Consider the following 72,089-nt stretch of genomic DNA (forward strand, 5'->3'; position numbering starts at 1 on the left):
CGCAGCCACAAGTCTGTGAGCTAATTGGTCATGCCCACCTGCTGTACCCAGAGATATCCTATTTCTCACAGGACTGGCTAGGGGTGTCTAGAGGATTTCCAGCCTCGTCCAAGGACAGTCTCAGGGAATGTTCTGGAGGGAAACAGAAACTTAGGCCTACTGCTTGTTTTTCCTGAAGTGCAGCCTGTCATTGTGCATATGAGATTTTCTCTGACTCACAGTTGGCGTAAGTCACCGTGGAAGGACCCGTGACTCTCAGAATGCCCAAGAAACACACACAGCAGGACGAGGCCTATTTTCCATATGTGGGGAAGGCGCCTCACCATGGAAGCAGTGGCCAGGCCCCTGTGAAGTCCATCCAGGTGTCCTGGGGCCTGGCCTTCTCCTCAGGAGCTCGCCTGCCCGGGGCCTGCCTGCGGCTTCTCGCCGCCTCTCTCTGACCTCCATCAATATTTGCTGAATTTCCCAAGAAAATGACCTTCACGCTCTGACCAGGGCATCTGGCCTCTAACTCTCCTCTTAGGAGGGTTTTTCTCAGTGAAGGAATCTTGTTTCATCTCCCCAGTTGCTGCAGGGCACCCGGCAGCTGCTTTTAGTGTTATTCCTTGAGCCAAGAACTTTTATTTGGCCTTTACTAGTTTTTTTTCTTTTCCCTCTTCCTCCATTTTTTTTACTGCAGTCTTATTATATTGCATCCATATTTATTTCCCTTTAGCTGCATTTTAATAGAAATGGATGGATTATTCTATTGATGATACAAAACAAACAAATATAAAAGCATGTGCACCATTGCTTGGTATGATTAGCTCTAAAAATATCAGTTTATCCTCCCCAAACTGAGTTTACTGAGCTTATATTTTATCTCACAGGCTTTTCTTTTTTTTCTTTTTCTTTTTCTTTTCTTTTTTTTTTTTTTTTGAGTTACACCTGGTGATGCACAGGGGTTCCTCCTGGCTCTGCACTCAGGAATTACTCCTGGCAGTGCTCAGGTGACCATATGGGATGCTGGGAATCGAACCCGGGTCGGCTGCATGCTAGGCAAACGTCCTACCCGCTGTGCTATGGCTCCAGCCCCTCACAGGCTTTTCTTGATCTAAGTATGTACATTGTAGAGAATAATGTTCATAAACAGACACCTTAAAATTTGTTTATTTATTTTTATTTGGAGTGCTGTTGAGGGTCCCACTGGTAGTGCTCAGGGCTGACTCCTGGCTCTGTGCTCAGAAGCCAGACTTGTGGGGCTTGGGGGAACATATGTGGTGCTGGAGATTTGAAGCAGAGTTGGCAGCTTGTCAGGCAAGGGCCTTACCTCCTGGATAATCTCTCCAGTCCCAACAGACACCTTTTGAAAAATAGGATTTTCTAGAAATAGTACAGCCAGTGAATGACACTGGTGCTTAAAATTGGTAGTCAGGCTCATCCTAAGTTGTTCCTGCAAAATTCCACTCTCAAAATTTTAAGACATGATCTCCAAAAAAAAAAATAAATAAATCACACAGAAGGCAGAACTACTCATCTTTACAGGAACAAATCACCTTCTTCCCAGCCATTCGGACAAGAGGTCTCATATGTCCTCATTCAAATCGTTGTTGGTACTTACCTAGATAGAGATACAGATGGATCTATGAACAGATATCAGTATTTTCCTTATTACTCCAAAGAAGCTTTGAAGAATGTGAGTCAGGTCAGACCCCAGGTTCTCCCGATGCCAGTCCACAAAACTTAACCACAAACATTTGCTCAGCCTATGCATTGTTCTCCATGATTTACACCAAACATATCCCTCTAGCTTCACATTATTATTAATTATTATTATTATTATTTTGCTTCTTACTCCTGGCCTTGCACGCAGGAATTACTCCTGGCAGTACTCAGGGGACCATATGGGATGCAGGGAATTAAACAAGATGGGCCACGTGCAAGGTAAATGCCCTACCGGCTTTATTATTGCTCTAGCTCCCAGCTTCACATTATTTTTTCTGACTATAATCCCTGGTCTCAGTGGCACTTTCTTCTGATTACTATAGTGCGGTTGGTTCTGCATTAGGCACTTCCTGTTTTGTCAGCTAATAGCTCCTGGCTCCGGGAAGATCTCAGCTTTGCCTTAAGAGGAACTTCTGACAGCACTATTGAAGCAGACACCCAGTCGTGTGATCTCCTCTCACTGCCTGTTACTACGTTCCTATGTTCATTTGCACTTGCTATTGATGAATTATTTGCTTACTGTCTATTTCTGCCTAGAGTACTAGACACTTCATTAGTTCCTATATTAAAGGTTCTTTTTATCCTTTTTCCTATATTAAATGTTCTAACTGACCCTCTACTCCTTTCATTATGTGTTACTAAAGGTTGTACTCATGAGAGCTGCAGATAAACAAATTTCTGGTAGCACAAAACATTTTAATATTTGGAGAAATGATACAACATCTAAACCATAACTTTTTCTTACCTCTCGGAGAGCCCGGCAAGCTACCGAGAGTATTCGATATGCCAGACACAGTAACAACAAAGTCTCCAACGGAGACGTTACTGGGCCCGCTCGAGCAAATCGACGATCAACGGGAGGGCCTTTACCTTACCTTTACCTAAGTATGATTAGAGTTGATTAATATAATAAGAAACCAATAATATGAATATATTAGAGTTAAATTTTGTCATAATTATCAAGGAGTACAGGAATACATATTATTTTGTATTAGGTCTATTTATGAAAATATTGGCATTATCAAGTGATTTACCATACTTTACTATGCAATCTTTGAACCTTTTATATAAAACTGGCAAATTTGCTTGTTAAACTTTGTATAATAGCCACACCCCAACCCCTCAAACATGGCATAAATCTGTGATGAAGTTCAGCATTATTGGCAAATAGCAGAATAAATAAATAACAAAAAAAGTGGAATAATGAGTAGGTTGGGACTAGTGAAATAGCATAGTGGTAGGGTGTTTGCCTTGCATGCGGCCAACCCGACCGACACGGGTTCAATTCCTTGCCCCTCTCATAGAGCTCAGCAAGCTACCCAGAGTATCTCACCCACATGGCAAAGCTTGGCAAGCTACCAGTGATGTATTCGATATGCCAAACACAGTTACAAGTCTTACAATGGAGACATTACTGGTGCCTGCTCGAGCAAATTGATGAACAAGGGAGGGAGGACAGTGACAGTGAAAGTGAATGAGTAGGTTCTTCTATATAAACTCAGAACTTAAAACTACTGAAGTTGAAGCAAGAATAAAAAAGTACAATGATTTTAGTTTCAGAATGTGTAACAGTAATGATAATTAAACCAAGTGTTTTGTGAAATGAGGACCGTTTTCTCATAGTATGCAGTTGAAGTTTTGCATCTCTAATTTTAATAGAGCTAAAACTTGTTTAAACTGGATTGTTCACTGTTTCATAGCACTGCAGCACCGTCCTGTTGTTCATCGATTTGCTTGAGCAGGCACCAGTAATGTCTCCATTGTGAGACTTGTTGTTACTGTTTTTGGCATAATGACTATGCCACAGGGAGCTTGCCAGGCTCTGCCATGTGGGCAAGATACTCTTGGTAGCTTGCAGGGCTCTCTGAGAGGGGCGGAGGAATCGAACCCGGGTCGGCTGTGTGCAAGGCAAACACCCTACCCACTGTGCTATCGCTCTGGCCCACTGTTTCATAGACGTGAGTCTATTGATCTGCTTTGGCAATGAGATAGATACGGAGGTGGGGGAAAGACTCACAGAACTCAGAGCTTTGAAGCACCTGCAGCTGCATACTAATGATTGCATCTGTTCTGCCTAGAGTTCTTCATCTGTGCAAAGTTGCATAACCACTGTCAAGAGAATCTAAAGGCTTCCATTAATTTGCAATAGCAGCAATTAGCAGAAATGGTGCTAAGTCTTGCTAGATTCCAAGCTGTCAGTGTCTGGCCATTTTTATTTGGAATTTTGTAAACTGGCACTATTGTTTCATTAATGGATACATATGGAAATGCTTTTTCTGAGTCAAAAAATTCTCTGGGAAATATTTAAGTGCTATCTGAAATTTCACAATTGAACCCAAATGGTACATAATGGCCTTGTGGAGGCAGGAAGGGGGATTCAGATCACACAGTTGAGAGAAAAGTCACCGCACTTGTACAATGATGGTAAGCAAATCATGCACCCCAGGTGTGAAGGGAAAGCAGAGAATGTGTTAAGAGATGAGTTACAAGCCTTGCTCTATTAGTAATTGTGCTCCAATGAGAAATCATATTTCCTAAGGTCATTAGCTTATAAATTATCAGGTTGAACTGGAAAATACTTTCCCAAGAGAGCCATGTCAAACGAGATGGCAGAGTTCCATCCTGGACCATTTTGTTTTCTTTTTAATTCCTTCAGAACATCCCTACAGAACAACATAGTTCAGAGACAGGTTTCTTTGTAAAATGTAAAATTTCCACAGTGCCGGAGAGCTTATCAGTGTAACAGGGGGATTGCAGGACCCCTTCTCTCTGTTTGTGGTTTGGCTACAAGCATCAGGAAGACATCCCGGGGCTATCAGATTCAACTAGCAAAGGAAAAGGCTTGGTGTAGAGCCCCCACTTCTTGAGAGCTTCCCCCCAAACTAGCACCTGTATCATTTGAGCTGAGGATTTGAGTGCCCTGATACAGTCCTGGTGTTTTTGAATGCTGTTCTGACTGTGGCCCTGTGCAAAGTTGTTTCTACCTGTCCTACTGATTGTTTTCCTCTTCTCTTGCTGTATCCCCAACACTCATGTGTTCATTGTGGTCCACTTGGAATACGCCTGAGGACCTCAAAGAACCACATGACCCCAGATTGAGGAATGCTCTAGTCCACAGAGGAGAAGAGACAGTGGCTCAAGCTCCTAGAGATCCCTCCCATAATTACGAGTAGAATTATCTATGTTACTGGAACCCTGGAACCCTACAAAGAGTTGGCTACATCGGACTCTTGAAGAGAGATGAAAATTCTAAGTCCCATTTCAGCTGCATACTGAGAGCTGAGATGTGGAAACCCTCTAGATATCCATGGAATAGATAAACAAAGAAAATGTGATATGCCCATACAAAGCAGCTCATTTCCCTCTTTATAAGAAGGGGATTCTACAATGAGGGACAACATCAACCTTATGTTACTCTAAGCAAGTAATCATTGAGAAATATGACATAATTCTCTAAGCATGAAGAATAGAAAATAATGAATAATGTATAGACTCAAAAAGTGGGGTGATGGTTGCCAGAAGTTGGAAAATAGTGAGATATTAATCATTGGGTGTATATTTCAGCTCAGCAGGATAAATAAGTTCTAATTGTTTGATGTAGAAGGTTGCTCCTCTACCCAATAATAATACAAAATTACTATCTACTAGAGATAGAGCACATGCTAAGTGCTCTATGACAATAAAATAACAAAGCAACACTTCAACACTTCCTGTGCCATACTAAGGAAAAAATCCTCAGCAATGGGAGGATTAACCCAAAAGTTTAAAAGAAGAGATATTGAATATCTTGCCATGAAGACTGTGAAGATCGCCAATGATTTCTTACTTATCCACTACTCTAATACATGTAACAGTGTCAAAACAGTTATACTAAGTATCACAAAAAACTTAACATGTTTTCTTCAGACTTGCAGCGTGAAGATTGAGAAAGAAATTTAGAGAACAGGATATCAATAAAAGCAGGACTGTTAATAACTGCAACTCAACTTACACTGAGTACAGTGAGTTTATATTTCTCTTCTAAACAGGAATCTGGAGGTTTTCGCCTCTTATCCCTGATTCTAGATTATCAGTGTCCATGTCAGGGTCCAGGGTTCTGTGGTTCTCACACCCTGACGTCAACCAAGAAGAAAGAAAGCCAAGGATGCTTGATCCAGAAAAGTACAATCTTTGCCAGTAACCTTCAGAACTCTGTCTCCTAGTAATTCACAGTAATAAGGAAGATATTACTTTTTAAGTTCTCAATGATCTGTAATAGAAACTGGAAAATGAGAAGGAGTTAAAAATTGGTTAAATGACCTGGTTGCATCTGCCACAATGAAAGATCTATGTATGACTGGTAGAGGAGAAAATTAATTTATTTGATGCATATAGATCTGTTCCAATTTTGAAAGTAATGTTTAGTCTGCCTGAGGTATACCATATGTCTTGGTATTTCTCTTCCATGTTTCTACCTGTATCTTTTTTTTTTAATAAATCCAATTTATTTCAGAAATATCAATACAACTTAAAAACATAAAACCTTATTTGTCAACGAAGAGGCTGAGTTCCAAATTTAAATATTTTGTTCAAATATTTAAATTTTTTATTTGAAACCACCAATGAAATAAGTGTAGAGATTGCAGTGACTTTATAACAGACCCTTTGGTTTGCTTTAATCATCTGCCTGGTCAAGTGGACCTTTGTGAATATAGAAATTCTGTGTGCTGTGTTCGCCCCTGAATTTATAGTACACCAAATAATTGTGTACAAATGTGTACACCAATTTATTGTACACCAAGTTGTAGTGCTATACAACTATTTGGTGATGAATGAAAGAATGAACAAGAAACCGTAATTTGTTACTAAACTACCATCATCACATAGGGTCAATTACTAGTGATTTCTCTGTTACATATTTTTTTCCTACCTGGAGAATGAATGAATTGTCACCTCAACTCTGCAAAGCTCTATCCTGCAGACTGGTCATTGAGGAAAATCTAGGAAGTCTACTCCTGCCATAAGGGCACACACGTCTAAACTCCAAAGAGAGGACTGAAATCCATTAGGGTTTCTTGGAGACAAATACTGTGTCTGAAGCAACTTGAACCTTAGAAGCAGTCACATCTTGAGTCCGTAGGAAAAAGGTGACAAACACAAGGAGAAGAAGAAAACTCAGGTGCTCTAATTTTCGGTGCCCTGTGTTCTGAGACTTCTCCCTGGCAAGCAGAAGCTTCTTTTCTGCACTATGAGGCCCCATGCTTATGACATGGCCTCCTCAATAATTCGTCTAGACAATAGAAATGAAGGCCAAGAAGGCTGGCCCATGGTTGGATGCTTTCACAAGCAGGGGGAGAGAGAGAGGGCAATTAGGATAGAAAAAGGACCACAATTACAATGACAGTTGGAAATGATGACTCTGGAAAAGAATTGAGTACTTGAGTGCTGAAAGTGGGTAAAAGGATATACATGATAACTTGATAGCACATGTACCTCAAACTATAATGACCAAAAAAGAGGAGAGAGAGGAATACAGAGAGAGAGAGAGAGAGAGAGAGAGAGAGAGAGAGAGAGAGAGACAGAGACAGAGACAGAGACAGAGAGACAGACAGGCAGACAGAAGAAAGTGCAGTAGAGGCTGGCTGGGTTTGGGGGGTGTACAATCAGGGAAACAAGGGACATTGGTGGTGGGAAATGTACACTGGTGAAGAGATGGGTATTGGAACATTATATGACTGAAACCCAATCATGGACAACTTTGTAGTTGTTTATCTCTTGGTGATTTAATTTAAAAATTATAAATATGTGTAGAATGCTCAGCAAAGAAGATTTTGTTCAATAAGCCTCTGCTGATGCAGGTTACAGTATTATTCAATTTTCTTGAAAGGTTATGTGAAGAATAGAGAAAGATTATTATGAAATCATGGCTCAGTTACAGAGAATATTGATTCATTTATCTATAAAACTATTGTTTTTTATGTTGTCCATAATGATTTGCATGTATACAGAAATTCAGTTTCAGGAACCTGAACTGTGCAATGTCCCTACCTATACCCTTACTGGATATTAAGTTTAGTGTTACAATAAAAATTTTGTTGACACCTCGACAAAAATAGATGATGGCATAAAAGTATTTGTTCAGTTGTTATCACATATGGAAACTCTTAATTGTAGAGCTCATAGACATAGAAATATGTCTTCACAGCCATAGCAATGACAAGTTGGTTTTCTCTACGAAGATTGCACAGAGCATCTGTTATTCAATATTCAAAGGCCTGCTTCCAGCATGCACAGATGGGAACACAAAGCCCCTTTAAAAGCTGCATCATTTTCATGAAATGTGTTTAATATAGGATGGCACTTCTCAAAAATTATGAAAGAGCCATACTACAGGAGCATGTGGTCAACTTCTCTAAATGCCCCATCCAATTGTTCTACGTTAAAAAGAAAAGTTATTGACTTCAATAAATTATAGTTTACTCCTAAAATTAGCACAGTAGCAACCCACATCCTTGTAGTACCGTGTCCCTCTGCCTCCCCCAACTGTTTCTTCTCTCTTTGTAAGGAGTCATTTCTAGCAGGAGATTCTTACCTACACAGAGAGAATGTGGCAACAGAAAATGTGTTTAAGTCTTAATGTAGCAGGCCGACTTAATACAGAGGCTTTTGCTCTTGGGACCAGAGTAAGTACAGCGAGTAAGGCATTTGTCTTGCATGTTTCTAACCTGGGTTCGATCCCCTGCATCCCATTTGGTCCCCTGAGGAGTAAGCCTGAGCACAGAGCCAGGAGTAAGCTCTGGCTCTGCTGAGTGTGGCCTCAAAACCAAACCAAACCAAAATAATTTTTGTTATTTATTCTTGACCTATTCTTGTAGTCTGAGCATTACAATTCTGGATTAGTACTTAAATTTTCCACAGTTATTCTTTCCATGTTTTTGTCAATTGATGAGTGTTTGAGTGGGAAACATACATTAATATCTTTAGGTTTGTTATCGCTCACTTATTTTAGTTCATAAATTAAATTTCTATTTTTCACTGAATTGCTATTTTTATGTTTTATTTCACATGATAAAAACTGCTTCCTGGGCAGACATTTTCATAACAAATTGTTTATTTGTAATTTATATATAAATCAAAAAAGATACTGGAGTGATAGTATAGCGGGTAGGGTGTTTGCCTTGCATGTGGCTGAACTGGGTTCGATTCCCAGCATCCCATATGGTCCCTTGAACAACACCAAGGATAATTCCTGAGTGCAGAGTCAAGAGCAATGTCCGTGCATCACTGGGTGTGACCCAAAAAGAAAAAATAATAAGCAAAAAAGAAAATTGGATCTGCTATTAATTAAAACTTTCTGTATTATAATACCACCAATGTTTAAGACATGTTAACTAAAGAATTTTATTTCATTAATTTTCTACTTATTTGCTCATTACAGTTCTCTGCTATGAAATTTTAGTCAGCAGAAACCCAAAGACAGATATGACATTAACATTACATTAAATTATTTTATTTTTAATAAAAATTTAGAATTAATAACTATTATTGCTTAAGTATTTCTATTATAAGGAATTGAAAATATGCACTTTTTGGAAAATTCTGAATTTTCCTGAGCCTTTCTCATGATGTCAGGGGTATCTGTCTCCATGTAAATAAATAATTGGTGAATGACAGATGACTAGATGGTGGCTGCCCATGATGTCAGGGATATCTGTCTCCATGGAAATAGACAATTGGTGAATGACAGATGACTAAGTTGGTGGCTGAAAGGGTGGGAAGTTCAGTGAGTGGGTGGGTGACTATATTAATAAATGCATAGACAAATTTATAGTAGAGATAGGTAATAAAATGTAACTTAAGGAGTAATAGTCATAGAAAATTATTATTTTAAAAGGTATCATATATGAGAGAATGATGAAACAAATTTTATATATTCATGACTTGATGGGGCTGGAGTGATAGCACATTGGGTAGGGCTATTGCCTTGCAAGCGGCCGACTGGGCGAACCCGAGTTTGATTCCTCCACCCCTCTCAGAGATCACGGCAAGCTACTGAGAGTATCTCACCTGCACAGCAAAGCCTGGCAAGATACCCTTGACGTATTCGATATGCTAAACACAGTAACAATAAGTCTCACAATGTTACTGGGCCCGCTCAAGCAAATTGATGAACAATGGGAGGACAGTGACAGTGACATGACTTGATAATTTAATTTAGATTTTTTTATATTTTGTGTTTTTTTTCAATTTTTTAAAAAATTATTTTTTAATTGAGATACACAGTTAAAAATTGTGTGATTGAGTTTTAGTCATGTAGTGTTCCATCACCCATTCCTTGACCAGTTTACATTTCCAAACCTTTTCAAATATGATCTAGGTATATAATTGGAATCCAAGTATTGAATAGCTGATTAGGAAGTCATAACTATTTGTAGATGACATGATAAGATAGACAGAAAACCCAGAATGCACTACTAAGAATTCTTAAAAACAATAAGCGTATATGTCAAAATATCTGGCTGCAAAATAAATACACAAAAATATGTTACATTTCTATATGCAAATAATGAACTAGAAGTAAAACAAATAAGAAAATCAACCCATTTAAAATAGTGCTCCCAAATATCATTGATACTAGAAATCAATGTAATAAAAGGTGTGAAGATTTGTAAATGAAACTCAAGTAAGCATTGAAAGAAACAGAAAAAATCCTCCCCACAGCATTATACAAAGTCAGTGCACTTCCCATAAAAATGTCAATGACATTCTTCAGAAACTTAAACCCAACTCTACTAAAGTTTGTATGGAATCATAAAACTCTCCAAATAGCAAATGGTTTGGAAAAAAAAGAAGATGGCAGGTATTTAAAAAAATTTCCAAATTTTTACTTGTGCTATAAAATTATAAAATTATGCAGTCTCCTGCCCCCGCGCCGGGATCCCTTGGAGGGGAGCCGGTTGAGCTTTCCTCCCCGCCCCGACCAGGGCTCCGGCAGCCAAAGACCTCCAGGACCAGTCACCACCATGCTGAGACATGAAGCACACATGAAGGTACTGGAAGAGGGACAAAGTCACATGGATTCCGGGGCCGAGATCTCCAAGCCTACTCGGATCGGGGCCGAGCATCCTCCCCCCAGATCCTCCAAATTCCAGTAGGCGGGGGTCACACCCACCAACTGGCCCCCTGGCGCCGTGTAATCCCATCAACGACCAAGACTCAGAGACTATAAAAACCAGCTCCCTGAAGAGAACAGTGCAGTCTCCTGCCCCCGCGCCTGACATCCTATTATGACATCTTATTATCTCATTCCTACTTTGGACAAACTGGCAGGCTACTGAATATAGCCTGCCTACAAGGCAGAGTCTGGCAAACTCCCTGTGGTGTACCCAATATGCCAAATACAGTAACAATGATGGGTCTCATTCTCCTAAAGAGCCTTGAATATAATCTCAGGGCTAGGATGAAGGAGACGTTACTGGGGCCTGCTCGAGGCAATCGACAATTAACAGGATGATTTGTGATTTTGTGATTGTGATAAAATTATAATAACTCAAATGATGTGGTATTTCAATACAGGGAGACTGTCAAATTAATGGAACTATATTGAGAGCCTAGATAAAACCCAAAGATTGGTGGACATTAATATATAACAAAGGAGCTGTATTTGTGAAGAGGAGAAAGGAAAGGTTTATTAACAAATTGTTTCAGGAAATTGAACAGTAACATGAAAAAATGAAGCTGGAAATGCATCTCACACTAAATACAAAACCTCAAAGTGGACATAAGACCTCACTATTTGACAAGAATCCATACAATACACAAGAAAAAGACAAAAAGAGCTCTGAAGGATAGCGCTCAGAGGACTTTTCAACAGTTTAACTCCAGACACAGATGACAACAACAACAAAAATAAGTAGATGGGACTACATCAAACAAAAAATATTAGTCTGGCATAAGAAACCTGGATTAAAATAAATGCACTCTATTGAATGAAATGAGTATTTTTATATAATACATTGATAAAAATCTAATAACTCTGCTCTGTAGCACTGTCCTCCCGTTGTTCATAGATTTGCTCGAGCGGGCACCAGTAAAGATAAAGACCAGAGCAATAGTACAGCTGGAATGTTACTTGCCTTGCATGTGGCTGACCTGAGTTCAATCCCTAGCACCACATTTGGTCTCTCTGCCTTGCTAGGAGTTGTCCCTGAGCACAGAGCCAGGAGCAAAGCTGGGTGTAGCCAAAACACACACAAACACACACATATAAACACAATACACGTGTATAAACACACACACACACACACATACACAAGCACATAGAGATACATTTCCCAAAAGAAGATACAGATGGCCACTAAGCATATGAAAAAGTGATAATCATCACTTATAATCGGGGAAACACAAACCATAAAACCAGTGAGATATAACCTTACCCCAGGGAGAATGACATATAACAAACAGAAGGAAACAGCTAATGTTTGTGGGAAAATGTGCAAAAGTAACCCTCATTCACTGTTGGTGGAGCTATCATCTCACTTAGCCTCTATGGATAACAATCACTGTGTCATTGTCATCCTGTTGTTCATCACTTTGCTCGAGCAGGCGCCAGTAACGACTCCATTCATTCCTGCCGCATGCTAGTGTAGCCCAGTGGTGTACTGGGGGCTCTTTCGGGGTCAGAGGAATGAGGACCATCATTGTTACTGTTTTTGGCATATTGAGTACGCCACGGGTAGCTTGCCAGGCTCTGCCGTATGGATAACAGTACAAAAGGGTAACAGTAGAAGTAACATATGATCTAGCAATTCTATGTATTAGCATCTACCTTCCATACACAAAAGCTTAATTTGAAAATATGTATACATTTCTCTGTTCATTGCCATGCTTAGTGCAGTATCTAGGATATGGAAGGTACCGTGTCCAATGACAGAGGATGGGTAAAGACACTGTGTATTTAGTGGTACTATGCCACTGTAAAAAAGATGTAGTTTTACTGCACTGTAGACGGGACTCTTGTATTATCATAAGAGGGAGAAGGACAAGTAGCAGGTGACCTCACTCATCTGTGAAATACGGACAGACAAAACAAGGTATGGACAGTATTTAACAGTGACATGCATTACAAAGCTGATTAACCAACAGAAAGGAGAGGTGAGGAGAACAGAAATGTGACTTGAGGTGGAATAGGGCAGTAATAGGAAGCTGTGAGTGTTTTGGCACTAGGAAGAGGGTGCTGTAACTTTGTACATCAATGCCATAAACTTTAAAACTACCATTGCCATGATACCTAAATTATACTGATTAAAAAACAATACAATTAAATTATAGTTCTCATTTATCATCAAATGCATTTAGCTTACTGAATCCAAATATACACCATGTATGAAATAAATATAAAGCAAATAGGTGAAATTCAACTATTAGAAAAAATGTGTCTGGTGTAATGTTTTAGTCCTGGTGGATTAGTGAGTTTATTTCTCAAATACCAGATTGTAGTTTAAGTGGTGCTTTAAGTTCATTCAGTAAGCTTAAGAAAATGGCAATGTTCTTTTTGCTTTGGTATCTAGAAACTTCTAGAACCAAGTAAATTTGTTCCTTATCACCAAAACAATTTCTTCTATAACATTAGTTCTGATCTTTATCAACCTCTAAGCCTTTAAGGTGAAAGGAAGAATATCAGATAATTCAATGTAGATAAAACAGTTCAGCTGACTTGTCACAAAGTAAAGAACCAATACACTGATTTGTCATTATAAATAATATATGAGATAAAGTTTTAAATGGGTTAATGGTTTACATTTTATTGCATTTAGTTTTAATTGGAAAAAATGCAACTAATCATCTCAGTCTTTTTCTACAAAGCCTGCAAGGTTCAAAAAGTAAATGTGACCTCAATACGATTTATGCCCCAATAGACTGCTTTTATTAAAAATCTCAATTAAACTTCCTCTAAGGCTAGCAGGTTTGAAGGAAAATATTGTAGCTTTCCCCTGCTGTCTCTACAAGAAATATTTCTAAAGTGAGCTAACACTTTGTAGCACCGTACAGGAATAGAGAAGGGCCAAAGTCTTGAGATGTGTCAAATTACTTTTGGAAATAATGACTTGTTGCCATGGTAACCTAGAACCTAACGAATCCATCACTGGATCTCGGTCCAGGTCTGAAATGAACTCTATCCGAGATTTTAAAGTAGTGACTCAGTTGCCTGAACCAGAAGTGAGTGTCATATTCCCTTTTCCTTAAGTATTAGATAATAGAATATGTCCCAGCAAATGAATCCTTAAGATGGTGGTATTAGTTTCTTCTCAAAACTCATTATAGAAGAACTGATTTTAAAATACATATGTGATACCTTCTCAGTCATCTCTAAATCCATGTTTTTCCTGTCCCTGACTGTTACCAGTGATTTAGTAACTATTGACAAATTAAGTGCAGAGTAGTGCTGCTATTTTATTTTTTTTCTCTCTCTATCACTTTGAGCACTCAGAGAAACAATAGAGAGTGGCCAGTGAAGAGTCGTATAACTTAAACATTTTTATTAAAGCACCATGATTCATAAAGTTGTTCTTGATTGAGTTTCAGACATACAATGTCCCATCACCAGAGCAATATATTCTTGCAATTAGAGATTAGGAAAAATGACTCTCCCATCTCTGGTAGAAATGACTGTGCTTGTATTTGTGCCTGTTGTGTGAGTCAGTGGACTCTAGGATAGATCCTGGTGTTGGCCCTTGATGCTCTTCAGAGAGCCGCATAGGCTGGAAAAGTGACCTGTCATAACAGTAACCCACTGACAACTGATTTTCCCAGATGCTGCTCACACAAGACCAGACATAATGTGCATTTCCTTTCTTCTTCCTTTGAAAGGGAGGAAATTAACAATCCAACTCTGATTATTGAAGTCTACACAGGTTGTTCAAGATTCTCTAAAGATGTCCTGTACAATGGGGAGGCCGAGAACTGTGAAAGTATTTGAAGGACAGACAACCAACCCTCTGCTCTTAAGGAAGTCGATACTGTCTGAGCCTTGTGATGAACCTTGATTAAACATGTATTTTCCGGGAGACAGTGGTCAGGAGTCACCTGTCCTCACCCAAGCTAGAGGAATGATTGTGACTAGGCTGGGGCTTCTGGGTCGGAACAGAACTGGGTGGAAAGAACACAGCTCATGTTCACAGCTCAGAGGTAGAATTCTGGCTTCTCATCATGTTCAGAAATATAAATGCAAGGGAAAAATCCACTTGCTTTGCTGAGAAATACCATTCTTTTCAGGATGAGTTTTGTACATGTTAAAAATAGTACAATCCTTGGCAGTTCCAAATATATTCAACTTAATCCGGGGCCACATACTACAAGGAATCTGGTGACATGACCTGTTACATTCTTTAGAGCAACAATGTTGGATCACCGTTGTTACAATCATCTCTCAGTTCAGTAATTAAAAAAATGGCTTTAGAAAAACCAAGTCAGCTGTTGGAGCTACAAAAGCAAGTATAAAAGATGACTTGACCTCAGGAACTAATTGAGGAGAAAGACCCTCAATTATCTGGGTGTCCTGAAACGGTGTGTGGGTGTGTGAAGGTTTGCCTCGGTGCTCGGAGAGCCAACCAGGGAGGGACCTTCTCTCTCCCTGGTCCTTTGCAGAGTCTGCTTGAAACAAACAATGAAGCAGGAGAAATAGAATGATCTGAGGGCAGTGAGGGGCTTATGAGAAAGAAAATTTCTACTCTCAGAAGTGTAGTAAAGAAAAAAAGCACAAGCAAAAGCTCAGAGGTGTTAGATCACATGAACAAATACATGTTTCAGAAGAAAACAGTGGATATGACTTTAGATCAAGAAGATGGGCAATGTTTAAAATATAAGCAAGGAAGCGATATAAATGTCCTCAATTAAAGCATTAGTGAGATGAGCTTGGGGTCAAAGGTTTATAAGAGGACTTGATGAATGGCTACATGTAGAGTAGTGTGAATGTAAAGCAAAGAAACTACGACTATTTCAACTGAGTAGCTGGACAGATCATTTACACTTGCTGGCTTGTTTTGGAGAGATGGTCAATCCCTTTGGTACTGGGGATTGAACCCAGGGTTAGTGAAAGCAAAGTTTGCACCTTTGCCCTGGTACAAGATAAGGGAATAAAGGTAAAAGGTAAAGGCCCTCCCGTTGATCGTCGATTTGCTCGAGCGGGCCCAGTAACGTCTCCATTGGAGACTTTGTTGTTACTGTGTCTGGCATATCGAATACTCTCAGTAGCTTGCCGGGCTCTCCGAGAGGGGCGGAGGAATCGAACTCGGGTCGTCCATGTTGGCCGCTTGTAAGGCGAACGCCCTACCCGCTGTGGTATCGCTCCAGCCCAAGATAAGGGAATATTAAGAAAAAAATGAAATTAAGGACACATAAGCTCTCTTTTGAATCCTAGTGAACATGGGATTTCTCTGGGGTGTATGAAAGGAACTAATCCAAATTTCAAAGAAATTCTGTGGTCATCAAGAACATGTGTAGAAAGTTTGATACCTTAGATTTGACATATAAAATAAGTCCAGTCACAATTTGGTGAAAACATTGCAGAACATTGCAATTATTTTCTGCTTTATTGTAAAAAGAAATTGGTAAAAACCTAAATCAATATATTTTAGTAATCAGTTGCAGTAAATTGCTCTAGAGTCATGTTAACTAGTTTATTGAGCTTACTCTTTGATGCAATATGGTAGAATTTATGCCAACTTTATCAATAATTGTTTTTAACATTATTGTTCTGGGCTGGAGCGATAGCACAGTGGTATGGCGTTTGCCTTGCACGCAGCCAACATGGCCGACCCGAGTTCGATTCCTCCGCCCCTCTCAGAGAGCCTGGCAAGCTACCGAGAGTATTTGATATGCCAAACACAGTAACAACAAAGTCTCTAATGGAGACGTTACTGGGCCCGCTCGAGCAAATCGATGATCAATGGGAGGGCCTTTACCTTTACCTTTACTGTTCTAAAAAAACATTTTAAAGAGAACAGTAGTGAAATGGGAAAGAAAAGTAAGATCCACACTTTCTGCACTAAAAACCTATATATGTACAAATGCATATATAGGACATATATACATGCATATACATATGGATTACTGTCACTGTATCACTATCATCCCATTGTTCATGGATTTACTTGAGTGGGCGCCAGTAAATCTCCATTTGTCCCAGCCCTGAGATTTTAGCAGCCTCTCCTTACTCGTCTTTCCCAACGCTGCCGTATTGGAGGCTCTTTCAGGGTCAGGGGAATGAGACCCGTTATTGTTGCTGTTTTTGTCATATCGAATACACAACGGGTAGCTTGCCAGGTTCTGCTGTATGGATATATAAGAATTTTGATGAGTTAAACTAAATTAAAAAATAAATAATCCAAAACTAGCCAGCGTGAGCTAGAGAAGCAACATTGATTTCAGAAAAAGAAAAATTACTGGGGATTGCTATAAAAATTTCAGTTCTCTAAGAAACAAAACCATTTAGATGAGTATATATTTTGAAGCTCAGCTTCAAAACACAGGAGGCAAAGAATTGGTGGCTTGAAGAAATATCTATAAGTTTATTGGAAAACTTAGATTCCCCTCTCTTATTGCCAGTAGACTTTGTTACTCAAGGAAGAAAATTAAAGTAATTAACGAATGACCTGAAAAGCTCTGTTAGTTACCTTGAGTTGATTTAATTGACTTAATTTAGCAGAACAGAATAAGGATTCCCTAAATTTACATAAAACAGAGAAATAATGGACCATTTACTGGTTCATGATACAAATTTTAAAGCAAAAAAGGGGTTAGACTTCGAAATAATGCATGGCGTTAGGTGCCTTGCCTCTCATTCATCTGACGGCAGTTGAAACCTGGCACTATATATAGTACCCTGAATATTCTAAAACGACATCCCTGACCACTTTGCCAAGAGTGAACCCTGTGCAAAGTTGGGTGTTGCCCAAAGGACAACAAAACAAAAAACCAAAAATATCATGAGAGGTAGATTTTACAGCATGACAGATATCTCTTCAAATATAATATTTAGGAAGTAAAAGACAAAAGTAAATCTTATAACAGAAAGATAACTAATAATATTATATTCAGAAAGTAAATGACATCCTTCTAAATAATGCATGGTAAAAGTAATTTCAAGCGACGCATAAAATTAACTGAAGTAAATAAAACTTGAATGTGTGGGTTATAGCAAAAATCAGTAGTTGGAAGAAAATCACATCACTAAAGTCCATAAATTAAGAAAAAAATCTTTGAAATAATAGTCTAAGCTTTTATCTTAGACATGGATTCATAATCTAAGAGAACAAATTCAACCCAGAACAAAGTAAGATAATAAAAATTAAAGCAGAAATCAACAAAAGGAAAATAGGAAAATAGTAAAGAAAAATTCAACCAAAATTACTTCTGGAACGATAGCACAGCGGTAGGGCATTCGCCTTGCACGCAGCCAACATGGCCGACCAAGTGCGATTCCTCCGCCCCTCTCGGAGAGCCCACCAAGCTACTGAGAGTATCTCGCCCACATGGCAGAGCCTGACAAGCCACCCATGATGTATTCGATATGCCAAACACAGTAACAACAAAATCTCCAATGGAGACGTTACTACTTCTTTAAAAAGATGAATAAATGACTGTATTAAGTAAAGATGTGTAATGCATATCATTTGCACTTGCAAGTTTTCCAGTAAAGATACTCTTTCCTGGAAAAGTGGAAGTCCTTAGATTGGTTGTTATTTGTCTCTTCTGGACCACATTCAGCGGGGCTCAGGGCTTTGTGCCAGAATCACCCTTGGTGAGGCTTCAAGATCGTATGTAGGGATAGAACAGGGTTTGGTCACATTCAAGGAAAGCACCTTAACCTCTGTACTATCTCTCCTGTCTGGCCTTGAATTTTACATTGTTGTTCATTATGTCTAACTTCCCAAATGGTGATTTCTGATTGAAAGAAAATTTTTGGCCACGAGTCTGTTAATATCTATGTTTTACTGCTTCCACATTTTCTTGCTGTTCTCTCCTTTTCTACTAGATTATTAATCCGTGCCTTAACTGTCTCTACCATTTCTCTAAAATACATTTCTACTATATCTTCACAATGAATGAAGTGAGGATTTGGAGTGCTAAGGGAGGACTTAAAACTGTACATATGACTATCCTATCCATAGTATTCTGCAGACTCATGATGCCTCAATGGCATTACTCAAGGAACTAGAAAAAATGTTACTGAAATTAATGTGAAATAAAATAAACATAAGTAACCAAAGAAACCTTAGACAAAAGAATTTGGGAGGTATTCTGCTCTCCAACTTCAAACTCAAATTACAAATCTACAGTAATCAAAATGGCGTGGTATTGGAATTAAAATAGATCAGTGGGATGCAAGTGAGATACCAGAACTAAATACTTATATCAATGAATTTATGGACCTATAAATATGTGATAATTGTGCAGAAAATGAAAGATGGAGAAATTGCAAACCTCACTAGTAATTGTGCTGGGAAAACTAGCTAAATTAAAAAGAGTGACGCTGACCACTTACAACATGTACAGTAATTAAAGATGGAGCTAGGTGGAGAGCTAGCAAGGTACCTTACCTTGCATGTAGCCAACCCAGGTTCAATCCCTGGCACCATATCAAGTCCCACCAGGAGTTAACCTTGAGATCAGAGCTAGGCTTTTAGCACCGACAAACAACAACAACTCTATAAGTTTTAGATATTATACCCTAAATAATATAAACCATTGGAGAAACAAGCAAAAAAAATTTATGATATGAGCTTCCACGATAAATGCAGTGATATAACAAGAGGAAAAAATATATACAAGCAAATGAGAAATGTAAAAGCTTGTGTGCTCTGAAAGAAAGTATCACGAACACAGGGAGTAAACAGTTAAGTAGACATTTTACCAAAGAAGACATGCATATAGTGAATAGAACCAAAGTAAAGTTCATCATCATGTATTATCACGGAAATGCAAATCAAAAGGATGAGCTATCCTTTTGATACGCCAAAACTATGAAAATGACCTACTTGAAAAATACAGTGTTGGTAGGATGTGCAGAGAAAGGAATCCTCAGCCACTGCTGGTGGGAATATAAATCGGTTCAGTCTCCGTGGAAGAGTATATGGGGAGTTCTCGAAAATTAAAAACAGAGCCACCATCTGGTCAATATATAATAATTCAAATATAACACTTGATCACTTGATTCCCCCGTTATTCATTGATTTACTTGAGTGGGTGACAGTAACGTCTCCGTTCATCCCTGTTGCGTGCTAGCATAGCCCAATGGTATATGTTCGTTCTAGGAACATGCAGAGCCTCAAACCGATCATTCAGGGTCTTGACGAAGAAGTCTGACCATCTTGTAGGTGGGCGTCCACGCGACCTTTTGACGTCCCGTGGAATCCAGTCAGTAATGGCTCTAGTCCAGCGGTTGTCTGTAAACCTCATTATGTGTCCAGCCCATCTGATTTTTGATGTCTTGGCAAATGAGACAGCATCCCTGATTCTTGAGTGTTTACGGAGATCAGAACTACGGATTCTATCTCTCATTTGAGTGAATCGTGATATTCCAAGCATAGCTCTTTCGATTCCTCTTTGAGAGACCCGAATAGCGTTCTCATCCTGTTTGTGTAGGGCCCAGGTCTCTGAGGCATATGTTAATGCAGGAAGAACAGTGGAATCAAAGAGATCTGCTCGGAGCCGGAGGTTCTTCATCCTCTTAGCAATTTCTTCGACGTTTTTGAAGGCGTTCCAAGCCGCTCTCTTCCTCCTGTACAGCTCGGGTGCCAGGTCATTTGTCTTGTTGACTTCTCGACCTAGGTACACATAGCTGTTGCATTCGGAGATGGTCGTTCCATTGAGAGCGAATGGGGCGTCAGGAACAAGGCTGTTTCTCATAAACATTGTTTCGTAAGATTCAGCTGTAGTTCTACCTTTCCACACTCACGGTCAAAGTCGGCCAACCTTTGTGCCGCTTGGCTGATGTTTGGTGTTATTAAAACAACATCATCAGCAAAGCGGAGGTGGTGTAGTTGCCGACCATCAATCTTCGCTCCCATTCCTTCCCATTCCAGTCGTCGCATGATGTTCTTGAGGGTGGCACTGAAGAGTTTCGGTGAAATGGTATCACGCTGCTGAACCCCTTTCTTGACATCAATGATTACTTCTTTGTAGAATGGTGAGATCCTGGTAGTGAATCCGCAATACAGCTCACGGAGGATCTTGATGTATTGGACTTGAATGCCCTGATTGGCTAGGGCTTCAATGACTGCTTCCGTCTCAACAGAATCAAAGGCCTTCTTTAAATCAATGAACATTAGACAGAGCGGCATCTTGAACTCCTGAGAAACTGCAATGTGCTTAGTAATCATGTGGATATGGTCGATGGTACTGAATCCTTTTCGGAATCTGGCTTGTTCACATGGTTGTCCTTCATCTAGTGTTCTGCTAATCCTATTCAGGATGACTCTAGTGAACAATTTGTAGATGACAGACAATAGCCAGATTGGGCGATAGTTGCCAATGTCGTGGATGTCTCCCTTCTTGTATAGTAGTACAGTCCTGCTGGTTTTCCATTGGGATGGAAACTTGCATTCTGACAGGTAGCGTGTGAAGAGCTGAGCCAGTGTATTGATGAGTACTGATGGTAAGTTCTTCAGGTGTTCAGGTCTGATCTTCTCTGGGCCAGGTTCTCTTTTTTCTTTACCGATGAAATGGCATGTTGGATTTCGGAAGGGAGGACATTGGGAATGACTTATCCATCATGCGGAATGTGGTATGTGGGCAAGTGGACATGACTATTAAAGAGATCTGAGTAGAAGTCATGAATAATCTTCTCCATTGCCCTTCTGGATGATGTGATAGATCCATCAGGGTATCGGAGGGCAGTCATCTTGTTCTTGTAGCTGGTGAAAGACTGGCGGGCATTACGAATGCTTTTCCTGGCTTCTGCCGCATCTACCAGCACCACTGCTCTCCTGTTTTTGAGGTCATCCTTGATGGCTTCTCTGCATTGTTTTGTCAGCTCGGACGTTCACTTGCAGTTGCCTGAGGCATGTGCCCAGCCACATTGGTGAATAAGTTCAAGAGTGTTCGAAGAAAGGCAGTTTTTTTAGTGGTTATCTCTCTCTTGGCATTCCTTGCATAATCATGGAGGTGCTGAATCATTCGATCGTATTCCTCATCAATGTTGTCAATGACGGCATCTTCCCATGTTGCTGCAACAGAGCCAAAGAGCTCCCAGTTGGTCGTCGTTCTGGGAGTTCTCTTCTTAAACTTTGCATTCTTTTCTCCTCGTTCTGTGAGGTAGAATTTTGCACGAAGGAGACCGTGGTCTGATCCTGTTTGGAATTTTGGGACAACAGCAACATCTGTTAGGCAAAATCGCTGATTGAATATGATGTGGTCTATTTCATTGTGGAACCGTCCACCAGGAGACTCCCATGTCCAACGTTTAGATTCAGCCTTTTGGAACTGTGAGTTACCATGGAAGGTCTTGGTTTACATGATGAACTCAGACAGTCTGTCACCCTGTTCGTTCCATTCTAGGCCATGGGTCCCGATGTGGAGTTCATTGGCTGATCTTCTTGGTCCTATCTTGGCATTAAAATCACCGACAATGATCTTGTAGAAGGTGTGATCTTCTTTATAGAACTTTTACAGCTCCATGTAGAACTTCTCAATTTCTCTTTCACCATAATTGGATGTTGGTGCATAGACAACAAAGATAGAAAGTGCCGGCAGTGAGCCACATATTTTCAAGTGTAATCATCCAATTCAGGTTGTTAGGCATTCTAATGAATCAATGTTCATGGCTAAGTTTGTGTTGACAAGGATACCGACACCACCGATGCCTCTTTTGTCACATGTTCCAAGGAACAGTTTTTCTCCAGTGTCGAAAACGGCGTGATGTGATTGATGTCTTCTCGTTTTGGTCAGACCAATGATGTTGTACTTGATCTTTCATGCTTGTACCATCAGGTCCTCGATGGATGCGTCAGATGCCAGCGTACGAGCACTAAAAGTACAGACAATCATTTTTGTTTTTCTGCGTTTTGGCAGCCTATGTCTGCCTTGGTGTTTTATCAGCCTCTCCTTCCACATCCTTCTCGATTGCCGAATTCAGGGTCAGGGGAATGAGATCCATTTTTTTTCTACTGGATTTGGCATATGAAATATACCATGAATAGCTTGCCAGGCTCTGCCGTGTGGGTGGGATATATTAGGTACCCTGAAAAATTAAATGAATGTAAATAAAAAGTCCCGGAAGCTTGGTGTGATAATCTCTGGATCCTGGCCATTGTTGGGGTTACACGGCAGTTGGTGGTTGTAACTGTCTAGCTACTGGCAGGTCCAGTCTCAAACCGTGCAGGCTTGGAGATCTCAGTCCCAGGTCCCACACACCTGGGTTCCTCTGCCAGTTATTTTATGCGTGAACTCATCCATATGTGTGGAGAGTGGTCCCAGCATGACCTTGTCTGGGGCCCGGAGGTCTTCAGCTGTTGGGCCCTGGTGAGGACAGTCAGGCACAGGGTAGGAGACTCTGCCTTGTTCTCTCCTGGGAGCTTGGTGTGATAATCTCTGGATCCTGGCCATTGTTGGGGTTACATGGCAGTTGGTGGGTGTAACTGTCTAGCTACTGGCACGTCCATTCCCAAACCGTGGAGGCTTGGAGATCTCAGCCCTGGGATATGTATATGTATATGTATATGTATATGTATATGTATATATATATATATATTTTTTTTTTGCTTGAGCGGGCCCACTAATATTGTGAGACTTGTTACTGTGTTCAGCATATCGAATACGTCACAGGTAGCTTGCCAGGCTTTGCCATGCAGGTGAGATACTCTCGATAGCTTGCCAGGCTCTCCGAGAGGGATAGAGGAATCGAACTCGGGTCAGCCATGTTGTTCTATACAGTGCTGTTTACAATAGCCAAAATCTGAAACAACCCAAATGCCAAATGTTAGAATGGTGGATAAAGCAGTCATGATATAGATAGACAGTGGAATATTATATAGTTATAAGAAAAGTTGAAATCATGCTTTTTGTAACAAATGTGGATGTAATTGAAAGGAATAATGTTAAAATAAGTAATAATTAAAAAAATGACAAAACACTGAAATATCTCACCTATGTATAGGAATAGAGCAGTCAACCACCGGAACTGATCAAACCAGCAGAAAGAAACCCAGGGACATAGATGTGGAATTTAGGTTCCTGAGGAAATGGGTGTGTTCCAATGAACTCGGGTCAGCCATGTTGTTCTATGCAGTGCTGTTTACAATAGCCAAAATCTGAAACAACCCATGGAGGGGTATTAATATATTGGGTGGGTGTAGCATATTATAAAGATCCGAAGTTGCACTGATAAAACACATACAGCTATGTGCAAACCTCAATTTAAAAAATACATAAACTTTGCCCTTCACACAGTTCCAGAGTCCCATGATGGTCCCTCCGAAGAGTGGTGATTTGTACAATTACGGCCACTCCTAGTTTCTCCTTTCATCTTAGTTTGCACATCACTTAATCACTTAATCACTTAACTTCCCGTTAGTCGTCGATTTGCTCGAGCGGGCGCCAGTAACGTCTCCATTTGTCTCTGTCGCGTGCTAGTGTAGCCCAATGGCATCTGTTCGCTCCGGGAACATGAAGGGCCTCAAACCAATCGTTCATGATCTTCAGGAAGAAGTCTGACCATCTGGTAGGTGGGCGGCCACGCGGTCTCTTGACATCCCGTGGAATCCAATCAGTAACAGCTCTAGTCCAACGGTCGTCTTTAAATCTCATTACGTGACCAGCCCATCTGATTTTCGACACCTTGGCAAATGAGACAGCGTCCCTGATCCTTGATCGTTGACGGATGTCAGAACTCCGGATTCTTTCTCTCAATTGAGTGAAATGTGATATTCAAAAGCTAAAAGATAGAGAGTAAAGCCTTTGGTATGATAAAGATGAACCATTGTAAATTGAATAAAGAACAGATGCTCTGTGGAAATAGATCAAGCAAAGTCATTCAACTGAAAATGCTGTATATTGCAATGAATTCCTCATCATCATAACAATAGATAATCTATGTTGGACACTTAGCTACCTAACAATACTAATTGATTTGGATTCATTAATGTTCGGTTTTCAAAAGCATCTCATGGATAGATAGTATACATTTTTTTTGAAGAATAGTGACTAATCTATTTAAAGTCTGTCCAATAGAAGTGTTAATGGACAGTTTTCCTGTTGGAGGATAAAATGCTACAGCACTAGTCTAAATTTTATTTTTCTCTCTCTTGAGAGAACTGTTTGATTACTTGTTTAAAATTCAAATCTGTCCTCAATTTTCCATTTTGATGTTCTCTCTTCAGTAGTAATTCCTTCTATTAATCTCTTATTTATATTACTCATTATTCCAAATATTGATACCTAATAAGCACTGTTGGGTACACTTAAACTTTAGGTTTTATATTTTAAGTTCTCAATGAGACATGTATTTGGTTTTCAAATATTTAAGATTTATAGAACTTAAATCCTCTGCAGTTCAGAACATGTGTAATTTGGGAGTGGTGGACATGCCAAATGGTGCTCAGGGGGTCATCTTGGCTGTGTGCTCAGGAGTGATCCTTCACAGTGCTTGAGGAACCACATATAGTGCTGGGGATTCAAAGCAGGGCTGGCGGCATGCAAGGCAAAGTCCTTACAACCCATACTATTTCTCTGTCATCCTCAAAAAACAGGCATTCTTAGAGGTGATAGTACCTTTTTATTTAGGGTGTGGCAAAGATATCAATTATTGAAACAAACTATAGAGTTAATTTATTTATTTTATTAGGGCTGGAGTGATAGCACAGCGGTAGGGCGTTCGCCTTACAAGCGGCCAACATGGGCGGCCCGAGTTCAATTCCTCCGCCCCTCTCGGAGACCCCGGCAAGCTACCGAGAGTATTCGATATGCCAGACACAGTAACAACAAGGTCTCCAATGGAGACATTACTGGGCCCGCTCGAGCAAATTGACGATCAACGGGAGGGCCTTTACCTTTTTTACCTATTTATTTTATTATTAATTTTTAAAATTTTTATTAGTGAGACACCATGAGGTACAGACTTGCAAATTTTTGTGCCTGGGTTTCAGTTATACAATGATCGAATACCCATCCCTCCACCAGTGCCCATTTCCCACCACCACGGATCCCAGTATCCCTAACAGCCCCTATCCCCCCCATCCCACCCTGCCTCTGTGGCAGGGCATTCCCTTTTGTTCTCTCTCTCCTTTTGGGTGTTGTGGTTTGAAAAAGAGGCAATGGGTGGCAATCATGTTTGGTCTAGAGTCTACTTTCAGCATGCTTCTCCCATCCTGGGAGAATCCTCCCAACACCCTTTATTTGGTGCTCCCTTCTCTATCTGAGCTCCCTTTCCCCTAGCATGTGTAGATGGCCTCCAAGCCCTGAAGCAAAATTCCTGGTACTAATCTTGGCCATTCTTGGGTGTTAGTCTCCTATTTTGTTACTTTATGTTCCCCAGCTGAGTATTTGAATTATATTAAGTAACACAGAAGTGAATATGGTAAAAATGTTCAGGGTTTCAAGAATAACATTTTTCTTTTTCTATACCACTGCACTGTAGCACTGTCCTCCCATTGTTCATCGATTTGCTTGAGCAGGCACCAGTATCGTTTCACAACAAATTGTGAGACTTGTTGTTACTGGTTTTGGCATATCGAGTACGTCACAGGAGTCTTGCCAGGTTTTGCCGTGTGGGCGAGATACTCTTTGTAGCTTCCCAGGCTCGCCAAGAAGGACAGAGGAATCGAACCCCGGGTCGGTTGCGTGCAAGGCAAGCGCCCTACCTGCAGTGCTATTGCTTCAGCCCTTTCTATACTAATATTATAAAATTTTACTATGAAACAATCAGTTATAAACAATTTTTTCTGGTTTTATTACTTTGTGGATATTTTTCATAAATGCTATTTTAATGAACCGTTTTGAAAATTTTTAATTTGCCTTATGAAAATTCCACTTTTGGTGTAGCTATTGAGAGTGCTTAAGGCTTTAGGTCTTTCACCCTCAGCCAGCCTCGTCCTTTTTTAAGCCATTGTTGTTACTACATTTAAATAATCCGAATGTGTATGGGAAACAAATCATGATATCAGCTTTGACATAATTAGCTATTTTCCCCTCCAGGTATCACACATTCATAACTAAGATGTCATCATGTGTCATAGCTGCAGACTAGGTTAGCAAGTAAAGACTTCAATTCTGAATTGATTCCAAGTTCAGCAAAATAATAAAGTATCACGTTTCCTGCTGAATAGATTTCTAATGGAGATAAATTATATATTAATGATAACTTAAAGTATGATTTTTTCAAATTATGAGTAGATAATCCTGGATATGAAGGATAATGCTGAAGAATTTTTTCATTTTATCATATGCACAATAAAGTTTTATCAAAGTAACAAAAACAGCAAGTCATGTTGCTTTGACAGAGATAAAACTTTAAATGGTGAAATCATTTGTTATTTTGGAGTCTGAAGCTATAAATCTCTACATAAAACACCACACAATATAATGGGTTACTTATGATATTATAACAACTAGTCTTCTGCAAACTGGCTCAAAACTGGACACACTGGACACACTGACAAATAATCACGTTCGAACTTTCACAGAAACTTCCCATCAAATATGCGTAACGTTTCCGAGAAATTACTAGTACTAAAATTTAAAAACATATAATGCCTTTTAAGAAACCCATTTTGAACCATTTGTTTTCATAAGAATACTTGATTAATGTCACAGATTTAATTACACCTATTCCCATTTTCAAATGCGTAGCTAGTCTAAAGCAGCATATTGTGTAGTGATAAAGTATTAAGTCATTTAGATTTATGTTATTAATATCTCCCCTTTTCTCATTACATCTATTAGTGTTATAACTTTTTTCTTAAATTAATAAAAATGAATGTACCTGTTTTCTTCATCACCATTTTTGCTGGTTAACAAAGGACAAAGCAATAGAAAAAAATTAATTGGATAATTATATATTGGCCAACTTAGTATCTGCTATTGGTATTTCCTGATTGACCATTATGTATAAAAGAGGTTTAACTTGGAATATTTAGAAAAATAAAGTAGAACTCTAGGAAGAAGAATTAATATGGTAGGAAAAAGTCCTGAAACTCAGCTAAAGTGATGCTTGACCACACAAACCCTGCAGCATCTGCTTGTAACTCAGCCGGCTGATTGATGCAGCTATCAGGTACAACAATAAAATCAAACAGAAAGATAAACTGTAAGAGGCCAGTAAACATGTTCTCAACTTTATAAGCTAGGAGAAAAAGTTAATGGGATTCATAGGGTTATGGAATTACAAGCAATAAGAATGACTAAAAGAAAAAATAACATGAAACAGCAGCCATGTGTGAATATGGGAACAAAGCAGGCTCTTAAAATAGCGTTTTTATAGGTCTCAAGTCAAATCACTCATCTCACGTGTTCACATGATTCTTTGTTTGGAGTACTGGGTTGCAATACTGACTCAATATCTACATGTAACCTGACCCAAACATTCTACTCCTACTTAAAACTTGATCAGAAATTTTCATAGGTATCATATAGAAAGGGGGATGGATTAGATAATATTGTCCAAAGTTGGTGGGGGAATCAAATATACTATGTATTTGTGACCTCTCTGTGCAGTGTGGTAGTCTAAATCAAATTGATGAGTCAGAAGGACTGGGACACCTCAGAGTATGAATTGATCTCCCACTGATGATAATGAGAGGAAGGTAGGATTGAAAGATCTGGTTTCATTAACATAAATTTGAGAGATGGAACCAGTCTAATGCAGAGGAAAGTCGGCCTGTGGCCACGTGACTGGGCCTCGGGGCACTCTTGCACAAACACACAAACAGGAAAGCCAGTGCTAACCCAAGGGGTGTGAAGCTGGGTGGTGAACTTGGTGAGGGGACCCCAAGATTGCAGCTGGAACATAGTTTGTGTGGGCTCTGTGCTAGCTGCCGAACAAGGATACTCCTTCGTCCATAGCTCAGGAGTCAAATCACTGCAGGGGGTCGATGAGGACAGCATCCTTGGAACACTAAAAGGCCATCAGGGAAATAAGAAAGTTCTAGAAAGGGTTTGCAAAGACCCTCACTAGGCAGTGGGGTGAATATCACGGAGCCACCAAGATCTGGAGGCCTGTGGTCTCTATGACTTTGGCTTGCCGGGAGGCTCTGTAGATGAGAATTGCTACTCTACCACTATCTTCCCAGGCTCCAGGCAAGGGGTTCCCAGGAGGTGCTCAGTGTCCAGGCAGAATAGAAGGTACAATAGAAAGCGACCTGCCCATATCATAGCTGCAGACTAGGTTAGCAAGTAGCACTGTAGCACTGTCCTCCCATTGTTCATCGAATTGCTCAAGCGAGCCCAGTATCGCCTCCATTTTTTTTTTTTTGAGACTTCTTGTTACTGTGTTTGGCTTATTGAATACGTCACGGGTAGCTTGCCAGGCTTTGCTGTGCGGGCGAGATACTCTTGGCAGCTTGCCGGGCTCTCAGAGAGGGGCAAGTAAAGATTTCAATTCTAAATTGACACCAAGTTCAGCAAAGTAATAAAGTATCGCTTTTCCTGATGAATAGATTTCTAATGAAGATAAATTATATATTTATGATAACTAAAATTATCACTTATATCGCTGGAGGGATAGCACAGCATGTAGGGGCATTTGCCTTGCATGCAGCCAACCCGGGTTCGATTTCCAACATCCCATATGGTCCCTGAGCACCGCCAGTAGTTCCTGAGTGCAGAGCCAGGAGTAACCCCTGTGCATTACCTGGTATGACCCAAAAAGCAAAACAAAAAAAAAAAAAAAAAGAGAAAGTGACCTGCCTGTGTCCCTCTTAGAAAGTGTTCTCATACCTATCCCTTAGCTATTTCCATCATGGATCTGACTGGCTGGGCTTTATGATGGCAAGAGAAAAAAAATCACCAGCTGTCTTCAAAAGACCCCCTGGAACCCCTCCTTCTCCCTCTGTAGCAATTTGTATGCAGGAAATAGAAATGAGAAAACCCTTATGCAGCAGGGTCAAGTGGGGCACACCACACCTCCATCCTTGGATTAGGAGGTCTGAGGTGTAGAGCATCGGGCAGGATGACTGGACAGAGACCGCTGGGTGTGAGAGGGTGGGAGATGGGGCAGGTCAGGGTCTGTTGAAACCCTCCAGGCTTCAGGGAAGAGGTGCAGGGAGGATGGGGGCCTGGACGTGGGGGAGACACAGTGGACCGGAGCAGAGCAGCCTTCAAAGCCTGCCCACAAACACACAAACACAAACACCTATAGCTATGCCACATGCCCGTGTTCTGTGTGTTGGAGCCTCTGAGCATGGAGGACACTGAAGAAATCAACCTGAAAGAGTAACGAGGGGGGAAGCCCCCCAGCAAGATGGGAGTTTGCTTGACTTTACCCCCAAAGAACCGAGATTGTAAGACCCATGAGAATGCCAGGAGGTCCTAGGGCTGACATCTCTCACTGGTTGTGTGTGGGTATGTTTCCATATTTTGAAATATATTATCTCGTAAAAAATCGCCTTTCTTACTCCAGATGGCCTGAGAACTATTTTTATCATGAAAGAAATTGACCTCATTCATTTTACAAGCCACTATCTCATGAAGATCTCTTGCCAGCCTCTCCTGATGAACTGATACAGTTCTACTATCCTGAAAATGCAGCATTGACTTCCTGGGATTCTTTGTTCTCAGTATTTCTGAGATTCAGTTCTTCAATGAGCATCTGTAATATACCATTCTCTTTTCTATTGTCTAACTGTATAACTCAAGAAAAATGCTACACTGAGTACATGAATATGGAATTGTAGATAGAAGTTGGGGGTATTTTTCTGTTTGGGGTACTATCTCTTTTAGTGTTCAGGGATTGCTCCAAGCTCTCTATCAGGACTCTCTGGTGCTGGGAATCAAAGGCAGAAATCTGGGGCTCCTGACACACATATGCAGGGTTTCAGCTCTCCCAGATGTCTCTCCAGCAATGTTTTTGGGCTTTCAATCTGTAACAGAAATGAAACATGAGTGATGATTGGGTAACCCAGTGTCCCAAATGGTGAGGCAGGCTCCGATCAAAGCTGAAGGTTAGGACTGACTGTCTCCTTCTCATGTCATACCTTTAAACTACGGAATTGGAATCATCTTTCACTCAATCTGTTCCTTGTGTTGTTTTCTACGGTTTCTTAGACGCCATGCTCATCTCCTGATTGAAATGATCCTTTCAATTAGAAATTCAGGTGACTGCCTGCTGGACTTGGGTATAATTTGATATCTTGGTCACTGAAATCAGGTTGAGAATGATAAAAACATCCAAGAAAATTTAAGTCTGAAATTGTTGAATTTGTGTTTCTCCTCTTAACACTTGATTAGCAAAATGACAAGCCTTGAAGCTCACTAGATAACTCAAAGGGCCGATGCTTGGGTTTGCTCACTAGAGGTACAACATGGTCTCCCCAAAAGCTCTTTGAGCAGTCATACCCTTCCTTGCAATATACCCTTGTCACTTGTCACTTGATCACTTGTTCCATTGTTCATCAATTTGCTTGAGCAGGCGCTAATAACATCTCCATTTGTCCCTGTCTTGTGATAGTGTAGCCCAATGGTGTATTGGGGGCTCTATCAGGGTCAGGGGAATGAGACCCATTATTGTTACTGTTCTTGGCCTATTGAATATGCCACGGGTAGCTTGCCAGGCTTTGCTGTGTGGGCGGGATATTCTCGGTAGCATGCTGGGCTCTCCGAGAGGGATGGAGGCTTTTGGTGTGGCCTCTAATCATACCCTAGTGGCCCCTAAATAAGCAAAATATCACAAATCACAAATCATCCTGTTATTCGTCGATTGCCTTGAGCAGGCCCCAGTAACGTCTCCTTCATCCTAGCCCTGAGATTATATTCAAGGCTCTTTAGGAGAATGAGACCCATCGTTGTTACTGGTATTTGGCATATTGGGTACGCCACAGGGAGTTTGCCAGACTCTGCCGTGTGGGCAGGCTACATTCGGTAGACTGCCAGTTTGTCCAAAGTAGGAATGAGATAATAAGATGTCATAATAAGATGTCGCGTGGTCGCGAATGCGGCCGCTCGGTTCGGGGAGCTGGTTTTTATAGTCTCTGAGTCTTGGCCGCTGATGGGATTACACGGTGCCAGGGGGCCAGTTGGTGGGTGTGATCCCCGCCTACTGGAATTTGGAGGATCTGGGTGGAGGATGTTTGACTCCAATCCGAGTAGGCTTGGAGATCTCGGCCCCGGAATCCGCGTGGATTTGTCCCTCTGCCAGTACCTTCAGGTGTGCGGAGAGTGGTCTCAGCATGGTGGTGGCTGGTCCTGGAGGTCTTCGACTGCCAGATCCCTGGTCGGGGTGGGGAGGAAAGCTCAACCCGCTCCCGTCCAAGGGGCCCCGGCGAGGACAGCCAGGCGCGGGGGCAGGAGACTGCACTGTTCTCTTCCAGGAGCTGGTTTTTATAGTCTCTGAGTCTTGGCTGCTGATGGGATTACACGGCGCCAGGGGGCCAGTTGGTGGGTGTGACCCCCGCCTACTGGAGTTTGGAGGATCTGGGTGGAGGATGTTCGGCCCCGATCCGAGTAGGCTTGGAGATCTCGGCCCCGGAACCAAAATATATAAATATAAGCAAAATGTAAAAATAGCAATAAATGGCAAGCTTTATAAAAGGCACAAATGTGCATCAGTGAACACTTCCAGTTTGCTCTTCTCCAATATCTTGAAGAGCGTCATTCTCTAATTTGGATGTTGGCAAATAGCCCCAAAGTTTAAAGAAGCCCTTTTAGTAGTGATTGCAGGTGATATTAATCTGCTTAATGATTTTAGTAGCAATACAGTCCTTATGTATCTGAGATAAGCAATCAAATATTAAATATGATCTGTGGGCAACAATTAATTTGAACCATTTTTAGAGCTAGAAGTGCAGTTTATAAAAACTAATCTGTAGGATAAGATGAGTAGGTACTGATGAGTGAAAAATTATATGACTATGCTAAAGTTCTATTTTGATCATTCAAAAGTTCCCATGATTGTGTTCTTTTTAGTTCAGAAATTGGAAATTTAGCTGAAACCAAAATCAAAACAGACCAGAGAAACTCTTAAATTACACAGTTTTGGGCTTTTGGGGTCTCACTGAAACCACCAAAATTTACCGAGAAGAGAAGGGTTGAGGTATCAGAGAAATAGTACAGCAGAAATGGCAATTTTTTTTTTTTTGCGCATGATTGATGGGTTTGACCCTTGGACCACCAGGAGTAATCCCTGAGCATCTCTTGTTGTGGCTTAAAATCCAAACAACCAAAAAAAATGGCATTAGTTGCATAAAAATTATTTAGTATTTCTATTAATGAATCAGGCTGAAATTGTGGATTGAATGGATTTTGAATACATCAAAAAAATAAAGGCATAAAAAGGAAAATATCAATATGTGTTAGTGATTCATTCATGATGGTGTGCAGTAGGAAAAAATTACTAATATCCACAGAAACTTATTCACAAGAAACAACTAGTCTTTAGGAACCATGTTTCTCTCTTAATTGATAAATAACTGCACCATCTATTTGAGACAATTTGACACGAAACCCACATTGCAATGGACCAATGTTGTCATCTTGTCTAATCAGTATTCTTACTTCTTCTTTTTTTAAATTATAGAATTGTGATTTATAAATTTATTAACTGTTGAGTCTCAGGCATATGATATTTCAACACCACCCGACCATTAGTGGCAACTATTCCTAAATGTGGTTTTCTGCAATTAAATCTTTAAACCTTCAATTTAAATTCAGTTATTTTTTCTAATACCAAATTAAGACTTATGTTGAAAATATAATGCCTCCATCTAGTGTTTATTCTACTACTGGTGAAGTAACATTTTGGCACTGATTTTGGAGCGATAGCACAGCGGGTAGGGCGTCTGCCTTGCACGCAGCCAACATGGCCGACCCGAGTTCGATTCCTCCGCCCCTCTCGGAGAGCCCGGCAAGCTACCGAGAGTATTCGATATGCCAGACACAGTAACAACAAAGTCTCCAATGGAGACGTTACTGGGCCCGCTCAAGCAAATCGACGATCAACGGGAGGGCCTTTTTGTAGATAAACATGTTAGAAATTGTTTCTACTGGTGATGTAACATTCTGACACAGATTTTGTAGATAAACATGTTAGAAACTCTTGAGCTCAAAGAGCTTAAAGGTCTTATTTGATATCCCACATTCTATATTATATAAAATAAGAATCCATTATAGCTTGCAATAATATATTTTGCAGTACAAAAATCTCAACTGAGTTTTGGGCGGTACCACCGAGCCACATGTTCAATCCTGACACATATACTGTTTTGCTTTGTTTTAGAAATCCACAGCTGGTGGTAGCCAAGGGCTTCTCCTGGCTCTGTGCTTGGTGCTTGAGAAACCAGGAGATGCCAGGGATTAGCCCATGCATCCCATGTAGAGCCTGTGCTCAGTTTATAAAGCCTCTCTCAAACCATAATTTTTTTTAAATAACTGCCCTTAACTTTGAGTGGTTTCAAGGATTAAATCCAGAAGAGCCTCGTACATGTAGAGCGTGTTTTCTCCCTCTGAAATGCATCACTTAGCAGTCAAGTAAGTAGGTCTGTTTTGTAATCAAGGATACTCAGTATCAGGAAAGGGAGTAGAGAATAAAGATAAGGTAAATTCTATAATGGCTTTTATTATACCCAATTAAAATTAGAAATCTCAGAGTGATTCTATATTTTCAATATGTAATGTGTATTTACATATGTGTATAAACATAAGCAATTGATTATATGCTTCTGTGGGAATAAATATACCAAGAAGATTATTTCTTGGCAAAAAATTAGGAATATACAAAGTGACTCTAGAAATGCGCTACTAAACAGAAAAGAAACTCAGAAGTTAATTTACATATGTCCAAAGGGTGTAGGGACTGGAATGAATGTTTTATAAATGGCCCAATTTGAGACAACATAAAAATTAAAGGATTGTGTCACATTGGTTAAAGGTAAAGGTAAAGGCCCTCCCGTTGATCGTCGATTTGCTCGAGCGGGCCCAGTAACGTCTTCATTGGAGGCTTTGTTGTTACTGTGTCTGGTCATAATTCTCTATATTATCTATCCAGATTCATTCATTCATTCATCATCCTGTTATTCGTCGATTGCCTCGAGCAGGCCCCAGTAACGTCTCTTTCATCCTAGCCCTGAGATTATATTCAAGGCTCTTTAGGAGAATGAGACCCATCATTGTTACTGGTATTTGGCATATTTGGTACGCCACGGGGAGTTTGTCAGACTCTGCCCTGTGGGCAGGCTACATTCGGAAAGCCTGCAAGTTTGTTCAAAGTAGGAATGAGATAACAAGATGTCATAAAAAGATGTCCTGATAAGATGTCACTTGGCCGCATTCCGGGGGCTGTATTTTATTGTCTCTGAGTCTTGGCCGCTGATGGGATTACACGGCGCCAGGGGGCCAGGTGGTGGGTGTGACCCCCGCCTACTGGAATTTGGAGGATCTGGGTGGAGGATGCTCGACTCCAATCCGAGTAGGCTTGGAGATCTCGGCCCCGGAACCCGCGTGGCTTTGTCCCTCTGCCAGTACCTTCATGTGTGCAGAGAGTGGTCTCAGCATGGTGGTGACTGGTCCTGGAGGTCTTCGGCTGCCGGAGCCCTGGTCGGGGTGGGGAGGAAAGCTCAACCCACTCCCCTCCAAGGGACCCCGGCGAGGAACAGCCAGGCTCAGGGGCAGGAGACTGCACTGGTCTCATCCAGATAATGGGGGGAAATATTGAAGATGTATTTTTAGAATAGAAAATTAATAAATAGGAAGTAGAAGAAATAATATAATTAGAAAGTCATAGCAATTTTCCTAAAAATTATTAATGAAAGAATTGTTAATGTTGGTAGAAATTGCAGAGAGAATTATGTGCAGCAAAATAGTACTTTTAGGACTCAAAATTTACTTACTATTTCCAAAGAAAATAAGTTAACTTTTCAAAGCTAACCTTGACACATACTTCCTTAGCCAAAGTTGACATAACAGTAACAGAACAAATTGACCACTTAGTTCAGAAAATGATACATTGAGAACAACACAATATCCCTTCAGTGTCATCCTGGCAAAAACAATTGAAATATTTTCTACAAATTGATGGCCATTATTTGTTCTATTGAGAATGACTAAGAAACTGTTTCTGATGAAAGAAGATAGAGGAAATATGGAACATGAACGGAAAGACTGACCTGGAATAATCCTACAAAAAACACTCAGTACAGTTGGGAAAATATATCTGTGTGTGAGTATTAATTAACAACTTTTGCTCTGATATTTGATAAGCATGTAGAGGTTATATAATAAAGTATCCTTATTTTTAGGAGTACCACAGTATGGAAGGGGAACAATTTTGCAATAAATTTTATTATAGATATCCCTTCCCACTGCAAATAAGAATATATTAATATGGCTCTAAAATGTGTAATAAAATATGTGAGAGGGTAATGTTGTTATTTGGAGAATTGGATTGGCAGGGATATGGGAATTATTTGTACTTTGTTTGCAATTATACTTTCTTCATTAAACAATGTTTTCAAATAAAATTTTCAATGAAATTACTACCATTTTACTGTATGAAATCACCTGGCAATTTCAAATGAACAGTACCAAATAATTTGCAATAATTTTAAATATATTTGTCTAGCTGTAATTTATAAAACATTAAATAACTAGAGTTGTCTGCCTACTCATTTGTTGACAAAAATATTTGCAATGTGGATTTACCACTATTAAGAACAAGTGATTATTTTCATTTGAAAATATCTCTTTATATGTTTTGAAGAATTATCCTAGAGAGGAAGAGACATCCAAGAGACATCTTATCTCATTCCTAGCCATATTGATCTTCTAAAATGTCCAAACTGTGCTTAGAAATGATGTGTATGGAACCAGAAAATATGGATATGTATAGTGACATCCGCTCTTCAAATATTTATATGGACATACGTCAATGGAACTCTTAGAGTAGAACCATGTACAAGGAAGAGACTTCTACAAAAAAAAACCAAGTTGCCCCTGCGCCTGGCTGTTCCTCACCGGGGTCCCTTGGAGGGGAGCGGGTTGAGCTTTCCTCCCCACCCCGACCAGGGCTCCAGCAGCCGAAGACCTCCAGGACCAGCCACCACCATGCTGAGACCACTCTCCGCACACATGAAGGTACTGGCAGAGGGACAAAGCCACGTGAGTTCCGGGGCCGAGATCTCCAAGCCTACCCGGATTGGAGTCGAGCATCCTCCACCCAGATCCTCCAAATTCCAGTAGGCGGGGGTCACACCCACCACCTGGCCCCCTGGCGCCGTGTAATCCCATCAGCGGCCAAGACTCAGAGACTACAAAATGCAGCTCCCGGAACATCTTATCAGAACATCTGGACAAACTTGCAGGCTATCGAATATAGCCTGCCCACAGGGCAGAGTCTGGCAAACTCCCCGTGGCGTACCAAATATGCCAAATACCAGTAACAATGATGGGTCTCATTCTCCTAAAGAGCCTTGAATATAATCTCAGGGTTAGGATGAAAGAGACGTTACTGGGGCCTGCTCGAGGCAATCGAAGATTAACAGGATGATGAATGAATGAATGAAGTTGTTAACTGCATCAGAATGTGTCAAATAATACTAGCACTAGATACTATGCCATTCGTAGAGGAAAACGAACAAGGGCAACTTCGTCATCTTTCATGAGCAATGGATGGATTTGAAAGTGCAGAGGCAACAAAACTAAAGGTGCTCTTGCATCCGACCATCCAGTTTCTGCATTGTAAATCCAAGCCTTGGCTTTGTTGTTCAGTGGATGTCTTCTCATTAAGACAGCTCTCTCATTACACACACTCAACTGCAAATGTGACGAGGAAAGTATGTGCTTCCCAGGGTTTATATGCAAGTTGGGTACATTAAACATTTCACATGGCTCCTGGCGTCTATTAGATGCAAAAAAAAAAATTGCAGACATTGTTTTATTATTCATCAGTACTCACACAATAGAGTACTCATATTTTCTTTCTTTTCTCTCTCTCTTTTCTAAATCGAATCACTGTAAATTACAAAGTTACCAAGTTATTGATGATTGAGTTTCAGGCGTACAGTGTTCCAGCACCGATCTCTTCACCAGTATCCAGTTCCCTCCACCAATGTTCTCATTTTTCTTCCCCACCCTCCACCTGCCCGCCCCAAAGCTTGCCTTTACAGCTTTACAGTAGGTGCTTTATTTGTATTTTTCCTTTTTTAGTAAACTCACAATTTCAATGAGGCTTCTGTCATTCTGGTAATCTATTTATTTTATGCATTTGTTGAATTTTAGATTAATCATTAGGAAGTAGTCATTCTCTTATTTGAACATCTCATAGAAGGATTTTAGTTTATTGATTATGTTTGCACTTTAGGTTGTTAAATTAAATTTTCACCGTGTGTGTACATACTATGTGAGAAACAATATGTGACTCAAAGAAATTAAGTGTAAATATTTGTCAAATAAAAATTAATACATAATTCAATGTACTTAATATTTTATATGCTTGTATGAAATAAAATAACAGCACTATTATATTTCATATGAAGTGTCACTGATGTGTGTGCCACAATGGTGTGCCATTGCTTTATGTTCTACAAAAATAGTGATTCCTTGTTACACTTATATTAATCTGCACCCTAACTTCAGAGATGTTAAATATTAAACAAAAGACCCACAAAATTTCTGTAGAGACAATATTTCTTGACCTTCTTTTAGAAGTTGCTGCAATAAATCCTAGGAGATGCCTTAAAGTTTGACTCTCTTCTTGTTTTAATTATGGGCTATCAATGCCAATTACGTAACATTCTACCAATGCATGGAATGAGAAGGGTTAAATCTCTAAACAAAGAATAACCCAGTAATATCATCCCATTTTCTTGCAGGGGCTTACTAAGAAGTGGAGACAAAATGTTTTTCTTTTCTTTCTGGTTCAAAGGGAATAAAAGTATCATCTCTGCACAATATCTTTCCCCTTCCCCATTCAACGTAAACCTTTGTTTAATGGAAAGTCAATAGCCTTATTATGAAAATTGATCTAACTCAATAGCACACAGACAGGAGCTAATGACGGCAGACAGCCCCGACAAATGCATCTACCACCAGGTTCCATCCCTGTGGTCAGGAGTGATTGGGAACACCTCTTGAAAAGCACACAGTGACACAGGGGACGCACGCAGATGCCTGGTGCTCGAGACTAAATTTAATCACCTCCTGCTTGTGACCATTTGGCAGCTTCGGGAAAGTTCTCTCCTGAACCAACTCTCTGAAGCTGAGCTATTAAAGTGCTAATTAAAGAAAGTGCATGGGAGACATGAACACTGGGAGTCTGGGGTAATTGCCTACAAAAAGACAAGGCTGAGACACGTCACTGTGTCTGCCGCTCCTGATTAGCTCTAATGCGAATCCCAATATTTCACTGCACGCCGAGGGGCTCTGGGAGAGGCGCCTGCCTCCCTCTTGGTTGCATGAATGGCTCTTGTGTAAAAAAGCAAGAAAGCAATTCCAGCTTATCATTTATCCTCTGCTACCCTTGGGATCAGCAGAAAAGTCCACAAGCCTTTTGTGTCTGGCTACAATTTATGAAAGTTGAGGGAAAGAAAGACAAAAATTACCCAATGTTACGAGCTAGTACTTCGGTGTAGCAAAGGTTATGTCCCAAGCCCACCCCCACCACAGTGGTGATTATATTGAAAATTTTTGTGCTAATCCAGTTCAGACCATAGTATGTCTGTTTCTCTTGCCCCCAGACCCCCAAGGTTGCTCTTCTGGCTACAGAGTGTGCACACCTTGAGGTGTGGGGCTTGCACATGGCTGACCAAGATCTGTAGGAGGCACGTGGCATCGATTTGGAGACTATGCTCCATGCTTGGTCTGAGCCCCTGTCTCGCTAAGCTTTTGGTTCTAAAGACATCCCCAGGGTCCATAGGATGCTTTCTTGAAAGCCTAATCACAGCCTTTGGAAGACAAGGAACGCTCTTTGCAATCTTATCAGAGCATCACGTCACCCGGGAGATCAAGTCTAGGAAGATTTGGGAAGAAGCCCGTAGGCACAAATTTTCAGCAATGGAACAGATTTGAAAAGGGAATCAAAGGAAAAGAAAGACCCCCAAGAAACTTACACTGTGTTGTTCTCTCCCCCCCTCCTGTCTGTGTCTGAAGAATTCCACAGGAAAACAAGAGGAGCCTCTATCAGTGAACCATCTTTGGAAACTGAAAGAACAGTTGAGAGAACACTTGAGAACATGGTTGTTGTCTGCAGTGAAAAGCAAATCCTCAGAAAACAAGTTCTCAATATCTATGGTCATCAAAAGGTAGCTGGGCATATATATGATCAGCAGGAAATAGAGTCAGAGCTTTGTGTGGTGAGAATCAGAGCCAATATGTGGATTATACAGTTAGAACACAACATGTGGGGCACACATCTCGGAAGGAAAAAGGAATAGAGACTTGCAGTCTTACTAGACAATTCTCCCCCTCTCATTTGCCAGGGTGCTGACACTTTGAACATTTTCTTTTCTTTTTATTGGCCTATTTGGATGCACTTGTTTTAGTGAAGGCTGGTGGTATGCTCTGACATTCCCATTTCAACCTGGGATCATCACCACCCGATAAAGGTAATACAATGTCACCGATACTAGCCTTAATAAACCTCTTTGTTATCCAAGTGAAAACCACTCAATCTAGGCAGACACCCTCCCCTCTGGAGTCCCTGTGAGCCCAAGGAAAACTCCCATCTACCACTATGTTCCGGAATAAAGTTGTGTTGAGCGAGTCCCTATATTGGTAGTATTTCTTGCTTTACCAAGCAAAGAAAACAAAGTTTTCCTGCCAACCTTTTCCTTAAAAAAACTGCTGAGGGCACTTAGGGAATTGGGTCAGTGGTACAACAGCTGCTTTCTAGATGCTTTGCACACCGACTGTTGTTGTTACGTTTCCTGGGGATGGGGGTAGGGTGTACAACCAGTGATATTTTTGGCTCTGGGCTGAGGGGTCACTCCTGGCAGTGTTCAGTGAGCTAGATGCAATTCCAGTGATCTAAGTGAGGTCAGCTATATGCCAGGAAATCCCCTTACCTTCTGTACTATCTCTAATGTACACCTGCCTTGTGGATCATGAGTTCAAAAATCCCAGGCACCCTCCCAGCTCATTGAATGCATTCCCAGTACCACAATCAAGTGTTAAACCCCTGTAGCTACCACAGCCACAATGCGTCAAAGACAAAGAACTTAGCATTAAGGGCATTAAGCAGTAGTTCATGAGGAACTGATAGATACTTGATACCCTTACCTAAGCATCTTGTCAAATCTTTGCTGGCAAGGATGCATGCTTTGGCGTTTTCAGCACCTAGGACAGCAACTGGTGGGTGGCAGGCTCTTGGGAGGCTTTTGATTTTATGTTGACTAATGAATTAATCAATAAAAGAATAAATTCACACTCATTCGATTTTGAAAAGAATTTAGGGACCTGGAATACTTTTGAGTTTGTCAAATGAATAATCCTGTTATAGTCCTCGAGCAGAAAGATGTATTCAGAAAGGGTAAATCACGGTGGGTGGGGGCAAGCCTTTTGCTACCAAGACTCTGGCAGAAAATGCGGACGTGATTGAATGGGGCTGTCTCTCCCCTGGAAATGGTGTCAGGAAGCAGGATCATGCGGTGAGTGTCGGGTCCGGGGAAGCTGGGAACAGGAGCAGAAGTGCTAGTGAGTACCCGGGAAGCAGACACTCCAGATGGTGCCATAGATCAAGGTGCACAGCAGCTTGTCCGAGAAAGCATAGTACAAGCTGCAGCTGATGAGATGCCCATCATAGCAGATGTGTTTTGTTGCAAGGGGCTTGGAACTGTCTGCTGTAGAATCTTCAAAGGATCAAGTCGCTCTAAGCCCCAGGTACCAAGGCAGATAGGATCACACTTTGTTTATGATTTGCCTTTATGGGGCCAACAATGCATGAGTAATTTATACATTTCATATGCACTGTAATCACTGTCTTCCTATTGTCCATTGATTTGCTTGAGCAGGCACCAGTAATGTCTCCATTGTGAGACTTGTTGTTACTGTTTTTGGCATATTGAAAATGCCATGGGGAGCTTGCCAGGCTCTGCCAGGCGGGCGAGATACTCTTGGTAGCTTGCCTGGCGCTTGGAGAGAAGCGGAAGAATTGAACCAGGGTTGACTGCATGCAAGGCAAATGTCCTACCTGCTGTGCTATCGTTCCAGTCCATACAGTACATAATCTTTTGTATTTAATGATAATGTGCTATTTAAGTATCTTTGTGTGTCTTACCGAGACCCAAGTCCTGAATATGAGGGTTAAATGAAGTCGGTGGGAAAATTGAGTTCTAGGATGTTAAATGATCAAGCAATCTAGAGGCTATAACACCACCTGGATTCTAATATTTTTCTCTAGCACGTTCCTGTAATATTGGAGTGTTTTCTTTATACTGGGATAAAAATATGAAGCAGAAAAACAAACATAATTTTTCTCTGGAGGCTAGAACTTGGGTAAGCTCTAATTTACTCAAGTATTTTTGGTATGCATGAAAGCAGGATATATTACTGGGATTAAAGAGATCGCTCAATGGGCAAGTGTCCACTTTCCATGTACAGGGTCTGTACAATCTGCGGTGTGCTTGAGAACCACCTGGAACAAGTCCTGAGCACAGAGCTGAGAGTAACTCCAGAAAATCACAGTGTGGGAACCTAAACAAACAAAAATGGATCAGAGATATCCCAGTACATGCTTTGCATGCAGAAGGTACTGCTTTGAGCTCCGGCAACATCGGATGCCTCGTGCCAACTGGAGTGATCTACAAGTGCAGAGCTGGAAGCAGCCCTTGATATGACCCCAAAACTAATAAAATAAAATAAAAACAAAAAATAGTAAGAAAGCATTCCAAAGAAGAGATACAAATGACCAACAGAGACACAAAAATATATTTATACTCTATCATTGGGCTGGAGTGATAGCACAGCGGTAGGGCATTTGCCTTGCACGCACCCAACATGGCCGACCTGAGTTCGATTCCTCCACCCCTCTCGGAGAGCCTGGCAAGCTACCAAGAGTATCTCGCCCACACGGCAGAGCCTGGCAAGCTACCTGTGATGTATTTGATATGACAAACACAGTAACAATAAAGTCTCCAATGGAGATGTTACTGGGCCCGCTCGAGCAAATCGATGAACAATGGGAGGACAGTGACAGTGACTCTATCATTGGGGAAGTGCAAATTAAAACAGTTACAGTTATTATCCAAAAGACAAAATATAAGAACTACTCAAGAGAATGTTGACATGAGAGAACCCTTATCCAGTGTTGGCAGGAATGCAGATTGGTGTGACCATTAGAAAAAGTGGTCTGATTTTTCCAAAAATTAAAAAAAAGAATTTTTTTATTGAATCCAGTTGTTCCCACTTCTGAGGATTTATCCCCAAAATACAAAATCACTAATGCTAAGAGATGTTTCTACTCTCTATGTTAATTTTAATATCATGCATAATTTCCCAGGATAATTTCCCAGTCACGAGCTTAGTGACCATTGACTAACCAATATTTAGAGAAGAGATGGCTTATGTACAGTGGTGGAATTCTACTCAGCTCTGTAAAGATGAACCCATGCTCTATACACAACATGGGTGGGCCAAGGAAGCTAAGTCAGATAATTCACTTTTCTCACACTTTATTCATATTTTATAGAGAACAAAACAAATAAATAAAGTGTTTTACTGTAAGCTCCAATTAGTGCTTAGTAGGGAGGAGTGGTGTTAGACAGAACTGATAAAACCTGTCAATGAAATGGTAAAAATTAAAGTTGGACTTTTACTGGTGTTTGAACTTAATGAGTTTGTGTTGACTTAATTTTGCACACCCAAAGCTTACATATTATGATGTTATTACAATACTTTTAAAAAATTACAGAGTACAAAATAAAAGATGAAGTAGCACTTTTGGAACAGATTCTATTGTTTAATTTCAGGATGTACTATGCAAATGTAAAATTGTAAAATAGGTTAACTAAGAAAGAAACAATCTTTATAAACAATCATTCTAAGATCAGCCATTCCAGGAGTGATTTTATGAAACAGTTGGATAATGGGAATATCCTAAATATATCTCTTTTCTAAAACTTACATTTGCTTATACTGCATAATAAATCACCACAAATTTAACATCTTAAATCAACTGTCACATTTTAGTTCACAGTGCCTATAGATTGGGAGTTCAAGCAACACTTAGCCGGATCTTTCAACATCTCACAAGATTGTAATGAAAATATTGCATGAGTTGCAGCTCATCTAGAGACACAAAATGGGAAAAATCCACTTTCACACTGTAGCACTGTAGCACTGTTGTCCTGTTGCTCATTGATTTGCTCGAGCAGGCGCCAGTAATGTCTCCATTAGCCTGATGGCGTCTGCTCATTCCAGTAACACAAAGAGCATCAACCTGTTTCATTCAGGGTGTTGACGAAGAAGTCTGACCATCTTGTAGGTGGATGGCTAGGCATTTGTTTGTCAGTGTGTGTGTGTGTGTGTGTGTGTATATATATATATATATATATATATATATATATATATATATTTATGCCGTTAAGTCAAACTCATTCAGAACAATATCCATAATAGCCAGAGATATGCTAATTATGGTTCTTGTAAATACGCTGTTTATGCAAATATGCTAATTAAGGCCATGTAATCCAATCCATTCACCTTTTCCATGGGAGTGACATCCCATCACTCATTCTACGTGCTGTAGAATGAAACTTTGTTCAAGGACGTGCATTGTCTTACCAGCTAGGAGCATATATGGTCCCACTCATACTCAGGGATTATTCAAGGCTTGAGATGTCATAGGATTCCTCCTGCAATTCAAGAGAATAAGACATTGCTGACCAGGAAGAAAGAATCCAAGAAAGACGCTTCTGTGATTCAACCTCACATGTCAAAGCTACTTTGGATCATTTCCCTATTAGCAACATGGTCTCTGTGTTGGTTACTATTGAGATATTATTTTCTGTCATTTTGCTGTTCCTTTTATGTCCTGTACAGAAACTTTTCTTACCGAGCTGAACTATCACGCTCCTGACACCGACGGTGACTCCTACTTTCTTACTTTTGAATTCCTTGAAGTTATAAATAGGCCAATATATAAAACCAATTTATTTTGTAAAGAAAGTGAAAATATTATTTTTCAACTGAGTCAAATTTATGTGAGTCATTTTATGCAGAAGGCTACGAGGTCATCTTTATTAGCTTAAGGGAATGAGTTTGAACAGAAGCAATAATTAGTTGTTTATGCTAGAACAGCTCACGGAAGTTATGCCAAATGAGAATTTATTCTTTGTGCATATGCCTGCTTATCTTGAGAGCCTGGTCTGAAATAGGAGAAATAATTGGGCAAAATATGTCATCGCAAATTTTGTCTACATAGATAATTTTTAAAGCTGGCAAACTCGTTAGTGGTGGAAAGTGAAGCAAAACAAAGGATCGTGCGCTGAAAGGTTAAGTGGTTATTTCTGCTTGTCTGGTACCTCTTCTCCCAGCAGTTCCAAAACACTAGCATCATGCTTCCCAAGTGCCAAACCCAATCCTGTGAATATAGAGCAAGGCAGAATCTGCAGAACTCCCAATGTATGTCTTATCCGCTGGAGATGGCGATCACACATTTCTTTCATACTTTTCAGATGTAAGCTTAACCTCCATTTCATGGATTAGCACACATCCTTAAGGAAATGGTAGTTTTCACCTTTTCTTTTTCTCAGTGCTGAGAAAATGCCGTCTGACATGTTTGAATTATTCTCTCAGTTGAGGGAACATAGGGGAGTCTGGATTCGTGCATTTGATGTTCCCAGCGTCAGGACAGGTGGTGTGGCCCTGGGTGCTTTGAAAACTTAAGTTTCTCTCTTTCTCCACTTAAGAATGGTGACAATGGGGCCGGAGTGATAGCACAGCACGTAGGGCATTTTCCTGCTTTGAGAAATCATTACTATTACTAAGTAACAGAGTTTTATTGAAAATGCTTTGTTATTACAGAGATGGACTTACTTTTATTGAATCCATCTCAGAGCAGGATTTTATTTTACTTTTGCAAGGTTAGGAATCTGCTTTGTCTTCATCATAGGCTTTGTTGCTGATATTGTGAGCGTAGAAGTTGAGAAAACTTTTTTTTTTTTACCTCAATCTGTTGATAGGGAAGGGAACTTGCTGTTTTGGTGATTCTGCTATCACTCAGGCCTCATCCTGTTCTGAAGATTCTCAGGGCACTCACCCTCAGGCTTCCGTTGGAAACGCCATCACTCCTCCTCTCAAGTTTGTGGAAAGCCCATTGGAAATCTCCCTCTAATGAAAAGCTTAGTTGTAGTCCTGGTGGGTGGTTGGGGATTTATACTGTTTTCTAGTTTGTGTCTCTTGGCATTTGCTGAGAGTTTGCACCTTGGGGATTGAGGGGTGGTTTTTAACTAGCATCCAAGATATTTGCTAGGTCTTTGTTCTGTGTGCAGCAGAAAAAGACAATGTGAGACAGGAGGGAAGAACAGGATCCTGGATAAAGCTGATGTCAGGCTTGACCCAGGGGGCACAGATAGAAGAAAGGAAACGTTTCTTATTTTAGTTTGCTAACCACTCTTGAAGAAGAGCCTATGTCTGAGCATTTCCACTAATTTGAAATTAGTCTCCTTGCAAATGCAGCCTGTCACAGCATACACCAGCCTACTTGCTATCTCGTGGTATGTGCAGTTTCCCTGTATCTGGTCAGCCAATGAAAGTGCAGAAAGCTTGAATGATTTACTCACAGTAATAGTTTAATAAAAAGCTGAGATAGCCCAGGCATATTCCATATTTGAATTTTTCCTAACTCACTATTACCCATAAAATTAAGGTGAGGAAAAAAGGCCAGAGGTGCTCAGATACTAGAAGAATGTGGAAGATGTTCAAATTCTTCCATCAGACAAGGCTTGCAGTGTTTTCTCAGTGGAAATGCCGTCTAGTCGCCCATGGGTATACCAGCCTTTCATGCTAACCCAGCAGACTTAGTGCGTTCTTTTTTAGGTTATTTTATCCAAAAGTAAGGATTTTGGCAATGGATTTGCACTTCAGAGAACAATATATGGATTAGGGAAGCCAAAGAACCAAGGAAACTTTAAAAGAACCCTTTTCTCATTTCAACTATACCAATAGAGCTGAAATAAATGCTACTATTTTGGCAAAGTATGATTATTTGGGGGTACCAGAAGGTGGACCAGTAATTTTTTTCTACTAAACCATCAGGCTCACAATTCACCTTCCAATATTGACTTTTCCTGTATTAAAGTTTGATGAGTCTAATACAGATACTTGATGGAGGACACACACACACACACACACACACACACATGCTTGTGTATTTTTGTGTAGAATCATTCCTTCTCGTCTCTTTTCTCCCAAAAAGTTATCTTGCAATTAACATAAAGCTGCTCATATGTTTGTGGCTAGTGATACATTTGTATTATTGCTTGATAAAATTATTGGGAACCTTTGTAGTGCTTTAAGGACTGGTTTGGAGAGAAATGGCACATTAGCGACCTCTTTCCTATCAGGTTCTGCAGTTTCACTCACATCTCAGACCCTGAATGTCCTCCTCTTTGCTTCCTTTATTCATTTCTCTCTTTCTCTTTCTTTGTTCCCTCCCTCCCTCCCTCCCTCCCTCCCTCCCTCCCTTCCTTCCTTTCTTCCTTCTTTCCTTCCTCCCTCACACTATGGTGAGGCAATGCTATGGCAATGCTCAGGGATTACTTCTGACTCTGCACTCAGAAATCACTGCTGGTCGGCCCCGGGGACCATATGCAGTGCCTTGGATGGAAACTGGACAGGCTGCTCATAGGCAAGTGACCTAACCATTGTACTCTTGCTCCAGCTCCACACATTCTTCTTTTGCTGCTTAAAATCAAACAAGCATGTTCCAGAGAACCACGTTAAGCATGTCCTATTGCTTAATGCTCTTTGCAAAAGCATGTTCTGTATCTCCTTTTTCTACCATCACACACTTGGAGCCCTGTTTCATAAGCTACGGTTCTGAACCCACATAGTCACAAAAAATTTAAAAATTTTACTAAATGTACATATCTTTATTATTTTTTTAAATTACGTTCTCAATTGTATACCAATTCTCTTTGTGTGTTTTGTTTTGGGGGGTTGCATGGGGTTGGGCACAACTGGCTGTACTTAGGACTTCTCACTCAGTGTTAAGGATAACTCCTGGCAGTGTGCAGAGGACCACCTGTGGCCAGGTGCCCGGGAAAACAGGATCCCATGGAGAGAAGCTCCAAGGAGTCGCAAAGAAGCATGTTTGGACTGAAGGACTATATTGAGCATATTATCTTTGGTCCTGGTTATCGTGGGAGCAATCAGAGCCTGCCCGGTGGCTGATGCTCCCTTTCACCATAGCCCTAGTGAGTCACTATCAAATATGGTGTCTTTTATGCCTGAAGACACACAGGGATTGCCTCTATCTGTCAGTGAGCAGGCATCCTCCATGCATTCCACAAGTCCCCAGATCCTATTAGAGAAAATTGATGGGGACTCTAGGGAGAAATTTCTAAACACAGATTTAGCAGACTTGTTTTGTGTGCCTGTCGAGAAACAGTAAAAGCTGTTCTCATCTATACTGATATATATATCATACTCACTAAAGTATTCTTTAAACACCAGCCCATAAATCACTCTCAACTAAATGGCGTTTGGTTCAATGAAGACTTTTTTTTCATTAACAGAAGCTGAATTTGATGCCAGATTCATGGTATTAAATAAAGCAATATCTTTTGCTCTATTATGATGGGTTTTGGTACAGTGAGTTTAAGACACCATTGAACTTTTACAAGTTTCTCATATACTTGACATTCTTTCATGTGTACTTCCCAGAAGAGGGAAATGTGGTATAAATGAAATTAACAACTTTCTCTTTTTTTGGTAGGCGAATCCTTACTAAAGATGATCATTAAATGATCTAATATATTAAAAGGTGGTCATATCTGAGACTCATGCAAAATTTGAGTGATAAGTTGCTTAATATGCTTGTGGTTCATTACCTAAAAGATTTTAATATTAAAACTCTAATGAACCTCTGAATAAAAGTAAAATTTTTTGTGTGAATCCGTCCATCCAAAATGCATTCCCCACTTCTGAAACTCCTGAAAGGGCTTTTTATTACTATAAATGTCAAATTCATTGCCACTTGTATAGCTCACAAGTTTGCTGTTGGTCAGATTTCTTTAGTCAAATGGGCTTTGAATAGGCTAACATTTCTATTCAGAGTTTGTTCAACTAAGTTGATTTGATTTTTATTTCAATGCTATTTCAAATGAGCATATTATAAATGGCTTCATTCCCACCGCCCCCCCCCAAAGTCAGAGGGTTATAGCAAGTAAATTGACCGGGTCATTTCTTTTAAATATAAGAAAGAGCAATTTTTTAAAAAGGATTTCTTAATATTTATTTCTATTTCTATAAATTTATACACTCAATGGCAAAAAGTACATACAAATAATAGTCTAGAGTCATTATTTGAATTTACATTTAAAGTGATTTCATATACTAAAACTGGAAGGGTATCCAATCAAGTGAAAATAATTTATGTTAAAAATAACAAAAAGAATTTATACATGTAATTTTCTGTATGTGAGTACTTAAATGACTTTTAGGTTTTAATTAAAAAACTCTTTGGAGCTATTTATGCTAGTTCAATAATTTGTTCACTATGTAATTTGAGAGGAGAAAAAATACTACTAGTTACTTTTATAGCTATTGCCATTACATCTTTATTTACAATCCCTTTATCTCAAAATTTGAAATTTTTAGATAGAGGCAAGTCTCCTTTTCTTCCTAAGATTGCCTTCCATGATTTACTAAAATTATTATTTTAGGAAACAAAAATAACTTTTCATAAATTTCTATATTTCTCAATTCACATGCTTACAGCATTTTCGTAGATTTAGTAATTCATCAACAACCTGTAAAAATAAGTCAATCATAAGCTACAAGACTAAAAATTCCATCACTTTTGTTTGTAGTACAAATCTTTAAAAGATCACTTAATATTCACATCTGTATGAACTGATATTAATTTTACTGAAGCAACACGACTTGCTCTCTGATAATTAAAGGTAAAATGACACCTGATTTGAGGGCTGGAAGATAGAGGCCTTAACAGGCCGAGCTTGTGCTTGTGTGTGAGATGGAGTAGAACTCTGCAACCATGTGATCCCCAAGCACTGCCATGAGCAACCCCAAAACACAGAGCTAGGGTAGCCTAGAGGACACCTGGGTGGTCCAAAAAGTAAACAAATAAAAATATGCTACAAAAATTGCAAGTTCATAGTTCTTTACTGACTATAGAGGTATTTATTTTTAGATTAGGTAAGTGGACATTGGAGGAACGCCTTCAAGAGCATCGAAATAGCTAAGAGGACAAAGAACCTCCGGCTCAGGGCACATCTCTTTGATTCCACTGTTCTTCCTGCATTAACATACGCCTCAGAGACCTCAATTCACATGCCCTAAGCAAACAGGGTGAGAACACTCTTTGGGTCTCCCAAAGAGGAATTGAAAGAGCTATGCTTGGAGTATCACGTTTCACTCAAATGAGAGAAAGAATCTGGAGTTCCGACCTCCGTCAACGATCAAGAATCAGAGACGCTGTCTCATTTGCCAAGGTGTCAAAAATCAGATGGGCTGGTCACATAATGAGATTTAGAGACGACTGCTGGACAGAGACGTTACTGACTGGATTCCACGGGACGTCAAAAGACCACTTGGCCGCCCTACCAGATGGCCAGACTTCTTCATCAAGATCCTGAACGACTGGTTTGAGGCTCTTCGTGTTCCTAGAACAAAGAGACGCCATTGGGCTACACTAGCACGCGACAGGGACAAATGGAGACATTATTGGCTCCCTTTCGAGCAAATCGATGGTTAACAGGATGTCATCTTGACATCTTATCAGGACATCTTTTATGACATCTTATCATCTCATTCCTACTTTGGACAAACTTGCAGGCTATCGAATGTAGCCTGCCCACAGGGCAGAGTCTGGCAAACTCCCCATGGCGTACCAAATATGCCAAATACCGGTAACAATGATGGGTCTCATTCTCCTAAAGAGCCTTGCATATAATCTCAGGGTTAGGATGAAAGAGACGTTACTGGGGCCTGCTCGAGGCAATCGACAAATAACGGGATGATGAAATGAAATGAAATGAAATGATGATAAAAGATTGTTTTTTAAAAGTCCTATTTAAAAAATATCTAGTATTTGGTTAACTAAAACCTTTTTAACGTTGGGAAGTTGATGGGTTGGTAAATTAAAATGTTCTATTTGCTAGCCGAGATAAGTACCAGGAAGTTTACTCCATGGCTTGGAGGCCAGCCACACATGCTAGGGGAAAAGGCAGCTCAGAGAGAGAAGGGAGCACCAAGTAAGGGTGTTGGGAGGATCCTCCCAGGATGGGAGAAGCATGCTGAAAATAGACTATAGACCGAACATGATTTCCACTCAATGCCTCTTTTGCAAACCACAGCACCCAAAAGGAGAGAGAGAACAAAAGGAAGTGCCCTGCCACAGGGGTGGGTGGGGGGGGGGGAGGGTTACTAGGATCATTGGTGGTGGAGAATGGACACTGGTGCAGGGATGGGTACGCGATCATTGTATAACTGAAACCCAAGCACAAAAATTTGAAAGTCTACAACTGTACCTCATGGTGTTTCACTAATAAGAAAAAAATAAAAGTGCTATTCGCAGACACAGCCTGGGGCCCTAAGATACTTCTCTGGCTTTTACTCTACTTTCCAGAGATGCAGGTTCTTTGTATGCAAATCACGCAAACCAAGTCTGACTAAATGACTAGCTGTTGAATTTGTAAGAAGCCTTGAGTCAGACCCAGAGAGGGATCAGTGCCTCACTGTGAGTCCTCTGAGGCAGAGCTCAGGGACACCAGCCAGTTGCTTTTGCCTCTGTGGATGCCAGTCCAGCCCCACAGATCAGCGGCAAAGACCCTGACTGTGGAACCAAGAAGCTTGGTCTCTGAGGACAGTCTCCTCTGTGCTTCCTCACCTCCTGTCCTGTATTTCTCAGACCCCCCTTTCTCCTTCCTCCTGCCCAGTGACTCAATTCTCCAGAATTGGCGTTAGTCCAATGCTCTGTCTCATCACGAGTCCTAAGAACCTCTTGCTCCCTCTTCTCTGCCCAGAAAACAAGCAAGCCAACAAGTAAGGCCTGGGGGAATGGTGATTAAATGAAGGAGATTACTCAAGGTCTTGGAATGGCCTTACAAAGCTGGACATCTTGGAATATTATGTTGGAGAGAATTTCTTTAGAGCGCTCTTTCTTACACTCTAATTGTTTCTTCTTATTGCCAGAGAAAATTTTTTTGTGTGTGACCTGGGGTATGTAGGTCTATAATAAATTAGGCATACAAATCAACCGTCTACTGATAATCATGATTTATTTTAAAGGGAAAATATGAGATCTTTTTGTGACACCCAATGTTCAGTTATGAGACTTCCAGATGGGGTTAGGATCCACAGTTTAAGAATTGGACATTTGGAGACTGCAGGTCTAGGCTTCACCCAACCACTCTGCCTGGCTTGGGTTCTCTTCCCAAGTCAGAGAACAAAAAAGATTTGCACAGCCATCTGTCCGTGCTCTTGTTTTTCTTTTGAATCACTTTGCCCAACAATGACATAAACACTGTAAATTAGAAACTGTAGAATTAGGCACTTGTCATTTTTCTACATGAATCTATTCAGGTACGTCATGTGTGGGTTGGAGTGGCTGCATGAAATGGAGGGAGGGTTGTGTCGTTGAGTAGCCCTGAATGACACACAGGTCACCTGGCAAGGGTTGGACCAGGATGGATGGTTGGAATGAAGGAGGGTCCTTGTTCATATCTGAAGGACAATGTCTTCTTGTGCTCCAGACTTTTGCCCAAATATTCAAAAATTTTATCGGGTAAAAATATCTTCCTTCATGTTCTGCCACTTTGTACTTAATCCCTGCTTTCTTTCTTAGGGAAAAACTTCTTGAAAAAGTGTTGCTAATAACATCTTTATTCCAGTGTAGACTGCTATTTTCTGTGTCATATAGTGATAGACTGTTTCACCTTTAAAAGCAGAAGGAAATGCAAAAACGATGATTTAAAAGAAAAAACCTACTAAAACCATTATGAACCGCTTGTTTCTCTTTTGAATCACTTTGCCCAACAATGACATAAACATTGTAAATTAGAAACTGTAGAATTAGGCACTTGTCATTTTTCTACATGAATTTATCCAGGTACGTTATGTGTGGGTTGGAGTGATAGATTGCACAGCTTGTAGGGTGTTTGCCTTGCATGTGGCCGACCCAGGTTCGATTCCTAACCCCTCTTGGAGAGCCTGGCAAGGTACTGAGAGTAACTGTCCCACTTGGCAAAGCCTGTCAAGCTACCTGTGATGTATTCCATATGCCAAAAACAGTAACAACAAATCTCACAATTTGTTGTGAGAAGTTACTGGTGTTCGCTCGAGCAAATCGATGAACAACAGGAGGACAGTGCCACAATGCAGTGCTAGGGCAACTTTGACTCCTGTTGTTTTTCAATCAGTTATCTTTTTATATTGAATAATCCATACTTATTACTTGAACAAAGCATGGAGGACAGTGCTACAGACAGTGCTATCTCATGTGTATGATTCCCAAATAAAATTGCAAATGCTCCGCTGCTTAACAATTTTCTGATGGTGTGAAAGTCATGCTCATTCAGTAGATGCCATACTTTGAATTTGAATCATTTTTTCTGAGTTAACAGTATGGAGTAGGGCAATCTATCTGTTCTTCCAGTCAGCCATAAGTTACAAGAGAAGTGATATATTCTACAGTGGGTTGTTGTATCATCATTTTTTAAAAATATTGTTTTCTGTTTTCACTTCCCATGAAATCATCTCGGTATTAGACAACTGGTGAGAAGACAAAGTTTGTTTTGAGGTTAAACTTAAAAATTTTTCAATAAGTGTTCTGAGTTTGTTTAAAGCAGGTGAGATAAACAGGAATGATCAGGATGCTGCACGGGTTACATGCATTTCAACTTATATTTTTAATTTAAGATGAATTATAAGAACTCTATATGATTTCATCTTTTTAGATTTTTTAATACAGTGCCATGCTGAAAGGGTTATTTGGCAATTTTTTTTTCAATATTACTTTTTTAATGTATCCATGTTGACATATGCAGGCATGTCTGCTAGAATTTCAGTATAAATTTATTTTCTCTCTAGGATGTTAATTTTGTTAATATAAAATTTGTCTTTTGAATATAATTTAATATATACATATGTAATTATATCTGTATTTGAAGCTATGAGTATTTCAGAATCTCATGAACCATTTCTGTGCAAATCTTTGCGAGCTCTTTTGTGCAGTTATTTAGAAGTGGGGATTTGTGTCTTTCATGCAGTATCTCTTTGGAACACACTCCCCATCCTGCAGTTCTTTAAATTTGTATTTATCTTTCATTTTAATCTCTTAACTTGAGATTAAATGAGATGGTGGTTCCTTTGAGAGCGAATGGAGCGTCAGGAACAAGGCTGTTTCTCATAAACATTGTCTTCGTAAGATTCAGCTGTAGTCCGACCTTTCCACATTCATGGGCGAAGTTAACTTCATTCTCTATTTAGTATGATTTTGACTAGTATGCAGATTATGAATTAATTTTTAACTTTGTGTTCTATCTAATCTGCTAAATCCAGCCTTGAACTTAACTATCATCAAAGTACACATCACTTAATCACTTAAACCCCGTTATTCATCATTTTACTCGAGTGGGTGCCAGTAACATCTCCATTCATCCCGGTTGCATGCTACCGTAGCCCAATGGCATCTGTTCGTTCTAGGAACATGCAGAGCCTCAAACCAATCATTCAGGGTCTTGACAGAGAAGTCTGACCCCCTTGTAGGTGGGTGTCCATGCGATCTTTTGATGTCCCATGGAATCCAGTCAGTAATGGCTCTAGTCCAGTGGTAGTCTGTAAACATCATTACGTGTCCAGCCCATCTGATTTTTGATGCGTTGGCAAATGAGACAGCATCCCTGATTCTTGAGCGTTGACGAAGATCAGAACTCTGGATTCTATCTCTCATTTGAATGAATCGTGATATTCCAAGCATAGCTCTTTCGATTCCTCTTTGAGAGACCCGAATAGCGTTCTCATCCTGTTTTCGTAGGGCCCAGGTCTCTGAGGCATATGTTAATGCAGGAAGAACAGTGGAATCGAAGAGATGTGCCCGTAGCTGGAGGTTCTTTGTCCTCTTAGTTATTTCTTCAACGCTCTTGAAGGCATTCCAAGCCGCTCTCTTCCTCCTGCACAACTCAGGTGCCAGGTCATTCATCATGTTGATTTCTCGACCTAGGTATATATAACTGTTGCATTCAGAGATGGTGGTTCCTTTGAGAGCGAATGGAGTGTCAGGAACAAGGCTGTTTCTCATAAACATTGTCTTCATAAGATTCAGCTGTAGTCTGACCTTTCCACATTCACGGTAGAAGTTAGCATTTGTGCCGCTTGGCTGATGTTTCGTGTTATTAGAACGATGTCATCAGCAAAGCAGAGGTGGTGTAGTTGCCGACCATCTATCTTCACTCCCATTCTTTCCCATTCCAGTCGTTGCATGATGTTCTCGAGGGTGGCACTGAAGAGTTTTGGTGAAATGGTATCACCCTGCCGAACCCCTCTCTTGACATGGAGGATTACTTCTTTGTAGAATGGTGAGATCCTGGTAGTGAATCCGTAATAGAGCTCACGAAGGATCTTGATGTATTGATTGTGTACGCCCTGATTGGCTAGGGCTTCTATGACTGCTTCCATCTCAACAGAATCAAAGGCCTTCTTTAAATCAATGAACATTAGACAGAGCGGCATCTTGAACTCCTGAGAAACCTCAATGAGCTTAGTAATCGTGTGGATATGGTCGATGGTACTAAATCGTTTTCGGAATCTGGCTTGTTCACATGGTTGTCCTTCATCTAGTGTTCTGCTAATCCTATTCCGGATGACTCTAGTGAGCAGTTTGTAGATGACAGACGGTAGGCAGATTGAGCGATAGTTGCTAATGTCGTGGATATCTCCCTTCTTGTATAGTAGTACAGTCCTGCTGGTTTTCCATTGGGATGGAACCTTGCATTCAGACAGGTAGCGTGTGAAGAGCCGAGCCAGTGTATTGATGAGTACTGATGGTAAGTTCTTCAGGTGTTCAGGTCTGATCTTGTCTGGGCCAGGTGCTCTTTGTTTCTTTACCGATGAAATGGCATGTTGGATTTCGGAAGGGAGAACATTGGGAACGACATATCCATCATGTGGTATGTGGTATGTGGGCAAGTGGACATGGCTATTAAAGAGATCTGAGTAGAAGTCATGAATAATCTTCTCCATTGCCCTTCTGGAAGATGTGATAGATCCATCATGATGTTGGAGGGCAGTCATCTTGGTCTTGTAATTGGTGAAGGACAGGCGGGCATTACGAATGCTTTTCCCAGCTTCTGCCGCATCTACCAGCACTGCTGATCTCCTGTTTTTGAGGTCATCCTTGATGGCTTCTCTGCATTGTTTAACTTATAAATTTTTATTTTTAACTCATAAATTATTACAATAAGTAATAAGTTATTACTTACTACTGCCTGCTCCCACCAATCTCTGGAAACTTAAGTATTAAAACCAGAAGATCCACCCTACCCTGTCCTGTCTGCTTCCACCAATCTCCTGAGACCCAGGGATTACACACAGAAGACCCACTCTACCGGTACCAGATAAATACCTCATTGGCAGACCTCCACTACCTCCACTACCTCCACTACCCGGCCGCTGCCACGTTCGAGGATGCTCTCTGGACACATCATAAGACACTTAATACCCATCTTTCAAGATAACCGCACCCTATTTTATAGGGTTCCAGTATGGTATGAACCATGGGAACATCTGCAAGGATGATTAGGGTCAGCCTAAAAGCCTCTATCCCTCTTGAAGAGCCTGGCCAGCTACCAAGAATATCCTGCCCGCATGGCACAGCCTGGCAAGCTATCTGTGGCATATTTGATATACCAAAACCAGTAAATACAATGGGTCTCATTCCCCTGGCCCTGAAAGGGTCACCAATATGGTAGCGTTAAGAAAGATGAGGATGGAAAGGCTTATAAAATCTCAAGGCTGAACTAGGCTGCCAAAACAAAGAAGGACAAAAATGACTGTCTGTACTTTCAATGCACATACCTTGGCAATTGAAGCATCCATTGAGGAAGGTACAAGCGCTAAAGATCAAATATGATATCATTCCTCTGACTGAGACGAGAAGACATCAATCGCATCATACCATTTTAGACAATGGAGAAGAACTGTTCCTCGGAACATGCAACAAAAGATGCATTGGTGGTGTCAGTGTCCTTGTCAACACGAACTTGGTCGGTGTCCTCGTCAACATGAATTTGAATCAAAGAGCATTGATTTATTTGAATGTGCAACAACCTGAATTGGATGATTACACTTGAATAGATGTGGCTCACTGCTGGCAGTTTCTATCTTTGTTGTCTATGCACCAACATCCAATTATGATGAAGGAGAAATCTAGAAGTTCTACATGGAGCTGGAGAAGTTCTATAAGGAAGATCACACCTTCTAAAAGATTATTGTCGGTTATTTTAATGCCAAGATAGGACTGAGAAGATCAGTTGAAGAACTTCACATCGGGACCCATAGCCTAGAATGGGATGAACAGGGTGAAAGATTGTCTGAGTTCATCATGTGTACCAAGATCATCCATGGTAATTCACAATTCCAGAAGGTTGAATCTAAACATTGGATACAGGTGTCTCCTGGTGGACAGTTCCACACTGAAATTGACCATGTCATATTTAATCGTTGGTTTTGCCTGACCAATGTTGCTGTTGTCCCAAAATTCCAAACAGGATCGGATTACCATCTCCTTTGTGCTAAATTGTACTTCACAGAGTAAGGAGAAAGGGTTGCAAAGTTTAAGAAGAGAACTCCCAGAACAACCACTAACTGGAAGCTCTTTGGCACTATTGTGGCAACTTGGGAAGATGCTGTTGTTGACAACATTGATGAGGAATACGATTGACTGGTTCAGCACCTCCATGATTGTGCGAAGAATGCTGAGGGAAAGATATTCACAAAAAGATGCCGGTCTTCAAAGACTCTCAAGCTCATTTGCCAATGTGGCTTGGTGCAAGCCTCAGACAACCTCAAGCGAACATCCGAGCTTGCAAAGCAGTGCAGAGAAGCGATAAAGGAAGACCTCAAAGAGAGAAGAGCAGCAGTGTCGGCAGATGCAACAGAAGCCAGAAAAAGCATTCTCAATGCCTGCCTGACCTTTGCCAACTACATGACCAAGATGACTGCCCTCCAACATCTTGATGGATCTATCACATCTTCCAGAATGCCATGACTTCTATTCGGATCTCTTTTGATAGCCACTTCCACCTGCACACATACCAAATTCCACAGGATGAATATGTCATTCCCAACATTCTCCCTTCCAAATTCTGACATGCTATTTCATCAGTAAAGAAGTGAACAGTACCTGGTCCATACAAGGTCAGACCTGAACACCTGAAGAACCTGCCATCAGTACTCATCAATACACTGGCTCGGCTCTTCACATGCTACCTATCTGAATGCAAGGTTCTGTCCCAATGGAAACCAGCAGAACTGTTCTACTGTACAAGAAGGGAGACATCCACGACATTGGCAACTATCGCCTGATCTGCCTGTTGTCTGTCATCTACAAGCTGTTCACTCAAGTCATCCTGAATAGGATTGGCAGAATATCAGAGGAAGGGCAACCATGCGAGCAAATGGGGTTCAAAAAAGGGTTCAGCAGGATCAGCCATATCCATATGATAACCAAGCTCATTGAGGTTTCTTGGGAGTTCAAGATGCCACTCTGTCTAATGCTCATTGATTTAAAGAAGGCCATTGATTCTGTGAGACAGAAGTGGTCATTGAAGCCCTCACTAAACAGGGCATTCAAACTCAATACATCAGGATCCTCCATGTGCTGTATTACAAATTCACTACCTAGATCTCACCATTCTACAAGGAAGTGATCACCCAGGTCAAGATTGGGGTTAGGCAGGGTGATACCATTTCACCAAAACTCTTCAGTGCCACCCTTGAGAACGTCATGCGTCTACTGGAATGGGATGAAATGGGAGTGAAGATAGATGATGGGAAACTACACCACCTCCGTTTTGCTGATGACATCGTTCTAATAACACCAAATATTAGCCAAGCGGCACAAATGTTAGCCAACTTTGACTGTGAGTGTGGAAACGTCAGACTACAGCTGAATTTCAGGAAGACAATGTTTATGAGAAACAGTCTTGTTCCTGACGTTCCATTCACTATCAATGAAAGGAACATCTCCAAATTCAACAGTTATGTGTAGCTAGGTTGAGAAGTCAACATGACGAATGACCTGGTACCTGAGCTGTGCAGGACGAAGAGAGTGGCTTGGAACCTTCAAGAGCATCAAAGAAATAGCCAAGAGGATGTAGAATGTCTGTCTCTGGCTCATCTCTTTGATTTCACAATTTTTTCTGCATTAACATATGCCTCAGAGACCTGGGCCCTATAAAAACAGGATGAGAACGCTATTCAGGTCTCCCAAAGAGGAATCTAAAGAGCTTTGCTTGGAGTATCACGCTTCACTCAAATGAGAGAAAGAATCTGGAGTTCTGATCTTCATCGATGATCAAGAATCAGGTACGCTTTCTGTTTGCCAAGACCTTGAAAATTAGATTATAAAAGTAAAGGCCCTCCCGTTGTTTGTCAATTTGCTCGAGCGGGCCCAGTAACGTCTCCATCGTGAGACTCTGTTGTTACTGTGTCTGGCATATCGAATACGTCACAGGGAGCTTGCCAGGCTCTGCCGTGCGGGCGAGATACTCTTGGCAGCTTGCCAGGCTCTCTGAGAGGAGCGGAGGAATCGGACTCGGGTCGGCCATGTTGGCTGCATGCAAGGCAAACACCCTACCGCTGTGCTATCGCTCTCCACTCCTTTCCCTCAAGTTTTCTCTGTCTATTGTAAGAACACGGTTCCCAGCCAGCATTTTTTCCCTGCACACATTAAGAATTAACAACACCATTGCAGGGCTGGAGTGATAGCACAGCTGTAGGACGTTTGCCTTGCATGCAGCCAACATGGCCGACCCGAGTTCGATTCCTCCGCCCCTCTCGGAGAGCCCAGCAAGCTACCGAGAGTATCTCGCCCTCACGGCAGAGCCTGGCAAGCCACCTGTGACGTACTCGATATGACAAACACAGTAACAACAAAGTCTCCAATGGAGATGTTACTGGGCACGCTCGAGCAAATCGACAAACAATGGGAGCGCCTTTACCTTTACCTTGAAAATTAGATGCGCTGGACATGTAATGAGATATGGAGACAACCGCTGGACTAGAGCAGTTACTGACTGGATTCCATGGGACGTCAAAAGATCGTGTGGCCGCCCACCTACGAGATGTTCAGACTTCTTCATCAAGACCTTGAACGATCAGTTTCAGGCTCTTCATGTTCCTAGAATGAGCAGATGCCATTGGGCTACACTAACATGCCACAGGGACAAATGGAAACATTACTAGCGCCAGCTCGAATAAATCCATGAGTAGTGCGATGTCAAGTGATCAAGTGATAGGCAGATGTGAAGAAATCTTCATTAAAACTTGATTCAATTTTTTAATCTCATACCCAAGTTGTTTTTTAAACTGATTTCAAGCCAACACATAGCATGTGCTAGTTTTAAACCCCTTAGTTCTAAGTTGCAGTAATTGCAATATTCACATGACAGTGAAATTTAAAGGAAAATTTAATTTGTTACAGATACTGAAAACACATGCAAAATATTACTGACATTCTTGGCAACTCAATGAATACACGAAGGAAAGAATCCTGACTTAATGTGAATGTAGGCGTAAGGTAATATGACTCTATGCAAGTAATGAAAACTTGCAGAGTTTCTGAAGAAGAGATGAGAAATAATCACCCAGAGCAAAAGGCTACTGTTGAATAAATATGCTGATCCTCGAAACTATTGCCCAAAGGACTGAAATCATAGAGTGATGGAGAGTAGGAAAGCATGGGAGGGAAAACATTTTACAATACATAAAAAGTTGGATGTAATCACTTCATTATCAAGCTCCAGAAGAGTCTGAGACAGGTAGCTAAATCATAGTCCCATTCAAATTCCACAACCATCCTCAAGGATACATTCAAGGATTGTATATTACATATTTTTACATATAAGGTAAAAAGAAATCCATAAACTAGACACAGTTACAAGGTGAAGAGCAGCATTTCCCTCCAGTGCCCTGAGGGTTATCACCCCATACGAATAGCAGATTACTTGCTAGGTAATCACATAACTTCTTAAGAGCACAGGATTCCGAAGCAATTTGTGACTGCTAATATTTTTTAGTAATTGCACATCATTGATTTTTAAAGGCATTTAACTCAATATTCCTAAATACTAAAGGTTATATCTTCACTTCTTATAATAGTTCTGCCTAACATTTTATCTTAAGTCCCAATGACTTTTATCATCTCAATTTTTCCCAAGAATTATAAGGGGAAATGGATAGTACTAGGTCATTTGGCTATAGCATTTTACTCAATTAAATACTTCCCCCCCACTTGCATATTATTAACAATTGACAACCACAGGAGTGACACTAAAAATCCTTTTGTGATCATACAACCAATGGTATTATAGTACTTTCCCTCCCTTTCCAATGGAATCACTATGAGGTACACAATTAATAACTTGTTCATGATTGGGACTCAGTCATACAATGTTCTAACACACAACCCTTCACTCATGTACATCATGTAAATTTCCCTCCATCAATGCCTTGTGTTTCTTTCCTGCCATCTCCTTCCCCCAAGCTGTCTCTATGGCAGGAACTTTTCTTTCCTCCCTCCCTCCCTCCCTCCCTCCCTCCCTCCCTCCCTCCCTCCCTCCCTCCCTCCCTCCCTCCCTCCCTCTCTCCCTCTCTTCCTCCCTCCCTCCCTTCCTCCCTCCCTCCTTCTCTCCCTCCCCCATCCCTCCCTCCCTTCTCAGTCCTTCCCTCCTTCCTCCTCCCTCCCTTTCTTCTTCCTTCCTCCCTCCTCCCTCCCTCCACCCTTCCTTCCTTCCTTCCTTCCTTCCTTCCTTCCTTCCTTCCTTCCTTCCTTCCCTCCCTCCCTCCCTCCGTCCCTCCTTCCTCCCTTCCTCCCTTCCTTCTTTCCTTCCTTCCTTCCTTCCTTCCTTCCTCTCTCCCTCCCTCTCTTTCTCTGTCTCTGTCTCTCTGTCTCTCTCTCCTTTTTAAACAACCATTGTTTACTAATTCATGTTCAAAGGTCAATTATTGGGTCAGTCCAGGGCCCATGAAATATTCTATCCTCATTGACTGGACTTGATGACTGAGTAGCTCAGTTCTGTTGCATGTGCTTCTTCACCCACCTTGACTGACTTATAGCACTGGCACAGACACCTAACTGAACAAACCCAATCATGCCAGTTCTTCTTGAAGATGCTCTTGAAAAGACAGAGAACTGAAGTCTCAAAGCTGAGGGTCAGTAGAATAAGATGGTGAAGTTGCAAATTATGCTCATGCTACAAAAATATGCTCAGAGAGCTACAAAAGGGAAATTTCTAAAGATGCAGGAAAAAAGGCCAATATCTACATGGGACCAAAACAGATGCAGTCAGAGAAATAACTAAACAAGAGGTTGCTAGTGAGAGAGCCCAGTGTTCACACAGAGCCCAGAATAATGCCTGTTCCCACCCACCATGTTGAAAATTGAGAATTCACAGGACACTGGGTGTTATACCAAGGAAAGTCATGCTTCAATATTGGGAAATAATCAATCCTAGACTAAGCACAGTTCTTCCTAACACATCTTAAAAACATAGCCCCCAAACTCAGATTGTTCTAAGGAGAACATAAGTTTTGTTCCATCACAAATTAAGATACTTATATGGATGAGAAGTATTTTTGTCACTATAATATAGAAATTACAATGTTTAGAATCAGTAAAATACTATCAGACATGGTCAGAAATAATAAAAACGGCCTGTAAATAGGACAAAAAAAGAAAACTTGTTGGATATGGGATATTCTGGGTAAGAAATGAATTTACATGCAAAACTGACCAACATATGGTATAATTTTCATGCTACCTGGCACTTCTAAAGAATGTACCGATCAAAAATTATACTTTATTTTAATTTTCCATAATTACATCCCAAAGACAATAGTGTCATCCAGTCGTGATAGTCTTGCTTAGTCATCCTTTAGTGCCCAGACACAGTTTCCTAAACACAGACCCCAGTGTAATCTGCTGATCCCCAGTAGATCAAATACTCATATTTTGAATAAAATATGTCAGTCCTAAGTAAAGAAACAATAAAACCAACGTCTGATTTTAGGTGTTGGGAAACTCTGTGGGAATAGGTGTCCTTTTCCGGTAGGGTCCATTAAGTGGGTGAAGGTTAACCTACAATCCCTCAACAGCTCTAATAACTCTTCCTGTCTGCTCTCCATGGCTTTTATATGTACTTGTCAATCTCTCAGATACTAATTCCAAACTCCCTGTGATGCTCTCTGGTCTCTTGCCGTGTTCTAGCCACACCCTTCTAACAATATCCCTTCCAGTTGGGCACACTTTGGTATGTACTTCTGGCTCCATCTCTAACGAGTACATTCTCTTACCTGTCTTGATTCTCAGGATGCAAATATGAGTCTTCCGCATGAATCAAGGGACTGGACAAGCATCCGTCTCCTGATGATTTCCATGTACATTAAAGCAGTAGCAAAACTGCCCATCTCAGATAGCCCAAGTGTCTGTCTGCCATTAGGTTTAAGGACCACAGGGAGAAGGAAAAGCAAATTACTGGAATTTTACAACTTAGTTAAAGCTGATCCTACGGAAACAAGCTGAGTGTGTCTCTGGATGAGTTTTCCCCCTTATTTAATGCCAACTTGTTGTCAAAATGACTCAGTTTCTCATATTATTCTCATATTCTCTATAAACTGCTAAGAGTATTGAATAAAAATATTTCTGATTCACTGATAATAAATTATTCTCACTGGCTGTCTTACACTTTTGATATCTATTTTAATGTCCACCGCCTTTAGAATATCTTAGAGGTAGAATAGATGTGCTATATTAGCCATTCTCCTTGGGCAGAGAGAAAAAAATAAAAGACTTACTATTCATATGAAATTGTACCTTAAGACTGTGTGTGATCTACTATCAAGTTGATCTGAAGATGTACTCTGACAAACTATCCTTTTCTCATGTACCATTTGAAAAATTTCAACCTGCCTTCAGAGCTACATAGCTCTCGCTTTGAAAATTCACTTTTATAACATTTGTCAGTAACCTCAAACAAGAATCCCAAAGTACAAAGATTTTCCAAGTATGCACAAATTCACTTCAATGGCAATACACTATCAACCTGTTTTCTATATATATTACACTATCTTAAGAGTTCCTACATCTTTGCAAATCCTGCTTTTGCCCGAAAGTTCAGTGGTATTTTCACAAACTCACGTGCAACCTATTTACTACCAATATCCCAAAATGACAGTGAGAGAAAATACCCAAAGAAGTCTAGAGTCATAGAAGATAAATCCTTCCCGTGTTTCTTTTACAGTTCGTATTGATTACATGAAAATATTGCATCCGTTCTCTCCAAGGTCGTGATTAGAACATCAAGTCAGCGGGAGAACGGCAACATTTGGGTATCAGATGAAGTGTGACCAATGGCAGGTGCATTGGAGACATGGCTCATAAGACTGGCAAGGACTGCTGACTAGTCACTACTCATTTTATAAAAGGAGAAATGTAGCGAGGAAATGTGCAGAGATGCCATCTCATGTTCTTAACCAGGCAAGCACCAGTCCATGAACCCTAAGGTGAAAAAAAAAGACTATGTTTGAAGAGAGGGTGATATAATTCCCAGTGAATATGAGATGATGCTATAGATCCCGAAACCCCAGGGCCTCCTTCTAGGGATGATAATATTGACATTGGGGATGTAGTCACTTCCGAGTCACATTTGGTCCAGCCATGCCTGACAAAAAAATTCCCCGTCCTTCAGTTTCTAATTCAATGATTAATACATTTTAGAAACTTCATTTTGAGATAAAATTTAACAGCAAAACAAGAGTAAAAGCCTCCAGTTCAGAACTTTGAGGTAAGAATCTTAGTTGAATTTAAAGGGGGAAAAAATCATTAGCCTGAGTAAGGAAAGAATAACCCTCCTCTTCCTGCTAACATTTCTTCACATTTTGCTTTTGATCATTGCTAACAGAGCTCATTCGTACGATTTCCTTTAAAGTTCCTCTGTCTCATCCCCTCTCGCCTTCAACTAAGGAAGATTTTTGGGTTTTAAAAAATCAAGCCTTGAGCTGGCGAGGGCCAAGTAGATTGATAAGTAAGCGGGAAGCCTTATTAGCAGAGACTGAGAACATTGAAGAAAAAAAATATCCACAACATTCCAGCTAAGATTTCTATGTTCGGTTCTGAGCCTAGCTACAAAGTTACTGCTACTTTGTGGTCTAAATTGCTCTGTTGCTAGCTGAAGAATCTCCTCATTAGCATGAAGCTATAAAATATTAACAGAGGAATTATTCTTTCTTTGGAACAAGACACCTTGAACAATTTGTTCAATATATTTCCAATTTATGCTTCCTGGTTCATTGAAGAAGCTGTCTGTCTAAATAGCACGAGAAAGGAAATGAAGAGTCGGCATTGCAAGATAAGAAACAGGCAACAATTTATCAGATAGGTTGCTTTTCATCAAGACAAAGCTTTTGACCTTTGATTACAAACTTAGGAAGAAACAATTATTTCCCATGCAGTTGAGAGATTTGCATTTGACTTAGAAACATTACACAGTGTTCATTTTTTTCCTGTTGAGTTGTCCAGATGTGTATATGTAAAATCATTCAAATTATTGAATAAGAAACTTATTATGTTTGAAAGTATTATATTTTATCTATCTAAAGATATCAGAATAAGGAAACATTTAATATTCCATTGGCCATTCTTATCTTACATTTTTCAGGCCATTTTACACAAAGTAGAGATGAAATATTGGTCTCAATGAATATAAAATGCACAAAATCCAGTTTAAAAGATGTATTGAAATTCACTCAAATATTCATTTGAACGCTCAAGCTCATCAGCCTTCTAAAATGTTAACAAAATGTTCTGCTGCAGGGGCAATCAATTATGAATAAATAGGCTTTTTGTCTCACACTTTTTAGCAGGAACTAAAGTCTGTCTTGTAATGTGTATCAATGACCTATAATTGTAAATGCCTATGGAAGAGGAAAAATATATGTACCCACACAAAAATAAACATTTTTTCACTCATGAGTCTGAGTAGCTAAACGTCAAGTGGGAGGCTATTGAGAATCAGAATTCAACATGCCGAGAATTTAATGTTTCTCAGCATGCCTGTGTCCCAAACACTCAGCCAGCTTAACACAGACACATCCCAGCGAGCAGGACTCCAGTCAGCCACCCACAGCATGTTCAGGTGTGAGACTCAACCAACCATTGTTCATCAACTTTAACCCACATTTGCATGGTATTGCTCCAACGGACTGGCTTCTAATCAGGTTTTCCTAATGAGTCATCAATCAAAATTTGAATCTCTAAACTTATTTTGCATAATTGACCAGGATATTTTCTAAGTGGATGGAAGCCTTAGCCTGACCAGGAAACAATTGAAGTGCTTCTTGCTTTTGTGCCTTCCCAGTTACAATGCCAGTAAAACCCCGTGTAAATGCTTGTATTGTGCTTCAATCAGTTCTGCTTTGTTCTAGGATGATAAGAGCAAGCCTGTCAAGCTGGTTTTAGCAATATTGGATTCTCCAATGTAGTACATTATGTTGGAAAATTTAAGATTATCAGAAATTAGCAGTCTTTATTTTCTGTCTTGTTTCTACTATCATTGCTAATAAACCATGCTAACCAACTTTGTAAACGTGTTTGGAAATAATTCCCCTTACGAGAAAAAAATCCATTTTCATGAAAAGGTAAGCATGTGGGAACACTGGAGAGAAACAGACACTGGTGAAGGGATTGGTGTTGAATTATTGTATGCCTAAACTGCAATTATCAGTAACCATGTAAATCATGCTCTTTTAAAAAATGATACTATTTTTTAAAAGTTAGGCATGTAAATTTTCCAGAATGTTTTCCATTTTTTTAATTTAAAACACATCCTATTGATAGAAATGTACCCAATATTTTTCTTTTTTTTTAAATTTATTTATTTTTTACAGTTGTAGATTTACAATTTTTTTTGTGCTTGGGTTTCAATTATACAATGATCAGATACCCATCCCTCCACCAGTGCCCGTTTTTCACCACCATGGATAATATCCCTCCCACCCCCATCCCCCCATCCCCCCCTGCCTCTGTGGCAGGGCAATCCCCTGTGTTCTCTCTCTCCTTTTGGGTGTTGTGGTCTGCAAAAGAGGCATTGAGTGGCAAACATGTTCAGTCCATAGTCTACTTTCGACATGCCTCTCCCCTCCTGGGAGGATCCTCCAAACATCCTTTATTTGGTGCTCCCTTCTCTATCTGAACTGCCCTTTCCTCTAGGATACCCGCTGGCCTCTAAGTTATGGAGTAATCCTCCTGGTGCTGATCTCAGCTATTCTTGGGTATTAATCTCATACTTTGTTACTTTATATCCCCCAGATGAATGCAATCTTTCTATGTCCGTCCCTCTCTTTCTGACTCATTTCGCTTAGCATGATACTTTCCATATTGTACCACTTGTATGTAAATTTCATGACTTCATCTTTTCTAACAGCTACATAGTACTCCATTGTGTAGATGTACCAAAGTTTCTTTAACCAGTCATCTGTTCGTGGGCATTCAGGTTTCTTCCAGTTTCTGGCTATTGTAAAGAGTGCTGCAATGAACAAACAAGTGCAGATGTCACTTCGACTATACATTTTTGCCTCTCTGGGATATATTCCCAGGAGTGGTATTGCTGGGTCAAATGGGAGCTCAGTTTCTAATTTTTTGAGAATCGTCCATACTGTTGTCCAGAAGGGCTGAACCAGTGGACATTCCCACCAACAGTGAAGGAGTGTCCCTTTCTCGCCACATCCACACCAGCATCGGTTGCTTTTGTTCTTTTGAATGTGGGCCAGTCTCTGAGGTGTGAGATGGTATCTCATTGTGGTTTTGATCTGCATCTCTCTGATGATTAATGATGTAGAGCATTTTCTCATGTGCTTTTTTGCCATTCGGATTTCTTCTTTGAGAAAGTTTCTGTTCAGAAATGTACCCAATATTTTTCTTAAATTTTTATTACTGAAACACCATGAGAAGTACCGAATATTTTGAGGGGAGTTTAGACAATCCCAATAAAAGATTACATAAAGTTTTTTACATACCAGAATTGAAAGTCAATGCTAGACTTGGAATGGCCAATGGTAGGCTATTAATAAAATGGCAATAAGCACTAACCAACCTATTTTAAAAAAAACCCTCAATTTAAAGAAATTGAAGTAAAGTGCCTTCCAGAGGCAGGTGAAGAGGGAGGAAAACGGGGAAATTGGTGGTGGGAACCGTACACTGGTGAAGAAGGGACTGGTGTTGGAACACTATATGACTGAAGTCCAATCATTAACAACTTGGTAACCGTGTATTTCACTGATTTGATTTTACAATATCTAATAAAAATAAATAAAAATACTCTTCCCCTCTCGTAGAGCCCCGCAAGCTACCGAGAGTATCTCGCCCGCATGGCAGAGCCTAGCAAGCTACCCGTGACATATTCAATATGCCAAACACAGTGAAGAGTCTCATAATGGAGATGTTACTGGGCCTGCTCGAGCAAATCAATGAACAATGGGAGGACAGTGCTACTTCAAAGGAAATTAATGTGTGATTAGAGCAAACCATTATAATTTCTATAGCACCCAATATTTCCATAAAGAAAACAGGTCATATACAAGATGTTATTTTTCTTTCTTCTTCCTTATTCCAGGAGATATCATATCAAGACTTTCTATAAATTCTCAGCAAATGGAATTGTGACTCTCCAGTTTAGAAGTCATAATTCCAAAGTATTAAGTTTTATTTCACCAAAATAGTATTCAGTTATTTCAGTGCATTTGTCAATAATTATTCTGAATAAAATGTAAATAGATGTAGCCACTGAAAATAAACTTTGAATGCCTTAATTATATCTAACAATCCTAGGTAAAATAAGATTTATGGGAATTTACTTTTTCTATGCAAATAAGTTGTTTAAATTGTACTATTTAAGAGAAGATAGAAACAAAGAAAAACATTAGACAATCACCAGTGAAAAGAAACTCAAGATATATATGTATAAATTTTATTGAATCACTGTGAGATAGTTACAAGCTTTCATGTTTGGGTTATAATCACACAACAATCAAACACCCGTCCCTCCACCCGTCCCTCCACATTCCTCACCACCAATGTCCCCAGTATACTCCCCCTTTCCCACCCTCCCCTTGCCTCCATGGCAGACATTATTCCCCATAGTCTCTCTCTATTTTTGGGGATTATGGTTTGCAATACAGACACCAAGAGGTCATCATGTTCGGTCCTTTACCTACTTTCTGCACACATCTCCCATCCTGACCGATTCCTCCAGCCATCATTTTCTTAGTGAGCCCTTCTCTATGCAATCTGCTAAGAAACTCACGATATTGTCAGTAGAATTGATTACTGGTGAAGTGAAAGAGGGAGGGAGGGATCTTGGGATACTGTGGTAGTGGACATGGCAAAGTAGCCCCTCGTCTGAGATATCAGCATCCCTGCAAGCTATGGTGCTTCAATAAGAATAGTTGATTTGGAAAAGGGAAATCTTTGAATACCTCTTACATCATGATATCTTAATACAAAATAAAAAAGAGACAACATAATTTAATTACAGTTCAGAGAGTACAGGTAGCTCCGTGACCAGTCTTCAAATCTTTGTAATGAAATTTTTTTTCAATTTATTGAATCACTGTGGGAAAAGTTACAAAGCTTTCTGGTTTAAGTCACGGTCATGCAATCATCAAACACATTTCCCTTCACCAGTACTTATTTTTCACCAAGAAGAACCCCAATATACCCACCTCCCAACCCTCCCAATGCCTGTGAGGCAGATGAATTTTAGTTAACACTCTATCTACTTTGATTAGATTCATTGTTTTGACAGAAGATGCACCATTATTATGTAGAGTTTACACCCCCAAATCAGACCTGTTGAAAAGACATTCTGAAATAATTTGTTTCTATAGATGGTTACAAGAATCAAATGAGGATGTGCAGCCACTATTGCGGCCGTGCGATTTTGGATTTCTGATATTTTACTTATTAAGCCTGGAAGTATTTCTGTCGAGAGTCAGATAATTATGAGACTGGTTTCTGTGGCCCTAAGCCATGGCCATGATGGAGAGCCGTTCGTGGGGGGCAAGTCATGACCTCGGTAGGGAGTGAAGGAGGAGCCTGGAACGTCCCCCTTCCCATGAGGTTTCAGGTTTCAGTCGCCCCCCTCACGACCGGCTTATACCTGGCTTTCCAAAAAGCTCTGAGGTGGTCGCCATCTTGCTGTCCAGAGGAAAAAAGGCAGAAGGGAGCAACATCCTTTTCCCTCCGGGCAGGCATGGTGGCATGGATTAACGTATAATCCATTCACTTTACTGCCGCTAGCTGCTGGGTTCTGCATTAAGTGCTTGTGCTTCTGGAGCCATGGCTGTGCCGAAGAGCCTGTAATGAAATTTCGCAAGAGGAGTCATGGCTGGGTCCAATGTGTCATTTCTTCCCTAAGGTTCAACGCTTATGAACCATCCCAGTCACCCCAATGGGGTAGAGGGGAGAGGCAGATGAGACAGCCACTTCCAGAACAGTCAGCTGTGCTCTCCAGGAGGCCAGCAGACAAGGGCCCACACGCACAAGACAGGAATGTGGGTAGGTAACTGAAGCCGAACCACCAGCGCATTTTTCTTACCCCACGACACCTGCACTCCAGTCTGAGAGAGAAGCCAAACTCAGTGTCAAGGGATCCTGAAAAGCTCTAGAGTCAGTACCTGAACTCAGTATTCCCCTCAAGTGAAAAGTCATTCAGTTCCAGCCAGGACACACGACAAATCGAAGAGGACCAGAGGAACTGGGCTCATTCTGAAAGTCAAACCTCTGCTCAGACAGAAACGGCTCACTGATTCAGCTCCGGATTTGAGGTGAGAAGAAACTAGAACTAGACAGAAACCCAATGGCCAAGCGTGTTGAGGTGGATGTTAATTGTAACCAGATTTTAAAAGTCATATTATTTTCAGCGAGTTAAATTTTGTAGAGTCAACCAGGGCCTTTCAACCTGTTTTTCCCCCATAACCTTCCAATCTCTCCCCATTCCTATGATATCCTTGTCCTATCGTTTAGATCACTATTCTTGTGCCATTTCACTCCATTTACACAATTTTCACCTCTGACCCCCGCTTGGAATATTCTTAGGTCCCCCAAGGATCATTGAGCCCCTAGTTAAAAAAGATAAATTGATCCTTCACGGAATATTAATCTTTGTCTGAGTTTTAAACTCATATAGGACATTTGTCATTAGAAATACTTTCATTAAAATAAGACTGCATAAAGTTAAGGGGCTGGCAACTTCTTAAAAGTGAATTTTGGGGTTCACCCCACCTTCTGGAAGCACCAGCTAGGGGTATGGAAGGAGTATAAGCAGCAGAGACCATTAAAATCATGCTAGCCACCTCATTCTGCACTCCAGTTTATTCTTAAGCTATAAAAGGGGAAAGTCTCAATTTACAATGTGCATTCTTTTTTAAATGTGAGCAATAATCAAATCTCTGTAGAAGAGTAAATTGCAATAACACTGTGGTTTTGGTTTTTGTTTTTTGCTTTTTGGGTCACACCCGGCAATGCACAGGGGTTACTTCTGACTCTGCACTCAGGAATTACTCCTGGCGGTGCTCAGGGAACAGTATGGGATGCTGGGAATTGAACCTGGATCGGCTGTGTGCAAGGCAAACGCCCTACCCGCTGTGCTATCACTCCAGCCCCTAAGATTGTGTTTTTAATGAGAAACTTTTATGCCTCTTCCCTCTACTAGACTTGTGATACCCTTGAACTTGTTACGTAAGATGAAGTAAGCAGGATCGTGAGGCAAATTCCCTTTCCCCTTCAGCCTTGCCTCATCTGCTCTGGTGGTGAA

Source organism: Sorex fumeus, unplaced genomic scaffold (genome assembly GCF_029834395.1).
Source record: "Sorex fumeus unplaced genomic scaffold, SorFum_2.1 ptg000092l, whole genome shotgun sequence".
Taxonomy (NCBI): domain Eukaryota; kingdom Metazoa; phylum Chordata; class Mammalia; order Eulipotyphla; family Soricidae; genus Sorex; species Sorex fumeus.